This window comes from Diceros bicornis, chromosome 5 (assembly GCF_020826845.1).
Source record: "Diceros bicornis minor isolate mBicDic1 chromosome 5, mDicBic1.mat.cur, whole genome shotgun sequence".
Lineage (NCBI taxonomy): Eukaryota > Metazoa > Chordata > Mammalia > Perissodactyla > Rhinocerotidae > Diceros > Diceros bicornis.
Genome location: NC_080744.1, coordinates 66,806,024 through 66,873,424, shown reverse-complemented (window position 1 = coordinate 66,873,424; position 67,401 = coordinate 66,806,024). Strand labels below are relative to the sequence as shown.

Sequence of the window (67,401 nt, the reverse complement as noted above, 5' to 3'; positions counted from 1 at the left end):
GAGACTATCATGATAGGGACCCACTGTAATGAATAGATAAGAACGGCACATAATTAGCACACTGGTAAGTAAAACAGATATGCTAAACAGCCCTTGAAAGTCATTGTGTTTTACAGGTAGGTTAAACATCCCTCCTGCAGGATGCATTCTCACTGAACCTTTCTCCCCACTCCCCGCAAGGGGAGTTGGGACGCTGGGGCCGCATTGCCCAGTATGGGTGAGCTAGCTGAGATCCTGATAAGACCTGACTCTGCCCACCTGCCAGCCCTGAACCCCAACTCAGAGGGGAGCACAGCTGCCGTCACCACCCTCCTCTCCACTTTACCTGTCCCCAGCCATGCCAGTCCAGGAGACGGAGGTGGGTGACCTCAGGCTGATGCTGTCCACACCCAGGCACCATGCCTGATCAGATCTGACTCCTTGCCAGGAACACTCAAGCTCACACACCTGCCTGCGGCTCTCAGTTCCCTGTTCAGGCTGCTCCCTCTCCTGTGCCTGCTGGGACACGCAGAGGGTAGGAGCTTCTTGCTGGGGCAACGGCAGGTGATGTGGACCCAGCAGGGCATCCTCCCTGCTGCCATCTTAGAAGCCCGGAAACCCAGTCTCCAGGCACCAGCTCACCTGCCCCTCAGTCTACCCCACCGGTCCTCCACCCCCAAGAGTGCAGGACGAGGCGGGGGTTACTACCAGGCACTGTGGAGGAACCGTGAAAAGAGGCATGGCGCCCTGATTTTTGTGGGGTTTCCTGGTGGCCAGTGGTAGGGCCTTCCCAGGACACCTCTGTAAGGATGGAGAATTTCCCCTGAGCCAAGTAGCAGACTGATTGTGGGAGGCTTCCAGAAGGAGGTAGTGATGGCTAAGTCCACTTTGGTGAGGTGGGGAAGGAAAGGAGTTCACTGGTGACCCAGGAGTTCGGGGGGAGGGACAGGTCGGGAAGCCCCTGGCGGGGAGGAGTGCCCTGAGAACTTCTCTAGCCCATTCCCACCCCCTCAAGTCAAGGTGACCCTACTCACCCTCCAATTCACTGGGCTTTTCTCCTCCTCTCGCCCACAGCTTGCAAATTGGTGGCCTGCACACCTGTTTTGCCTCCCACATATAGTTTTATTTGGTTTTAAAGAGGACTGTACAAAGCCAGCCTTGATGGCCTAGCAGTTAAAATTTGGTGTGCTCCATTTCGGTGGCCCAGGTTCAGTTCCCAGGCATGGAACCACACCACTCATCTGTCAGTAGCCATGCTGTGGCGGTGGCTCACATAGAAGAACTAGAAGGACTTACAACTAGAATATACGACTAAGTACTGGGGCTTTGGGGAGAAAAAAAAAAAAGAGGAAGCTTGGCAACAGATGTTAGCTCAGGGTGAATCTTTCCTAGCAAAAAAACAAAAAGGATTATACATAAAAATACAGATTTCAGGTTTCTTGGGGAAAATCCCCTCAATTTTGCTCTAAAAAAAAAAGCTCAAAAAACATCAATAGATCTGACAACACTGGGCTGGTATCCCGCATGAAACAGTAAGCAAGAGCTGAGCATCAGGGCCCCTCCAGGTGGTGTGGGCACTCACCAGGCCCCCAATACCCCACTCCCCCCACACCATCTGGTGGCCTGCATTCATTTGCAGTGGCTGCTCTGGGCCTACAGTCTGAGTCCTCTGCTGATCCAACCTGCCCCCAATTCATCTGTTACCATGCCATTCCTTTTCTTCTGCCCCTGCTGTGTCTTAAAAATACCTTCCATCCACCCTCGTTAATACACTGAGATTTATTCCCACCTCCTCCCCACAGCTGTCTCCTCCAGCGGATGGCAAGCCCCTTGAGGGCAGGAATGTGCTTCCAGGAGCTGGCACACAGTAGATCCCCAGGGAACATATGTTGACTGAATATGCCTCTCACCCCTGCTCAGGCCCTCAATAGCCCTCCTTTGCCCTTAGGACTTAAACCTCCTCCAGATCCAGAGGGGGGCCATGAATCCCAAAGTCTTCCCAGGAGGAGGAGGTGTCATTCTGGGTCTGGGGGAGCGAAGGGACAAGAAGCGCACTTTGCCAGACCCTCCTGCTCTTTGAGGTGGCCGACTCGGCTGGGAGTGCTGAGGAATCCACCCAGTTTTGTTTGCTTCGTTTGTTTTCTACTTCAGAGGCATCACTGCAGGGTTGGGGGATGATTTCATACCTTTTAATAAAGGAATCTTCAAGTCAAATAGCCCTTGTAGCTATTCCATCAATCCCGGAGCGCCAGCCACAGAGATACCTCAATCACCAACTAATTGCCACCGTTCAAGTGCTGGATGGGACGTTGTGAGATGTCAGTTAAGTGAAATTTTGCTTAATCAAGTGCCTTTGCCCCATAAGTTTTGTCCATTCTGAAGGCCCAGTGAAGCTTCAGACAAGCAAGGTCTGTGTCAGCATCCGCATCCCCCTGCTCCCTCACTCTGGTGGCCTTGGGAGACTGCCCCAGAAGCCCCTCCAGACACCCTGCTGGCAAGCCATGTACCCTTAGCCCCCTCTGCCCCTGCCCCAGCCCTATCAGAACTTCTTTTACTGCATATCTCCAGGGACACCATTCATGTTATATCCCATGTGAATGGCCACCTCAGCACAGTTCCCAATAGTACACCACAGGAATGATGCCCCTTGGAATTGTGCAACATGGCAGTTCTGGCACCTGCACTGGACCACAAGGATGCACGGCCCAGACTCCAACCTGAAACTGCCAGGGCCTTCTAGACCCCAGATTCATAGACTCTTCACCCCTCATGCTTCTGAGCTCCAGCTGCCCCCAGGACACCCTCACCTCACCCACTGTGGTTCAGAGAGGTTCCAATATGGAACAGAGCAGGAGGCATGGTTTGGCTAGTGACAAAGCCCCTGCCCGGGTGCCAGACTGGTCCCAAGAGGACCATAATTCCCACCCCACCCTTCTCCCACCCTCACGCCTGGCAGAGACCCCATCTCAAAATTTCAGGTGGCAAAAAACAGGATCTGTGGCAGCCCAGGCCCAGCCGAGAACCATCCAGGGTCTTAAGGTTCAAGATCGCTGACACCCATGGCCAGATTCAGAAGCTGTCCACACCTCAGACCAAAGGGTGGGCAGGGCTAGCCTGGAGGAGGCTGTCCTAGAAGTGGCACAGGATGAGGTCACAGGCTTTGGAGCCAGAGAGACCCAGGTCTGAATTGAGGCTCCATCTCCTACTAACATTGTGACTTTGCATGAGTTACTTAATTTCTTGGAGCTTCTCTTTCTCAAGGGTAATAAGACTCCCCCAACAGCTCTGCTGTGATCACTTGATGACAAAATACATGTCAAGCCCCTATCTAGGGCCTGGCAGAATGTGCACCATCAATGTATGCTTCTTCCCTCTCAAGGGTTCTCTGTCTCCCTGTCATACTGGCCCTAGGAAATGTGCTGAGCTTAGGAGCAAGGTCCCGTAGGACATTCCTGTGGCTGCTCCCAGGGTTAGGTTGCAACATCCAGAGAGGGATGGTACCTGCCCCTTATGTCATCACAGAGGCGGTGCAGGAAGTTGGGGCCAGAGCAGAGCATCCGCAGACAGCCAGAGACCTCTTTCCAGCTTTGCTGGAAGTGGGCCCACCAGAGCTAGTGGTGTCCTGGGGATTTTAACAAGTTGTGTGTTAGGAAAATTGTACCTCCCCCACACTGTAGATGACCATACCTGGTAGCAGGCAGAAAACTCCCTTGTCCCCTGGAGACTTTAGAGATAAGACAGAGGCCTGCTAGGCTGGAATCAAGACAGGAAATCTGCATTGTTGGTGGGGTGGAGGAGGCACAGCCCACGTGGCCCCTGGAGCTGGAAGGGAAAAGTGCTAGAGGCCCCAGCACAAGGGAGAGATTTACCTCATCTCTGACTACCTTGGGCCACTCCCCATGTTGTAAGTACCTTGTACCCACCGCCAAAACAAATGGATTGTTTTCCCAGGGGCTGGCTCTGCCTGCTGTCCCCTCTGACTTGCAGCCTCCTGCTGCCTCCAGCAGTGTTGCCTGTGCATCGCCAGTGGTTGCCAGTGAGGGATGGTTCAGCTTGCCTTGCTTACCAGGTCCCCTCAGCCTTCTTCTCACTAAGTAAGACCTGCCTGGATATGGCTGTGGGAGGGCCTAGGGTCTGATCTCCCTCCTGGAGGCCCAGCAGCGCACACCTAGCTCCAGGTTATTGCTCTGTGCTCCCCCGCCTCCATCTGGTTCAGGGAGCTCCAGGTTTGTAACGAGAACCCCCTTCATTATGGGAAAGGCGGCTTCATGTTCTAGGAACTCACCTTCCTTTCTTACCCCACCTCCTCCTCCTATTCCTCCTTAATTCATCAGGTGCAAAGCAAGCCTTGTCCAGTCATCCTTCACGAGGAAGCTGACGCTTCTCTGCTTTTTTAAGATGTGAGCTCTGGGCTGCAGACGTAGCACTAGGGAACGGCTGTATTGAGTGAATCACTCTTTCACCTGATTGCCCCCGTGATCAGTAGATTCCTAGGATGCTTGGATGAGATAAGGGCTCACCTACCCCACAGGCTCAGTCTACATTCAGAGTTAGGGCTCAGGGAGAGGCCAAGGATTGGTTCAGTCTAGGGCAAAGGCGGGGCTCAGTCTGTGATCAGGGTCAGGGCTCAGTGTGTGACCAGGATCAAGGCTCAGTGTGTGAGCAGGGACAGGGCTCCGTGTGTGACCAAGGTCAGGGCTCAGTGTGTGACCAGGATCAAGGCTCAGTGTGTGAGCAGGGACAGGGCTCCGTGTGTGACCAAGGTCAGGGCTCAGTGTGTGACCAGGGACAGGGCTCAGTTTATGTCCAGGATCAGGATTCAGTGTGTGACCAGGGTCAGGATTCAGTATGTGAGCAGGGGCAGGGCTCAGTGTGTGAGCAGGGTCAGGGCTCATTGTGTGACCAGGGTCAAGGCTCACTATATGACAAGGGTCAGAGCTAAGTGTGTGACCAGGGTGGTTAGGGCTCAGTTTGTGACCGGGGTCAGGGCTCAGTGTGTGAGCAGGGTCAGGGCTCAGTCTGTTCTCCCTGACTCAGCTCCCAATCTCTAGTGTGAACCACTGTTCACATAGAAAATACAAAACAACTTGTCACTCTCCTGCCTTAAAACCTTCTATGAAGAAAAAAAAAGAAAACAACTTCAGTGGTTCCTCATGGCCTTTAGGATTACAAAGCAGGACACTTGAGATCCTCCATAGCCTGGTCTCTGCTGGTCTCTGCTTTCCTTGCCACTCTCATCCATGCAGCTTTCCTTCAAGGCCGGTGAGTTGCTCACAGTCCCTGAGGGCCTGGGTCCTTCACGCCTTTGTGTTCTTCAAGGCCGTTTCCCCTCATGGGACTGACCCTGCTTCTCCTCAGTGCTGGGTAGTGGTTAGAAGCTCGGGCTCTGAAGTTGAGCAAAGCTGGGTTCACACTCTGCCTTTATCACTTGCTTGCCGTGGGACTTTGGGCGCATAGCTGAGCCTCATCTGAACACAGGGGTCAGTTACAACACTGTGCGTGGGCCAGGGTGAGGTTCTCAGGGTAAGCCCATAGACAGGTTTTAACACGTTACTCCTTTTAATCACGCATTATTCCCCGTGGTGTTTGACATGTCTGGTTAACACTCAGCACCCCATTCCCACCCCATCCTAGTGGCCTTGCTGGACAGCTGTGGCTGGAAAGCTAAAAACGACACTCCCCAGGCCCCCCTGCAGCTCAGGCTCCGTGTGTGAGCTAGGATCCAGCAATTGGAGGCACTCTGGCAAGAGGAGGCAGAGAGAAGTGGAGGCTCTGTGACTGCCTTGGGCTGTTTTCAGCCAGCAAACCTGCTTGTGTAAGTGCCGCAGCACCTCAGTGTCGAGTCTTCAGCGTCACGGGTGCGCAGAGGCAGCAGCACCGCGCTGCCTGATCCCCGGAGCAGGCAGTGGCAGCGAGTCCTGGGACCCAGTGCTTCCTCCCCTACACCCCGTATTCTATCAGCTGCTATGACCACTTGCTACAAACTTAGAGGCTTAAGACAACACAAGTTTATTCTCGCACAGCTCTGGAGGTCAGAAGTCCAAAATCAATCTCACTGGGCTTAAGTCAAGGTCAGCAGGCCCGTGTTCCTTCTGGAGGATCTAGGGGAAATCCAGAGCCTTTTTTCGTTTCCAGAGGCTACTTGCATTCCTTGGCTCATGACCCCTTCCTCCATCTTCAAGTCAGCTCCTGCTCTGTCATCCCAGCTCCTTTTGTTTTTCCTGACTCTGCTCTCCTGCCTCCCTCTTATAAGGACCTTTGTGGTTTTATTGGGCCCACCTGGATAATCCAGGCTAAACTCCCCATCTCAAGATTCTTAATCACACCTGCGAAGTCCCCTTCACCATATAAGAGGTAACATTCACAGGTTCCAGGAACTAGGACGTGGCTGGTCAGCCTACCACAGTGCCTTTCTGATTGCGGCCAAGGTACCCGCCTCCGGACTGGTCAGTTCTGTGGTATTCTGGAGTCATTCCTGGAGACATAGCCTCAAGCCTGCTCCCTCAGCCCTCCCAATGATTTTGTAAGCCCCCAATACCCTGTATTCAACGTTTCTGCTTAAGACACAATAGCTTCTCTTTCCTGCACCCAACCATGACTAAAATACCAAGTATCATTCAAGACTCAGTTCAAGTGTCACCATCTTTGGGAAGCCTTCTCCAACTCCTCCAGTGTCTTTCTTCCTTCCTCTGGACCCCGCAGCTCCTCCTAAATCAAATTCGTATAAATGTTCATCTCCCCTAGTGGATCACGACCTCTTCATCCAACTACAGCCCAGGATCTAGCATAAAGGAAGGCTGCATAAGAAATGAACCAGAGGCCACTGGCCGAGAGCGACTACCTGAGCATCAAGCCTTTGATGCAGGCAGAGGCAGGCGTGCCCTGGGAAGGACGGGGATGAGCCGGGGTGGAGCCAGGCTGCCTGGGCAGCCAGCAACACAAGGAGGGAAGCCTGGGAAGCCATCTCAACCTTACAAACAACTCAGACTCAGAGGAAAAGCAAAAGGTATTTTCAGATACAGAAGCAAGTCAGCAGCTGGACACACGTGAAAGCAGCTCCAGGGCTGCTGCCTAGTCTTTGGCGTCATGGCTCTGAATCCAGAAATGCAGGAACAATGACATGCGACAGAAGGGACAGCCTCGATACACAGGACAGTATGGAGGGTCAAGTCTAGAAAACAACCAGTGAGCAGAGGATGAGCCTCCCTTGACTGGGGGCAGAAGAGACAACAGGTAAATTGTCCTCAATCCGCAGCAGGCCCTGGGACAGACCCCACCTGAGACAGGACAAGTGGACCAGGCCCAGAACCCAGAAGGGCGTGCCCATGCCTGGGTGTAAACGGAGCAAGGAAACTGTTCCTTAAAAGCACCAGATGCATGCAACAAATCAAAGAAAACTTTGCATGCCACCTTATGACATGGCTATGATGAGGGGATGCAATAGGGGACACAGCCCTGCAGACGGCCACCTCCACTGGCAGGCAAGGACTGAGGAGCCCGAACTGGAAAACCCAAAGGTTCTGCCCCATCTGTGGCTGTTGCAGACTCCCTGCCCTCCCTGGGCCTCCGTCTCCTCCATCTATATAGTGGGAACAGTAGACTCTGTGCTGAAGGACGTAGGGAAGTAAAAGAAACAAGCAGGAGCTGTGCAAAGTGAGGGCTTAGGAAGAACAGGGAAGTGGGAGACGCAGATCCTGGGCCTGGCAGGGAAGAGGCTCCAGCTGGAAGGGAGCCCTGGGAGGCCGAGGTGTCACTAATGAGGTCCCAACAGACAGGGCTGGGTGTGGATGAGCTTAAGGAACCTGCCCTCCTCCATCCCAGAGCTCAGCACACTTCAAATTAATAATTAAAATGCTTCCTGTCAGATGCAAGCCTGACACGTAATTAGAGCAGCTCCAGGCTTTAGGCAATGGTGATGAAAACAGTTGTTAGAAAGAGACTTTCCTGGGCGCGAGCGGGGTGAGGACGGAACCCATCTCCTCCAATTTCTCCCTCAGCGTCTCCCATCTGCGTTCCAGATAGATATGGACAAGGGTTTTCCTTCTAGACTGGGCAGGGGTGGGGCATGGGGAGGAGCATCGATTTCCCCAGCTGCACCAGGAGGAAGTAGGACAAGGTGCCATCCTAGCTGAGAGGGCAGCACAGGGATTTGTGCAAGAAGGAGGGCAGGTGGGGCTCCTTGGAGCTTCAAAGGCCAAATGGACAAATCTGGGGACCAGCGGCAGATCCCGAGTCCCACCCTCCCGCTCGTGCACACAGGTGATGCTATCGTATCCTTCCCTCCCAGGGCTGCTGGGAGTAGCTGAGCTCAGCCACCAACTGTTCAGTCCCCTCCCTGCCAACCCATGGCATCCCTCACTTCCTTCTAGAGCACAGCCCTTCCCAATTCCTATCAACAAAGGAGTCCTAGCTCCCAGCTCCTGGGCTTCTCAGTCCCCCACGGGCAGAGCTTGGAGGTGCTGCCCATGGTTCCAGAGAAACTTCTAGTTTTCAGGCTCCTCCCATGTCGGGAGTTCTCCCAGAGCCTTGGGGGCAGTCTCCTTACCACCTTGACCCCTTCCTCCAGAGTCCACCCCTGAGCCCTGTCAAACTGTCACACCTCCACAGCCGCCACCAGGCCTGGCCCCCCGAGAAAGGGAAGGGATCTCAGTAAGGGAGACCCCTGAGTGCCCACCCTGGGGCTTCACCTGGTGGGCCTGCCCTGAGGAGCTTGGGACTCAGAGCTTATGCCAAAGCTACCTATTAGAAGAAGAAAATCATTTTAAAGCAATGTTGTGTTACTTCATTGAAGTTGCCTTCATAAATATTTTAAAGGTGTTTATTAGGAAAACCACAGGAGCAGCGAGGAGGCTGCTGAGGAGGCTGGGAGGAGAAAGGCCCCGTAAGGTCTCTGCTGCCGCCACCACCACCAGTGGAACATCTGCTCCCTCAGAGGGGCTGGCCCTGTGGGGGCTGCAAAGAGAAGCCCACTTTGCTGGGCTGCCCCACCCCTTGCAGGAGGTTCCCATCCTTGGACTGAACCCCGTAGGGCTATATAACAGAGTCCCATGGACATGGCATTGAGCTGGGGGTGGGGGCCTTCTGGGTCCTCCTCTGAGCTTTGCTCCCCATTGCTGGGCAATTGCTCCCCTTCTCTGAGCTCAACCGTACAGTGGAGAAGAGGCCGGGAGGTTCCTTCCTGGGCACGCTGATATTTCCAGATTTGTGGATGCTGTCCTTTGCTCTCCTCTCCCTACTCCTTCATCCACTCCTCCCTCCCCTCCCCCACACCCATCCAGGGCCTCATCAGACCAGGAGCAGCAGAGCCAGAGCAGGTGCACAGGGCCAGACAGCCATCCCCAGGAGCATCTCCACCTTCCTTGCCCCACTCCAGCAGGCAGGGAGTGCCCCGGCTGGGGCCTGGGGAGGGAGTAAGAATGGTGTCTGCCTGCTGCCCCATCATCCCTCTGGTGGGAGTGGAGCAGGGACGGAGGCACAACGGCTGACTCTGATGCAGCTCCTCTCCTTGGGAAAGAGCTTCTTTCTCTTCCCCAAGCCAAAGCCAACAAGCCAATTAAACCCTGAGAAAGCAGAATCGATCTGCAGGCCAAGGGATTACATTGATCTGCAGTGCTGGTACCCAGGGTGCCGTGGCTGCTTCCCTCTCATGCCTGGGGCTCCTTCCACTGCCATCTTCAGCTGAGCAATGAGCAATCCTCCCACCCCTGCCTCCATCCTCCCACGCCCCCGGGAGACCCTGTCTGACTGCCTGTCCCCTCTCTATTGGTCTCAGGTCAAATCGCCTTTGTCGGGCTGAGCCCAACAGCATCTGTTCAGACCTATCCATTCACACTCCGTTAAGTGCAGATGAGGTGGCCCCCTGAAGCCTCTGTCCTTTGGACGATCTCTCTCCATCTCGGTCAACCAGGGAGGGGGTACTACTCTTGATCCCATTTTACAGACGCGGCCTGCAAGGACACAGAGCATTCAGTGCCCAGCTCCCCAAGGGTTAGCAGGTAGCATTCCCCACACAGAGTGTGGGAGTGGCAAATGGAGCTTAGGGAACGTCCTCTGCTAAATAAAAAATAAAAGAATGACTTACAATTACCATATCAATTGTTTCTAGGTAAATAGGGGCTTCTAAGAGATTTTTAAAATAGATTATTCCTTTAAATAGGTTAAGCACCCTTTGGCAGCCTCATTTACATTATTCATTCGCTGGGAAATCCTTTTTTTCATGAATAGTGCAGAAGCAAACTTCAGCCTCAGTCCTTTCCATCCAGAGCTTGCATTAATGTGGTTTGGGAACTTCTCTGCCTGCAGCATACAGGGGCTCCCCTGTGCCCTGGGCTGTGTGGGGGAATCTAGACCTGCTCTGGGGAGAAGGAGATGGACTCCCAGAGGACAGGGAAGGAGCCAGTGCTTTATCGTGGCTGTGAAATGCCGCTGAGGTGCAGTCAGAGATCTGTGGGGATACACGGAAGGGAGTATGTCGGATTTGCACAGGCAGAGGAGAGAGAGGGCAGAGCCGGTGGGGGGAAGAGCTTAAGCAAAGGCTTGTAAACAGGACTGAATACGTTACATGCAACTTCTGCCACTCTGTCAGTCATCTCTGGCCCCTTCTCCCTCATCACCCATCCTCCAGATGGAGCAGAATGCACTCCTGGCCCAGCACTGCAGAGCCCAGCCCACAAATGCCCTCGGTCCAGAATCTCTGGCTGCCAGCATTCTCTTGTTGGGCTGACCCAGATCCTCCCAGCTGCAGTGGGCAGGCAGGTGGGCATCAGGAGGGCAGCGTGGATAGAGACGCCAAGGAAATCAGCACACTGGCTGTGTCACCAAGGCCCTCAGCGTGGTCACCCAAGGAGGCTGAGCTCCCTCTGCAACCTGGCCAGCCTCAGGTTTCCAGAATGTTTGCTGAAGCTGCCTTCAGTGAACACATGGACTGCAAAGAAATTATGAAAGCTATAGGAACGAAAAGTAGTGCGTTCATTCGTTAGCAGCAAATTACACTAAATTATCTTAGCAAGTAAGGCAGCCTGTCAGTTCAGTGGCTGCCAGAGACGTTTGTCGGTCCTTCCTCCCAATACCCCATGAGTGGGGGCCACGTTCTGCAGGAACTGTTTTGGAGGGGATGTGGAAACGTAAGAGGCAGGAAGGGAGTGGACTAGGGTACAGACCAGGGAGCCTGATGGCCTATGAATTATGGGCCGAGTTAGGTAGACTCTGGATAGGTGAGTTTTGAGACCAAGGAAGGACTAGAGGCCAGAGGCCCTGCAGGAGGGCAGTAAGGGCAGTGGGAGAGGAGAGACACTGTGCTCTTGTCACTCTGGATACGGCAGGGCTGCAGTATAGTAGAGGCTCCAGGATATCCTGGGGCAGAAGCAATTTTGAGGCGGGGGGGGGGGGGGAAGAAAGCAGGAAGATGAGAAGGCTGCTTCCTTGAGCCTGGCACACACGCGCAGACTGACGGCTGCAGGGAGTGGGACAGATGGTTCTTCCCTCTGCGGGGAACATGATGCTGGAGGGAGGGAGCCAGCACCAGCCACGTGACTGCACATCTGGAGGTCCGGGGGTGACAAGGGAAAGAGACAGAGGGAGAAAGGGAGGCAGTAGGAGGAGGGGTGGTGAAGACCCATTTCCAATACTGAGTCTTCGTCCGTGGTGCCCCATCCTTCCTCACTCCCCCAGAGCCTGGGTGTCTGGTCTGACCAAGGGCAGGAACTCAGGGTTCCTGCTCTCCCTCGGGCCCCACAACATAGGGAACAGGGCCCCCCTCTTCTCCACGCTAAACATGATCACTTCCCTCAACCTTCCCTGCACCTGTATTTTCTGTGCTTCCTTTAGTGAGAAAACAAACACTTCTTGGTCAGATTCACGATCACCGAGACAGCTGGCTTGTCTCAGGAGCCTGGTCTCAAAGGTCTCTGCTCAGGGCTGTCCCTCTGAATCCTATTTTGCATAACTTGTAAGCCAAGCTAGAACCCCTGGGTTATACATATCAAATATTGAGCAACGATCTTGACCAACTGCATCAGAACTTCTAGGGCTGGAGGCCAGGCACCAGTATTATTAGAAATCTCTTAAGTGATGCTAATGTGCAGCCAGGGCTAAGAGCCCTGGACTAATGGCATCACGAGGAGCATAGCGTTCAGGATCCAGGAGATGAGAGGCTGCTCTGTGATGAGCTGAAACATGATCTATGCCAGGGCCTCGATCTGAAAGGGACAAGGATGAAACATGTCCAGAGGAGGGCGATGGAGGTGGAGAAAAAACATCAGTGGAGAGAGGTTGAAGGGAGGGGGCTATTTTCTGCTCAGGTGCTGGGGAAAGGTTGGGGACAAAGGTCCCAGACTCTGTCTTCGAGGGCTGGGATGTGTCTGCCCGTGAGACCCAGGGTTTCCTGTGCTCTAACAAGCACCACCTCATTAGTGGTGAAATGGTGTCACCATAATTACCTGGAGCTGGTGGAGCCAAAGGGCGGATTATTAACACCCTGAGACACAAGTGCAGGAGATTTAACTTGCCCTAAGGCACCTGCATCCAGCGAGGTGCTGGTGAGCCTCCCTCCATCCATTATGGTCGGTGTTCTGGGGCAGGATGCAAGGCTCAGCCCAGCCCTGACACACACTCAGACCTCGGAGCTGCTCCCACCCCATCCAGCAGGAGGCAGACGCACTCACCTCCAGGACGGGGGTCCATGAATTCAGCTCCTGGGGAACCGAGGCAGCAGCCACCACAAAGCAGATGGTGAAGGGGAAGGTGGTGCAGAGGGGCTGGGGAAGGAAGGGATGACCACAGGTCCCATCCACTGTTCCACCCCTGAGGTCCTGAGAGCCTTGCTACAGAGGGAGTTTCCAGCACCATTCCTGCCCTGTCTAGAATCTGTTTGCTAGTGGCCCTAAGTGTTCTTTGCTTGCACATTCTTGCTGCCACAGGGACTGGCTAGAAAGGTAGCCCAAACAATTGGCAACTCTACCATCATTTAAAATGCACAGGCCTGGGGCCGTCCGGTGGCGCAGCAGTTAAGTGCGCGCACTGCGCTTCAGCGGCCCAGGGTTCGCAGGTTCGGATCCTGGGCGTGCACCGTCGCACCACTTGTCAATCCATGCTGTGGCGGCATCTCATATAAAGTTGAGGAAGATGGGCACGGATGTTAGCCCAGGGCCAATCTTCCTCAGTGAAAAAGAGGAGGATTGGCATTGAATGTTAGCTCAGGGCTAGTCCTCCTCACAAAAAAGTAAATAAATAAAATGCACAGGCCTATGACCCCGATATCTCACTTCTGGGGCTCCATACCGTAGAAACCTGAACACAGGCTGCATTATTTGTATCCAGCTGTAGGAACTGGCAAAATATATTCTAGAACAGCTCTCTATGGATACTAGGTAGTCATTTGAAAAGAATGAGGGAGGTTTTTGCAAGAAGCTAGACACAAAACAGCATATAAATGTAGGATTCCATTTACATGAAGTTCAAGAGAAAGAAAATGATTCCATGGTGAAAGCAGCCAGAATAGTATCTCTGGATGGGGCTCCTAACTGGGAAAGAGCACGAGGGAACTTTCTGGATTCTGAAAGTGTTATATATCTGAAAGTGTAAAAATCCAAGGAGCCATACATTGAGGATTAGCATCTTTTTTTTTTGGTGTGGAAGATCAGCCCTGAGCTAACATCCAATGCCAATCCTCCTCTTTTTTTTTTGCTGAGGAAGATTGGCCCTAAGCTAACATAGTGCCCATCTTCCTCCACTTTATATGGGATGCCGCCACAGCATGGCTTGACAAGTGGTGCGTTGGTGCGGTGCATTGGTGCGCACCCAGGATCCGAACCTGCAAACCCCGGGCCCCCAAAGCAGAGCGTGCGCACTTAACCACTTGTGCCACCCGCCTGGCCACTAGGATTAGCATCTTTTAAAGACTAGACATATGTTACACCTCAATATAAGAAGTAAAGAAAGAGGAGGAGGGTACTGTAGAATAGACCCGGGAAAATGGTAAAGAAAAACAAAAAAGTTGCAGAACAACCTATATGATTTCATTTTTGTAAATGTGTAAGCAAGCCTGGGGAAAAGCCTGGAAGATAGCGAACCCTTAATAGTGCTTCCCTGAGTGCAGACTGGAGGCAAGGACAACCACCTTATACATTTCTGTACTGTTTGCATTGTAGTGTTTGAACCCGCTGCTCCCCACACACCCCCACGCTCCGGCGCCTCCCTTCCCGCCAGCCTTGGGCTCGTGCTTCTCTGTGAGTGCCCTGCACTTGGAGGCCTGGGGCTTTGACTACTCCGGGCAAACTTCTGCTTCACATCTCAGTTTAAGACTTGGGCTTTGCAACAGGATCTTTGGACATTGCCTGGCTCAGAATCTGCCAGGGTCTCCACTTACCGGCCCACAAGTACCAGCCTGCCACTCAGCAACCACCTCCTGGGACGAGCAAGGTCAGGCGCCTCCCCCCGAACAGACCCCATGGAAGGCTCCGCTCCTGCCTGTGAGCGGAAGCAGAGTGCTCTGAAAGAGGAAACAGCAGAGAGAGAAAGGCAGGATGACTCAGGGACCCCAGCTGTTCCTTTTCACCCCCGATCCCCTAGTATCCTCCCTCCGAGTGGTCAGATCCACTAATTGGTCTTCACGGCCCTGGTTACAAATGGTCCTGGAGATGAATTCCGGTCACACCTGGCGCCAGGCAAATGAACCCTTGCTCTGTCCCCTCTTTAATATGGATGTGACACCTGCAGGCTACCGCTTGTCACACTGTGTGAATTATTTCTCCATTAAAATGCAGGAGTTGGAGCTTTGCCCAGGAAGCCCAGCTAAAAATACTGCTCTCTGGGGCACTTGTCACCAGGGAACTTAGTGGCCACCTTCCTGACCCCTCAGTCCCCAGGCAAGTCCCTCCCGGGATCAGTTGAGAAAGCATTGCGTCGGAGCCTTCCCCCAGCCCTGTCAGAAAGAAAAAGCACCAGTTACCGTGCCTGTTTTACAGATGGGCAAACTGAGGTTCAGACAGCCTGCTCTGGGTCCCTGCACTCGCTCCATCTACAAAAGCACCTAGGGAGCAAGAGTGTGCGGTCCCCACTGCAGAGAAGGAGATGATCCCTCACGGGCGCCCAGCACTTTATAGTTTGCAGTGTCTTCTTACCCACGGCCCTGTCCAACCTCCACACACTCCTGTGAAACAAGAACTACTATTGTCCCTACCTTACAGGTACAGGGGTTGAAGCCCAGTGATGTGGGCAACACGCTCGAGTGCACAGGGGGACAAGGGGCTAGGGCAGAGCCCAGGTACAAGTCTCCTGATTCTAAAACTACCCAGAGCCCAGCCGTGGGACTTCAAGCCAGGTGGCCACCCCCCACCCCCCCAGGGCCATCAACTCAACCACAAATGCTCCAGTGTATAAAGAATGCCACACTCTTTTCAGGGGAGGACTCGTCACCTCTACTTGACAGAGAAGGAAATGAGGGTTCAGAGGATGAAGGACTCGGTCACAAGTTAGTAGTGGAGCCAAGAACAAAGGTGCAGTGTCCTGGCCCCCAGCCCTGGCTCCCCCTGCCGCCCCAGGGCCTGCCAAGCCCGGGACTGGTTGGCTTGCCAGGTGCTGAGACCCTGCCGCCAGGGGGCAAGTGAGCACAGTACGCTGAGGGCTCCCACATCCCCGAACCCCATTCTTTGGAAACATGTTTGCCTGCCACATTCACCCCCTCTTCTCAGTGTTTGGAGGTGGAAGGTGGTGAAACCCTCAGGCCCATTTTTCATATAAGAAAAGTAAGGTCCAGAGAAGCTAAATGCCCTGCTCAGGGCCACAGGGCAGAAGGAGGTCCTGGATCTGGACCTCTGACTCAGAACGAGTGCCCATTCCACTGGGTCAGCCAGGAACAGCATGCAGAACTCCTTTCCCGGTCTCAGCTTCCCCATCTGTAAAATGGGGGCCTTAGGGGAGGCCCCAAACAAGCCTAGGGTCCGAGTCTTCTGAGACAGAGAAATTAAGTGATGTTCCCAGGAGTGAGTGGAGCTCCACACAGTATCCAAAGCCTGGCTTTCTGGACAGCCAACTTCACCTTACCAAGGGGGAAGCTAAGGCCAGGGAGGGGGCCACACGGCCACGGAGACCCAGTGATTTACGGACAGTGGGAGAAGGAGATCCAGGCATCCCTACCCCGGCCTCAACTGTCCAGGAGGGAATCCCTCCTGCCGAGTCCTGATGCCCGGCCTGTTTCCACATACTCTGCAGAGAAAAAACTTTCTACGAAGGCATTTATTTTTCCCAAATACACCCGCAGTTAACAAAATTCCTCAGAGTCCCACATTTAAATTAGAAATCCCCATGTCTTCCATTCCTGGCGAAGGGAGACAGGTCAGCAAGAGAACACCAGAAGGTCACTCTGCCAGATGCTGGGGGCCGGCTGGAGACAAGCTGGGAACTGTCTGCCCCAGCCTCAGAGTAGCACCATGGGGGAGGGGTGGCTATGTCCCTGCCCCCAGGCTCCAGCCCACGAGGAGAGGCCCCAGGTGTCCCCTAGGCTTCACTCTCCAGATCTGGTGGGCCTTGGCCACCTGCTCACCCCTGGAAAGACACTTTGGAAACCATCAGATTCTCCACTTGTGGCGAGAGGCTCCGTCCTTCTCTCCAGGATCCTGCCCCCGCCCTCTGCTCTGGGTAAGGGTTAGGGATGGATGGGGGTGAGGTATCCAGGGAGCTGTGGGCACAGAGGAGTACAGTAGGGAGCAAGGCAGGAGCCCCCTCATGAACCGCTGTTTCCACACGGGTTTCCCAGCTGAAGAGCGAGCTGCTTGAGGGAGGGGCTCATCTTCTCACACTCCTAACGCAGCGCTGACACACCACGGATGCTCAGGGAACATTACTTGAAGGGACACATGAAAGGAAAGGCAGGAAAAGCAGACGGACAGAAGCTGACCCCCAGGGGGGCCATGCAGCAGCCCAGAGACCCAGTGTGACCAGCACATGCTTCCCTTGGGGAGGGTGGGCGGTGGGGGGGGCTCACGGGCACAGCCCAGAGCACCATGGAAGAGACTGGGCCAGGGAGGTGGGTACGTGTTCCAGCACGTGCACCTGCGTGTCTGCATGCCCGGGGGAGGTGGCTGTCTTCACATAGACATGCCCGGGGGAGGGAAAAGGCCAACACTGGGCCCAGAGCAGGAGGAGACCCCTCTGGACTCAAGGAAATGCTGAGGCTGCAGTACCCCTGTCTGAGGAGATGGGATTACAGGCAGATGCGAGCAAGGCCAAGAAGTGATAACTAGTGTATCAGGATCACTGGAGAAACACGGAAAGGGGGGACTGTGTGTCATGTCTTTGGAGAAATAAGGCAGAGGGTCGGTGTCCTTTGGAGAAAAAAGGCAGCCAGATGGTCCGTGTAGCATATCCATTGGAGAAATAAGGTGGTGGGGTGGTCTGTGTCTTGTGTCCATAAGAAATAAGGCAGCAGGCTGATTTATGCATCGTGTCACGGAGAAATAAGGTAGCAGGATGACTCGGGAATCGTGTCCATTGGAGAAATAAGGCTGCAGGGTGGTCTGTGTGTCGTGTCCTTTGCAGAATGAGTAGACCCACCAGAGTGGGAGCCATCTGTTGGGGGCAGGGAAGCCCCAGCCCAGGGCTCACACTGAGGCCCCAGTGCAGCCAGAGGTGGGAGCCCCCAGGACAGGGGCAGCAGCTCCCTGGTCCTTGTGGTCATGCTATTTCTTGTCCATCATCTGCATTTCATGATGAGAAGAAACAAAGGGGGAAAAAAGCATTAAATGCCAGGGGTTCTGCTCTTGGGGGTGTGCCAGAACCCCAGGCATGTGGCATTCTCCAGGCAGAGAGGATGTGTGAGAGGGGCCACAGCAGTCCCACGTGCAGCCCCTGAGCCCTGTGCTAAGCACTGCCATCGAGGCCCAGACAGACACAAACTCAGGAGCTGGGCGTCAGACAGACCACAAAGGCACCTGAGGGGGACGGCCCAATCCTCTCAGTCCCCGTGGGTCCACCCGCCAGACACACTTCCCTCCCACTGGCCCCTCTGCCTGGCACACTTTTCCCTTCCCATCTCCCCTGCCTGTCCATCCCATCCATCGTCCCCCGCCTGGTCCACTTCCCTCCGCTAGCAGGAAACCCCTTCCAACTTCCCCTTCCTATATTGATTTCCCCAAGAGCGATGCTGTGAGGAACTCCTTCCCTCTGGCTTCTTGTCTCCTCAGGGAGGGGCCCCCAGCGGATTCACACCCCAGCCTCCTCCACTCCCTGCCTGAATGGAGAGTGCAGAAGGAGGACCCGGGCATGTGTGACCCCACTCCCCACTCTCCCATTCTTCGGGCGCTGTCTGTCCAGGAAGAGTGGTTCTCCCTCCTGGGCGCTGCCTCTGAGCTCATCCAGCGTGGCCAGAGACTGGGGGCCAGGCTGCCCGTCTGGGGAGCAGGATCGGGAGCCCACTGTTCTGCACACACATTCTCCAGCAGCTCTCTTCTGAAACCAAGCTGACATTTTGATCTCCATCTGCTCCATCCTTCTTGCCTCATTTGGTTCAGAACAACAGGGAGGCGGATAATTTATCTCCATCCCTCCAGACCCCAATATAGGTCTCCACTACTGCCACGGAACATTCTACGGCATTCAGAAGGACTTGCTTTACTTGCACTTCTGCATTTGGCACCTTGCCTAATCCTCACAACCGTCTGGAAACTGCTCCTAGAAGGTCATGGGCAGAGGCCAGAACGAAGGTCTCCCTTCCCAACCCAGGGGGCTCGCTCTTCTGCACGAAGCTGCCCTTCTGAAGACCTCTTACTGCTGTTCCTGAAAGTCTGAGTCTGTCACCCAGCTTTTTATCATATACTTTGCGCAGGTTTCTGAGGGCCCCACTGCCTCCCGCCTCTGGGAGCTTCCTGAGGGCAGGGCCTATATCCTTCCCTCCTCCCCACAGGAAAGCTAAATGCAGGGATGAGCATCCAGGAACTTGGTGAAAGTTTATTTCCTAACAAGGACACCAAAGCAGCCTGAAAAAGATTTACATTTCCATAACCTTTAGCAACCAACTTGGACTTTCTAGGTGGAAGCCACTGATATCCAGTGGCAAGTCTGCATCACGGAGTATTTTGTTCAAAACACAGACACACACAGGCAGATACACATGTATTTCCACACAACACACATACACATTTCCTAGCCTCCCTCGAGTTAGGAGTCGTGTGACTAGGTTCTGACCAACGGATGTAAACAAGAGGGGCATCAGCTATTTCTAGTCAAGCCCTAGAAAAAACACACCTCCCTCTCCTCCTTCCCGTCTGGAGGGGGCGTGGAGCTGGAGCCGCCACCTTGGCCTGGGGGATGGAAGCTTTGAGTGGAAGAGGGCGGCAACCAGGTAAATGGATCCCGGCTCCAGGACATCAGTGGCCTTAAGACCACCTGTGCTTACACTGTCACAGGAGAGAAATCAACTCCTGCCCTGGTTAAGCCTCTGTCCTATCTGCAGCCTCTTAAAGCAGCTGGGACTTTGGTCACTCCACCCTCTGCCCCTTCACCAGGGGGGAGTTGAGTCTGCTCTTCTGCAGGGAGCCTCAGGTCTGCAGGGAAGGGTATGACCACCTCCCGCCTCCTCCACACAGATGCACAGACACAGACACACACTCTCAAGCACCACGTCTTTACCTTCTTTGTTTGCAGAGTGTTTCAGAGGCCGCAGGGCTGCAAGAAAGGAAGGAGTACACGGTGAGGGGGGAACCGTGGAAGGTGGTGGCGTGGGGGGTCAGGCAGAGGGACAGGAGCTGGGAGGAAGTGGGGGCTAGCAGGACTGGGTGACGAGGCCAGGGAAGAAGTCGGGAAGGTGAGGGCAACAGCCAGCTCCAGGGAAGGAGCCCAAGGCTGCTGTCCAAGTCCCAGCTCCACTCTGTGGCCTGTCACTCCCCTCTCTGGGCCTCAGTTTTCTGCATCTACACAATGGGAACCACTACCTGGCTCTCCAGTGAGCTAGGGATGCGGCGTGCACTGAGTCTGCTCAAAGACAAGGGGGAAGTAAGGAGCTAAGAGAGGCTTCAGACCTCCCCAGGTGGGCCGGGATCATGCAGAACTCAGACTGACCAATCTCTAAGCCCTGCTCTTCTCCCCACTCCCTCTCTTCTGCCAACTACATCTGCCTCTGGGCACGAAAAATGAGGCCTGATCCCAGGGCTGTCTCCACACCCACCACACCCAACACCAGAGGCAGAGAATTAATTGGCATAATTTACAGCAGTCCCCAGGTGTCATCTCCTGCCCTTCCTTCCCTTCTTTCCGGGGGGGTGGGGAGGTGTCAGCATCAACTGACACCATCCCAAATGGCTCAGCAGGAACCTACCTCTCCCAGCCCCGGAGCCCAGGAAAGGAGGGCAGCAAGGCCTCCAGTGGCCACAGGACACCAGTGCCTCAGCACCCACCCCATGCTGGGCTCCAGGTTTGTGTCCCCAAAACACTAGGCCCTTTGCAAACCCCCTTCCTATCCAGTCACTGGAGAGAGCTTCAAAACAGCCATCCAGGCAGGGCCAGGATGACACCTGACAGATGGGAAACCGAAGCCCAGAGGAGCAAAGCCCTTTGACCCAAGTTACAGAGCCTCTGACTGGAATGGGACTGCCTTAAACTGTCTGCTAATAACAGGACGCCAAGGGACTGAGTACTTCATAGGTACCAGGGGTGGTACTAGGCCTTTTGTATACATTTTCTCATTTAATTTAACCCACACAACCTATAAAGGTAGGCAGTTATTATGAGGAAACTGAGGCCCAGAGAAGGAAAGTGACTTGCTCAAGGCCACTCAGCTTATATGAGCTGGACAGGAACTTATCCCAGACCATGCTGTCTCCTGAGGCCTCACTTCCCACTAGGGAGCCAGCGGACCCCACAGTGCAGGGTCCCTCAGGGCGGAGCCAGCCCAGGTGGACAGGTAAAGGCAGGCAGGAGAAATGGAGCCACATCTGGGAGAGAATTGGGCAATTGGCCTCTGGACCTAACAATGAGCCAACACCAGACGCACCCGGCCTGGGATGCCTCAGCGCCCAGGACACACTTCATTCAAATCTTCAAGTAACTGGGCTCCTCCAGATCCTGGAGTCCTCCACCACCCCTGTTCCTGTGTCTTTCCCTCAGCCAACAAGGTAGGGCAGCTCCAAGCTCAGACTTACCCGTCTTGGCTCCTTCTCCCTCCCCATCCTGGTCCTCAGCTCCTGGAAGAGCGAATGAAAAACTTTCTCAGCCTCACCTTTGCCGTTGCACTTCCCCACCTGGGAGTGCAGGAGGCAGGTAAATGGGGCTGAGCAAGCCTGCCCCGCAGTTCAAACGCTGGACAAAGGGTCGGGGCCTGAGACCAACGCAGAGCAGAGCAGAATCTGTGGCAGGACGAAAGGGCTCCCAGCCTGGAGCTCACCCCTCACCCTTCCACACACCCCATTCCCTCCTCCATCCACTCACCCACCAACCCATCAACCACCACCCTCCATCATGCACACCCACCCATCTGTCTGTCACTCATCCTTCCACCAGCCCACCCAGCCACCTCGCTGTCAACTGGCCAGTCTCTTCTCCATTCACATATGCGCTCTCCTTCCTGACACCTAGTCGTGTCCCATCTCTCACCACCTACTTTCATGCTTACCCATGAAAACCTATGTTTACCCACGTACCACCCACCAGGGTCCACTCACCCACCCACGTCTCACCAGAGTCAACTTACTCACCTAAGGAGGTCAAACCACCTATCTACCAACGTCAGCTCACCACCTACCACTCACCAAAGTTGACTCATACGGACCCTAGCCCAGTGAACGGCAGCAGCTTCAGACTCTCGGCTCTGAGGCAGGCCCACCCTCTCACGGTGACACACAAACCCCTGAAGCTTCACACTTGTGCTGCTACATTCTCATGCTCTGAACCTGCACTCTCACCACACAGTCACGTGACTTACATGCTCACAGTCACACTTGTGTGCAAAGACACGTTCATCCCTCATCACACTTCAGTTTTACACATCCACCACTCACTTCCAGTCACACTCATAACCACACTGATCCTGCCATATTTGCACATTCACAGGCAGGCTCACACTTGTTCACACACACAACACATATGCAGCCTCAAGACCACACACACACAATTTAGCCCTATTTGCACATCCACACTCATTCTGTCACTGGAAAGTGACACTCATGTTGATGTCATGGACACACAACATACCCAAAGCCGCATACATGTGCACACACATACACCCCCCACCACTCACCTGCATTCTCCTCCTCACAGCTCTGTTTGATCTTTCTCCAGCACACGAAGGCCAGGGCCACCAGCAGTGCGACGAGACAGACAGAGAGCCCCACTGTCACCCACAGGGCCTCAGGGGGGAATGTCATGGGCTGCCCTGGGAGGGGAAGTGGGGAGAATGGGGAGAGACTATCATGCCTGGCCTCCACAGCCCTGGGGACAGTACCCTCTGACTCCGAGGTGTGAGTGGGGTCTCCCAGCCTCGCTGGGCCCCAACACTAAGAAGAGAGCTCACTTAAGTTCCCAAGCCCCTTCTCTGCTCATCCATATACCCTCCAAACCCTGACACAGCCATGGCTGGTGTAGACATGCCTCAGCCTGGGAGGGTTGAAGAGTCTGCATTTGATGATGCTCAAGAATCTTCTATGGCTCCCTACTGACACAAGAATAATGCTTCAATCTTCTCAGGATGATTCAAGGACCTTTATAATCTGGTTGCTACTTACCCTCCCCCAGCCTTTCTTTCTAATTCCACTACAGGAAGCTCTGCTCCAGCCAAACTGGTGTCCTAACCATTCTCTGCAGAGACAACTGGATCCTTCCACACCATTGCTGTCAGTTTCCCCTACCTAAAAAGTACTCCCAAACTCTCCACCTGGCTTAAGAGTCACCTCCTTGGGAGGCCCTCCCTGACTACTCCAGCCCCACCTGATGATATTCCCCCTCCTACAGATCAGGAGTTGGCAAACTGCAGCCTGCCTGCGGGCCAAATCTGGCCTGTGGCCTGTTTTTGTACAGCCCTTGAGCTAGTAATAGTTTTTACATTTGTAAAGGGTTACAAAACAAAGGAAAAGGAGGAGCAGAAGAAGAAGGAAAAGAAGCAGAGCAGCAACAGAGATGGCATGTGGCCCACAAAGCCTACAATATCTACAATCCAGCCCATCACAGAAAATACACGCAGGTCCCTCCATATAGACTAGAGTGGACCCTGAGGGTGCCAGGTGAGGGCTCTGGGCTTACCCAAGGGGAGGAGACTTGCCGGGGGAATGTCTCCATGCCCTCCTGTTAGCTATCTCACGGCAGAGGGGAGGTGTTGAGGCACCCACACCTGGGTTTGAGCACACCGTCCTATGGCCCAGACCCTGGACCCACACTGGGTCCTGGGCAGAGGCCTTGGGGACAAAAAATCTAAAAGACAGTGCTGCTTTCCTGTGCTCTCTAGAGACCATGAGTGTCCAGGGCGCCAGCGGCCCAGGAGCCAGCGGGTTCTGCAGAAGGCACTGTCAGTGCAGGGAGCAGGGCCATGAACCCTTCAGCAGCAGAGGCCCTGGCACAGACACAGGCATTGGCACGGATGATACCTTCAGCAGGCATCAGCTGGCAAAGCTGCTGCTCTGGACACTGGAAGTGAAGGGACCATCAGCCCCATAAGCAGGAGCAGGAGAGGAGAGCAGCTGACATGAGTGGCCCGGAGGGTGAGTTCACGAGAATCCCCTGGGGGTCCCAGCATGGGCTCTGGCGGCCGAGCACAGAGCAGAGCCACAGAAACACTCTGGGCTGGGGGAGGGGGTCTTTCTATGTTCGTCACTAAGCTAGTGTCAGTGCCCAGGACACGGGTCAGACTCGCCCTCATTCAGCCAGTAAAGGACAGAGCAGGGCTCAGACCCAGGTCCTCAGGCCCCATGTCCAGGGCTTGCTCCATAAAGCCCTCTCCACACACAGCACACTCAACTAAGCTCCAGCAGGCACAGGAGAGACCAGGCTGGAGAACTGACAGGCTGAATTCCAGAATGTTTTAGAAAGCACAAAGCTGGCCAAAGCAAAATACAGGCCAAGGGCTCCAAAGTAGGCCAGACCTACTCCGACAGAAACAGGAGGCTGGGGGCTGGGAAGCAAAAATTAGGCTGAGAGGCTAGAAGTTGGATTCTGATCCTGGTGCATCTGCTCACTACAGAGTGCTGGGGCCAAGGTCCACAGACTCCCATGCATGAGTCTAGAGGGGCCACGAACCCTTAGAATTTAAAGGCAAACTACTGCATTTCTCATTGATCCAGTTTTCAGAGAGGTGCCTGACTCCCAGGAGTCAGAGCCACTGAGCTAGTCTGTGGCCTCAGGAAAGTTCTCTCTTCAATCTGGGCTTCAGTTTCCTCATCCATGAAGTGACAGTGCCTTAAACGTTAGCTACTAAAATTTAAACAAGGGTTTCTCTCTTTGGTGGGGTAAATGTTCCCCCTGCAATCACATTTGTACACATAAGCTCTTCCTGCACAGTGTGGCAAATATCCAGTTCAGCCCAGTGCAAATTATCACAAAGTCCACCAATCCTTCAAGGTCCTCTCAGCCCTACCTGTCCCTGGAGACTTCTCCTGACCACTCCAGCCCATTCTGACCACTGCCCCCCTTCTCTGAAAGCTTCACCTTCTCTGTCAATCTCACTCTATCTGATATTCTTATTCTCTCCTGTGGACACACCAGACCATATGCTGTTCTCTAAAAGGTCAGGGAGACCCCTCAGGACATCCAAGAACCCAGGGAGGTGACTCCCTCACAGAGAGCACAGGGGGGTCTCTAGGAAGAGGGCAGAGTCAGTCTTGGAGAGGGGGTGGGCAGAGGGAACAGTCTTGCCAGAAGGAAACACTGAAAAGAGAAGGAGGAATGAGCCTGAATTCCTAAAAGACAAGTGTGATGGTTGTCAGGAGTGAAGCCACGTAGGTCCAGGCACACTGGAGGGGGAGACGCAAGTCAGGAATAAGTCTGAGACTAATGCAGAAACTGGGGACTGGTGCTGGTCAGGACTTGGGCGGGCGGGAGGTCGGGGGAAAGTCATGGGAAGAGAAAACAGGAGAACCAGACAGACAGACCTGCTGTCCTGACCGCAGAGAACGTGGGGAGGACCCTGGGAATGCTCAGTGGGCTCAAGTGGAGGGACTGAGGAGCCAGACTGAGGTCCAAACACAGACCGAGACTGCCTCCCTTGGCCTGAGTGTAGGCCTGAGCCCTCTTCACACCTCCAGGCACAAGAGGCGCCCACTGAGGTAGGCGCTAAAAGAAAGGGTGTCTGGGCTAGGACCCAGCCGAAAACCAGAGATTGAGGGAATTGCCAAACGGGCGACGTCGATCTAGTGTTTGACCACATGGGGGCAGCAGAGAGAACCCCGGCCGCTTCAACTGCTCCCTGGGTTGAGCGCAATTCTAGAAGAGCTGACGCTGATGGGGTGAGCGGGACTGACCACCTGGAGAAGCCCATCTGCCTCTCAGGGCCTCAGAATCAGCTGCTGCCCATGGACCTTCCCATCACCCGGAGAAGTTCCCGTAGGAAAGCACTCCCGGGCCATGCCCTGTGGCTGCCCCAGAACTCCCGCCCACACCTCTAGATTCCAGGCAGGTGCTCGGTCCCTCGAATAGGAAGGATCTGTACCACCTACGGCGCTCTGGGAGGGCAAATAGTACAAATGATTCTTATCAGCTCGTTAAAGCACGTCTCTTAAGGACTTCTTGGGGGACAGTTTGAGACACCTGAAATGTATGAAAATGGTTTTTAAAAAGTCTTCTGACCACCCAAAACTATCTAAACTCCAGCTCAGGGTCTGGAAAAAAGGCGGCGGCTCCCTCCCCAGCTGTTCGCTGCCCCTACCTGTGATGGTGACGGAGCCGTGAGCGTCCTGCTGCAGCACGGGGTTGCGCACCAGGCAGCTGTAGGTGCCATTAGCGCCCAGCACCACCTTCAGGACGCTGCGCACGTCGAACAAGCCCTGCTCGTTGGCCATCTGCGACGTGGTCACGTTGCCAGTCAAGGGCGCGCCCTGCCCGTCCTGCCAGAACACCTCAGCCTCGGGGTAGCCCCGGTAGCTGGAGCACGTGATGGTCACCGTGTCCCCGGGCCGCAGGTCCTTGTTGGGCTCCAGGGTCATGCTGGGCTTTGAGTAGGGGGCTGGAGGGGGGAAGGGGGCAGAGGTCAAGGTAAGGCAAGGGCAGGGGACACAGTAGAGGAAAAGAGCGCCTGGGGCTGTGAGTACAGGGGTCAGCACTCGGACGGGGGTTAAGGGGCTGCGGGAAGTATGACGGGTGTACCGAAGGGAGGGCGCCCCCCTCCGGGCGCTCACCCGCCACCTGCAGGCTGACCGCGGCGCTGCCGAAGTCCCGGATGCTCACGAAGCAGGTGAAGCTGCCCTCGTCGGCCACGCGCACGCGCTGCAGCCTCAGGGACGCGTTGCCCTGAGCCAGCAGGTCGGGGAAGAGCGCAGTGCGGTTGGCATAGCCGCTGCCCTGGTCCCGGCCCTCGGCGAAGCTGTGCACCAGCTGTTTGGTGTCCGTCAGCTGCCAGATGAGGTTGAGCTGCGCCAGGCTGAAGTCCGGCTCGGGCGAGAAGGAGCAGCGCAGGGTGGCATCGGTGCCTACAAGGGCCACCACGGGGTCTTCGGGGACCTGCACCTCCACGGCGGTGCCTGGGGGCGGTGGGGTGGGGCGGTGAGGAGGGGTGGGGACACCCTGGGTTAACTCCAGGCCCTGTCCACTCTTCCTTTAAGGCCTGACACCCAAAGTAAGTTTATTACCTGTGGTCCTCATTCAATTAACATGAATACAGCAAGGGTAAGAGTTAGGAATGCAACAGAGAACAAGACAAAGGTCACACGCTTACAGAGCTTTCACTTTAATGGGAGGGAGGGACAAACTAGCACACAATTCTCATCAGCATGTGATTAGGGGTAAGAGGGAAGAAAATAAGCCAATGGATTAGAAGGTGATAGCTTTTCAAAAATCTGGCAGGTACTGTACACCTGTCTGTGCTGGTTGCATTTTCCCATAAATATGTATTATCTTTATAAATTGGAAAGGACAGTCTAAAAAAGTATACACCAAAATGTTAATAGTGTCTTCCTCTCGATGAGAAAGATCACAAGTGCGTTTTCTCTTCTTTTCCTAAACAAACATTAGTTTTTATACAAGAAAGAAAGAATGCCCATACCTTTAAATATGGTAGTGAGGCACATTCTCTCTAGAGAGATCTTGAGCTGAGATTTAAAGGGGAACAAAAAAGAGCCCAACATACAAAGAGCCAGTTGAAGAGTGTTCCAGGTAGAGGGAACAGCAGGTGGGAAGGCCTTGAGGCAGGAGTCAGCTTGCTGTGTGAAAATATCAGGAGGCTGTCCAGCCTGGCCAAGTATCTGGATGGGAGAGCTCTGGGCACCCAGTAAGGAACTGAGGTTTTTCTACATACAATGGGAAGTCACTGGGGGTTTCATCAGGCATAATCTGGGTAACGATCCTTAAAACCCACTTGGCTTCTCTGGAGAATGGATTAGGAGGCTATTTCAGTGGTCTTTGTAAGAACTGATGATGGCTTAGCTTCAGAGGGTGGCAATGGCGATGGAGGGAATGGGACAGATTCAAGGTTTATTTAGGAGAGAGAATCAACAGAGTGGATTGGAGGTGAAGGGAACACAGGAGCATGAATCCAGCAGCCTGAGGTCAAGTCCATCCGCAGGGCCAGGACCCAGGGCACGGCCAGAGAAAAGCCCCGGGGGCAGGTTCCCCTGCTCCTCCTTTGCCCTCCGCCCTGTGGATTTACCCTGCAGCCTCCCCACCCAGTCACCTCTGCCTCATTCCAGCTCTTCTGTCAGGGCCCTGGAAAGTTGTGCAGGGGTTCCCGATAGCCTGTCTTTGGGGGAGGTGTGCCCCCTACCCTGGCACTGCCATTCTTGGGTAATGGTTAGATTAAGTGTGTGCTCTGGGCACCAGCAAAGCAGGCACACTCAAAAAGTGTGAAGATCAAACAATCTTGACATAAACATAATTGAATACAGCACCCATCAAAGGCATTTAGAAAAATAATTTATGGTTAGTATTTTCATTGTGAGTTATACAAAGGGAGGGCGTGTCACAATCTTTGCAGTGCATCCAGATCTCTAAAGGTCTTAAGCTAGCCCTGGATTTCTTGCTGCAACCCCAGGTACCCCAGGCCAGCTCTCCAACTGGAGAACAAGTGGACCAGGGTGCCCTTTGTAGGGGGCATTTGGGGGATGAACTCGAAGAGTCACCCAGACAAAGCCTTTCTCTAGAAATCAGAGCAGCATGGGTAGAGGTGCTTCCTTTTTGTGACACCAGATGGCGCTAGACGCTCACTTTGTCTTCCCCCTGGAGGAAGAAGGCCGTCTCCCTCAAAGCAGAGACACGGACTAGGGTTGGAAATAAGATGAGGATATTGTTATTAAAGTAGCTGCCATTACTGAATGCTAACTCTGTGCCAAGCACTGTGTGGGCAGATTCACATCATTTATTCAACACGGTTATTGAGCACCCTCTACGTGGCCAGCACGGATCCTGGCACTGGCGATAGACGCTGCTCTTTGAGCAGAGCAGGCCATGAGCAAGTAAACATAAAATACGTCAGGTGGAGATAAAGGCTGGGAAGAAGCATGAGGTGAGGTCGGGGCTGGGAAGGGATGAAGAAGGATGGTGTGCTCTTTTACACAAGGTGCCAGGGAGCCTTCCTGAGGAGGCGACATTTAAGAAAAGACCTGAATGAAATAAGGGATCAGGCCATGCCGAAGTCTGGGGGCAGAAAGTTCCAGGCAGAGGGAACTGTACGTGCAAAGGCCCTGGTGAGGGAGCACACAGGTGTGTTCAAGAGACAGAAATATCACATCAGCAATCACATTACCATTTCACAGAAGAGCAAATGGCGGCTAAGAAATGTAAAGAGAGTTGCCTATTGGATCCCGAGGTGGAAATGAGTGTGGACAGGGCACAGGCGAGAATGGGGGAGGTTTGTGAAAACCCTCCCCATCCCTACTAGACAGAGAGACTTGGTGGGAGCCCTGGTGGGAGAGGGCGCCCCCCTCACCTCCAGTCCGCATACTGCCCCCCTCACCTGTGAGGCAGAACCACAGCACGCCCAGGGCGGTGGCCACACGCACACCCAGCATCTTCCCGTGAGGCAGCTGACAGCTGGGCTCTCCGTGGTGGAAGGCCGACCCTGCCTGTGAGGAAGAGGAAGTGAGGCCTTTGTCTTAGAAGGTCATTCCAGGCCCTCCCTCCGGGCTCTCCCCTGGACCAGCTGGGGGAAGGCTGCCACTGCCCCTAGGGAGATCCCCCCTCCCACTCCCCACCAAGGCTCCCTGCTGAGGGAGTTTTTGAGAGATGCTGGCAGGAGGGAATTGAGTCACTGGGGAGACTGGACCAGGGTAGGCGGGCAGGGGGCAGCTGGGACCCACCCTGTCAGAACTAAAGAGGAGGCCGAGGCAGCCAATGAAGGCAAAACTGGCCTGCTGGGCAAGGACGTGCACGGATCCGTTTGGCTCGAGACAGCAGCGGGTAGGGGACAGCAAGAGCTGAGGCTGGAGCCAGACTTGGAGAGAGGCTAAGAGGTCTGAACTTGGCCCTGAAGGCCGCTAGGAGCCACTGAAGGTTCCGGAATAGGGGAAAGGATATGGTCAGAGCTGTGCTTCCTAAAGATTACTCTGACAGCATCTGCGGGATAAATGAGAACTGGACAGAAGAGACGACGCAGGTTTGGGTGAAAATGACAGCATTTGAGGACGTGGGGAGAAAGGGAGCAGTCGAGGGTTCATGATTTTGAGCTCAGTGACCGCGTGGGACACTCACTGTGGAAAGGTTTGGTGTAGGGGGTGTGAAGTTAGCAGTGTTTGTGCAGAAACTTCCAGGGGAGAGTTCTAGGAGGCAACTGGGTGTATGAGTGTGGGGCTCGGGAGAGAGGACATTTGCTAGTTTAACACACGTATGCTGAGTGACTAAGATGGATCAGAAATGAAAGAGGCCAGGACTGGGGCTGACCCCCAAGGCTGGAGTCAGGACTGAATGAGAGGTTTGTCTGTGCCATAGGTCAGGGGGCCCAGACCTCCCTGGGTCCAGCCCTGCTCCCAGCCCTGGTTGCCCCGCAAGGAGCCTGACTTGGGCAGGCAGCCCCCACCGTTGCCCTGTGTCCCACAGCTGCTGCCTGATTGTTCATGCCACGTCTGGATCGAGCCACATAACCAGTGTCGATCCATGCCATCCAACACTGACTGACAAGAATACAAACGATTTCACATTCTCAGAACCACCCGGGGAGACCGGCTGATCAACTTGGTCCCATTTTACAGGAGAAAAAGCACTAAAGCCCAGATAAGTGAGGTGACTTCATTAATGTGATGTGATTTGCCAGTTAGGACAGCTGAGAAGGTTCAGGTTCCCAACCTCCTGCCACGACCTCCTGCCCTCCCGCGGAGCACACCTCATCAACAGCCATTAGCATCAATTCCAGTCACAGGCACCCGGCCTCAACCCTTCCAATCCCAGCCAAGCACCCCACCCCCCAACTCCCAGCAGCTGGACTGAGGGAGTCCCCTAGCCAGACCTGGTGCATCCTGTCCTCCCCCACCCCCCCCTCCCAGCGGGGAAGCCCTGAGCAGCCACTTCCTTCCCAGACACTTCCGGTCCAAACCCCGGTGGCCTTACAGCCTCGCAGCCTGCTGAGTCAGCAGCCTTCCAGCTCCATTCATAAAGGCACCCTCGGCAGGCACCACATCCTGCCTACAAGGGCCACCACAGCCCACAGGAAAAGCTAGCAGGCAGTGGCCTGCCGTGCTTGTCTGCTCCCCCCAAGGAAGCACCAGGGACCAAAGATTAAGAAGCTCCCAGATTCCAAGTCTCTCTTCTTCTCTTTCACCTCTAGACAAACCACGGCCTGTCTGTTCTTCCCAGGCTGCCTCCTGCACCTTCCCACTGCTGCACACGCCCTTCCTCCACCTCCCACCCTGACCTGTGCCGCCAGTACTCCTCCGACCCTCCGGCGACCCTCCTCACCGGCCCTGCCATCTCTACTCTGTCCCCACCAACCCCACTCTCTATGTGTCTCCTCCTAGGACCTAAGAGAAGAATCCGCTCCCATCCCTCCTCCTGCTCAAGAACCTCCCATGGCTCCCCATTTACTATCAAAGTAAATGCATGTTCCTCTGCCTGGCACTCAAGACCTTTCTTATGACTATCTCTTCCATACACCAAGCTAATTCCTCACCCTAGGGTTTTCCTCCCCAGGATCTCTTGGGAATGCCTACCACCTCCATGAATGTGGAGGATCAGGGGACACCCCTCTCCTGATCAGACCTATCTGGGCTCCCCAAGGGCTGAGATGTCCCTTCCTCCAGAGGGAGGATGGGGAGTCTCAGGGGTGGGCATTGGGTTTGCTCCTTTGACTCTTTCCCTGGACGCTGGACCCAGGAAACTTCCCACCCTCATGGCTTACCCTGTGGAGAAGCACCCTGACAGTCCAGAACTAATGAGATCTGAGGATTCCACAGCACCAAGAGGCTCCAACCCAACAGCTGTCCATCCCCACCTCCCCGCCGGGAGCTGAGGGCAGGAAGGAGAAACACAGCTCCGAGACAGGCACTGCTCAGGGAATGAGAGGATGTCCTGGGAACAGAGAGCCAATCACTGCCCTTGGGGACAGACGGGCTGCCCCGGTACACAGAGCCCCATGGAGACGCAGGGACCTCATGGGGCATACACACCACTCTGCCCACTTTTTCTACAAAGGGGAATTCTCAGCCCCAGGCAGGACCTGCCCTGGAATCAGCATGTGCCACCCCTCCCAGTGAGTCACCAGCCAGCCCTCCTTCCTCCTCCACCTTCCCCCTCCTCCCTCCCAGCCGAATGTGGCAACTCCAAGGAGCCCCGCCAGGAAGGACCACAGAGTGCCTCGGTCTTCCCAGAGAAGCAGGAGTGAGGGGCCCAGGCACCCTCAGCCTGAGGGTGTAGTAAGCACATCCAACCCCAGCAGAGGGGAAACTGCAGGGCAGTTCCTGAGAGATGACCCAGGATGGGCCCCATAAAACCAAAACCAAAAACCTGGGCTCAGACTGGGCTCTCTACCAAGATGCCCTGGACCTGGGGATGCCCCAAAGGGACTGCTTGCCTCCACCATGACCACCAGCAGCATCACATATTCTCCTAACCCCCTGCCTCCCCCGAGTCTCTACAGGGGCTGCTTGGGCAACATTTCCCACAAAGAGGGCAAGAAGGGTCAGGCCATACAACCAGCATCAACCTATGCTAACCAGCATAGCATACAAGCAGCTTCTGAAAATAACAGTTAAGCCCCTGGATCCAGCTATGCCTGAAGCAAGATGCACACCTCTACTGCCAAGATACTTGAGCCAATCTTTTTTTTTTTCCTTAAGCCAGTTTGAGCTTTCTACCTGCAACTGAAGGAATCCTTGAATATACCTTCATTCATGTATTCAGTAATTCATTTAACTATTCACTGAGTGCCTGGTAGGCAGGCACTGAGGACAGAGAGATGACCACACAACGTGTCCGTCCTCAAGAAGCCTGCGTTCCAATAGGGAAGGTGGACATGCCCATGAATCACTGCAGTCCAGTACAGTATACTATTTAAGATACAGTGGGGGCTACTTGGAGGCACCTCAGAGACATGCTAACCCTAAAGGTGAGTCCTAAAAAATAATGCACAGCTTCCCAGGTAGACAGCCTGGGAAAGGTGCCCCACCCAGCCCCAAGAGACCTGTCCTCCTGGCACTGCCTGTCTGCCTCTCAGCCAGATCTCTGAAATGGTAGAAAGTGAGCCCCAAGTTTGGGGTTCTAGTCCCAGCTCTGACCCTTTGCTGTGCAATCTTAACAGGTGACTTCCCCTCTCTGAGCTCAATGTTCCCATCTATAAAAGAAGAGCTTTGCTGGATGCTAGTGGAACTTCATTAGTACTTTAAGCCTTCATGTACTCTATCCTTAAGGTCTAGTCAACTAGCTGCCATGCAGGTCACATTGAAATGCACAAAATAACTGTGGCAGAAACCACCAGTTTTCCCCTTACACCTATTCTCTTTTTCCGTAGCATTTTTAGGCATATGGCCATTCGGCTAAAGACTACAGATCCCAGCCTGCCTGGCAGCTGGGTGGGGCCGTGTGACTATTTTCTGGCTAATAGGATATGAGAGGAACTGATGTGTACAGCTTCTGGGTCCTGCCTTTAAAGAGAGGGAGCATACCCTCTCTTTTCTCCTCCCCCTTCCCACTAGCTGGAACACAGACGTGGTCAGCCATCTGGGACCACAATGTCAAAGGCCACACCTGGGACTGCACAGCAGCAGGACAGCAGGACAGCGGGACCCTGAGGAGCTGCAGTATCAGCCCTGGACATGCCCAGACCCTCACATGGGTGGGAATAAGCACCTATTCTCGTGTCACTGCTATTTTGGGTCTTTCTTAAAGGATCTGAAGTGACTCATTTAGGGAGCCATCCCTCCCTTCCTTTCTCTCCTCTTCCCCACCCCTCCCCACCCCATGAAAATTGCCACTGCTCAGAGCAGCAAAAGGAAACCACATCTAAAATACCTGTTTCAAAATATGACACTATCTCATCAGAGTCACTTAGTGATGCTGGGGCCAACTTAGGAAATATTTCAAGGGTAGACATGACCAGGCTTGGGGACTGTTTGAGGAGAAGGAGGGGCTGTAAGAGTCAAGGATGGACTGAAGGCTTGAACAGCTGGGCGCAGTGGGTGCCTAAGATGTGAAGACCTGGAAATGAAGCACGTTCGGGGGGAAGAACAATTCCTATTGGGCTTGAGTCATGGATCATCCACATCAAACGTCCAATGGCCTCCTGGACACACAGAGAGGGATGAGGTAGCCATGCACTGGAGGTAACTGAAGGCAAAGTTGGGATCACTGAGGGAGATCGCAGATGAGAAGAAGCCCTGCAACAAATTCGGGAAAGACTGCAGAAGTTAATGGTCAGGTATCAGAACAGGGAACCTGTCTCTGACCACCCCCACAACCTCTGTTTGCCCCCTGCAGTGATGGGTACCCACTACCTCACAAGCCAGTCCACCGGCTTTTGGGCAGCTCTCACCGGTGTACCTTATACTGAGCCCAAATCTGTCTCCTATACAGCCCACATCAGTCCTCATTAGACCGCTTGGACCACAGAGAACAAGTCTGCCCCCTCCCTCCTAACAGCCCTGCAAGGATTAGACCTTCCTCTCTCTTGACGAGGTCACATTGGGCAGCCAGGTCATATTGTTCACCAAAATAACCCAAAGACTATCAAATTTATGGCCAATGACCAGAAGTTGTTTGCTCGCGTTGCTGCTGATCCACATCTCTGCCACCCTCTTCTGATGGATTTGGGGAAGGATTTGTTACTGTTACATTTCATCCAGTTAAGCCTAGTCCATCCCTCTAACTGCCATGATCTTTTTTTTTTAATTGCAGCAAAATACACATAACATGAAGTTTTTTAACCATTTTTAAGTGTTTGGTTCAGTGGCATTAAGTAAGTTACAGTGGTGTGTAACCATGCCATGACCTTTTGAAGCATTGTTTTGGCAGTTCCTGGTGCACAGAAAGTGCTCAACAATTTTTCAGTGGATGAAAAACAGAACAAATGAAGGTCACCCCAAAAGGCTGCTTTGTTTCCTGTGTCATCAAGGTCCTCAGGGAGAAGACAGGAATAGGAAAACCCCACAGCACCAGGGTCTGCCCCGGATCAACGTCCATCCACTATTCCGGGCTCTGGGGTTAGAAGACTTCCTACTTGTGCTGCCACTGAGCTGCCCACCCATCCATCTCATCCCCAAGGCTGTCATGAGACACATCACTGCTTCTGGCAGGAGACCAGGCAAATGGAGAAGAACCAGAAAAAAGGCTCATTTGAAGAAGATGGACTCTTCTTCAAGTGCTCAATGAATAATTGGTTCCAGGACTTTGTCTGGTATTAAGGACATGATCACCAATCTGTTGTTCCCATAATGTACCCTCTTCCCCATAAAACTGGTTATTTGCGCATCCCAAGTCTTCCAGCACTCATTTATCCATTCATGCAACACACATGATGCAGGTTTATACCAGGCATTACGGGAATGGAGGGTCAAGCAATTCACTGGAGGAGTGGGGAGGCTTAGTAAGGACCTCATCCAGGAGGAGACATTTCAGCTGTCTGGCAGAGGGCAGAGCATGAGCAAAGTCACAGCAGAGTGGGCCCCCACAGCATCCTCTGGGAAGACAGCGACTCCGGGGAGAGGCTGTCAGGAAAGGAGGTAGTAACGGGGCGGTTAAGGACCCTGCATGGATTCTGGACACAGTGGGAAACTGTGGAATGCTGCGACCCACACCTCCACCCCCGCCCCCGCTGTCTACCCCAGTGGTTCTGAAACATCCCTGATAGCTCCTCAGAGATCTTATCTCCAAGTTCACTCAGCACCAGGACAGGCAAGCCCAGGGGCCAGAAGACAAATCCATTTAAGGCAGATTATCACCTCCCAACCTGGCCTGAACTTCAGTTCCTGCGTCACAGCTTCTGCTCCTCATTTCCTTGACAAAGAAGCAAAATAGACGCTGAACAGACCTTCTCTGCCTTCAGTAGCCAGTCTTGGAACTCTTAGTTATTTTGCTCCACATCCTCATCCCAGAGTGCCTCTCTCTTATTCTAGACTGGCTCCTTTTGATCACGGGGCTCCACGTGCCTGCAGCAAACCGAGTCCATACGGTGCTGGTGGGCCTGACCCCCAGCCTCAGGCCTCCTGCATGACCACACCTGACTCACTGGAGAGGCCCTGCCCCGCCCCTACTCAGTGATTAGCTGGGGAATGGGCCTGTGAGCCAAGCCACACCCAAGCAGAGACTTCCCAGAGCTTTTCTGCTGAAGCTATCAAAAAAGACTCCCCTTGCTGAGGTAGCTATGAAGGATGTGGTCTGGGGCTGTTAGCAATGAATCTATCAGCTGCCAACCATCTAAAGAATTGACTCAAACAAATAAACAGAGGCAGAGACGAAAGCTGGAGGGACACAGAGCCCTGAAAACATCATTTAAGCCCCTATGCCTGAAGCAAGCTACACACCGAGACTGCCAAGATACTTGAGCCAATCTTTTTTTTTCATAAGCCAGTTTGAGCTAGGTTTCTGTTACCTGCAACTGAAGGAATCCTTGAATATACCTTCATTCACATACTCAGTAATTCATTAACTATTCACTAGGTGCCTGGTGGGCAGGCACTGGGGGCAGAGAGATGACTAAATGATGTGTCTGTTCTCAAGGAGCCTGCGTTCCAAGAGGGAAGGTGGACAGGCCCATGAATCACTGCAGTCCCGTGTGGTGTCCTATTTAAGATGCAGGGAGGGCTACTTGGAGGCAACGCAGACACAAGGTCATCCCAAAGCTGAACCCTGAAAATTGACCTGAAGCTCCCCATGTGGTCAGGTTAGGAAAGGCCTTCCAGGCAGAAGGAGAAACCCATGCAAAGGCACTGAGGTAGGAAGCAGCATGGAAGCTGGAGGCATTGCAGGCAATTCAGTAGGGGCTGACATGAGGTGCAAGATGGTGATCACAGGAGGAGAAGAAGACAGAAGAGAGGCAGGGGCTAGAGCAGGAGGTTTTGCTTGGATTTTGTTTGTAGGTGGTGAGGAAGAAAGGGTTGTAAGCAGAAGAGTAACATTATTGCTATAGGTAGGCTCAACATTTGATTAATGGATCAATATGTAATGTTAACCTTGCTGAGAAGGTTTGAATTTTAAAGGAAGATATTTTAAAAGGGCAACAGTTTACTCAAAATAAGAAAGAGTTAATGGTGGAACTTTGGGCATCAAAGAATTTTTTTCTAGATTGTACCCTCCTGGGGCTGTTCAAAACACCCCACTCCACCTGTGTGTGGACATACTGCTAGTCCTAGATGTAGAATGAAGTCAGGCAGGAGTCAGCAGATTTCTTCTGCAAATGTCCAGACAGTAAATATTTTAGGCTTTGCAGGCCATCCGATATTTGTCGCTACTATTCAACCCCGGCCGTCATAGCAGGAAAGCAGTCATAGACAATGTACAGCGGCATGAGCAGAGCTGTCTTCCAACAGAATTGAACTATGGACACTCAAATTTGAATTGCATAAGATTTTCATGAATCCCATCATTTTTTTCAACCATTATAAATGCAAAAACCATTCTTGTGGGCCATACAGGAACAAGCTGCAGAAGATTTGGCCCATGGGCCGTAGTTTGTAAAAACTGATTTACAGAAACACTAGCACCACTGCCCAAAGCTACCCAGGAAACAGCAAAAATGGGAAACCACAGGGAACGGATAACTCAATATGGCCATTAACCATGGCACGTCTCTATCATGGAATAACATACAGCTTTGCAAAAGAACAGGTACTAATATGGAAATAAGTCCATGAAATATTGTCGAGTGAATAAACTATATTGCGGGTTGTCTGACCTTATTTCTGTATTAAGAAAATGTCAGTGGCCGGCCCCGCGGCTTAGTGGTTAAGTGCACGCGCTCTGCTACTGGCGGCCCGGGTTCGGATCCCAGGCGCGCACCGACGCACCGCTTCTCCGGCCATGCTGAGGCTGCGTCCCACATACAGCAACTAGAAGGATGCGCAACTATGATGTACAACTATCTACTGGGGTTTTGGGGGAAAAAAGGAGGAGGATTGGCAATAGATGTTAGCTCAGAGACGGTCTTCGTCAGCAAAAAGAGGAGGATTAGCATGGATGTTAGCTCAGGGCTGATCTTCCTCACAAAAAAATAAATAAATAAATAAAACTGTAAAAAAAAAAAAAAAAAATGTCAAGTCCTATGGTCCCAGTTTAGCCCCCTACCTCTCTCTCCATCTCTCTATCATCTATATTTCATTGCAGGCCCTTCCTTCTCCAGCACTGAGCCCCCTGAGTCTTGCTTCTAGGTTCTCTCCTTAACTCTCTACTATTTTTTTTCCTAGATGATTTAATCCACTCCCATGGCTTTAAATATCATTTTTATACGGGCAACTCCCAAACGCACTTCTCCCGTCCACACCTTTCATCTGAGCTCCAATCTTAAACCCAACTGTCTCCTAAACATCTCTGTTCTAATGACTCACAGGCGTCTCCCTCTTAACATGTCCTTCTTCAAACTCTTGATTTCTCCCCCTAAACCTGTTCCTCCTCAGCCCTTTGCACTTGGTAAAGGCACCACTCTCCACCCTCTGCTCAAGCCAGGAACCTGAGTTTCTCTCACCTCTACAATCCATCACCAAGAACAGCCATTCCGAACCCCAAAATACATCTCAGGGGTCTGCAAATTACAGCCTGAGCACCAAAGTCCAGCCCTCTGCCTGTTTTTGTTCAGCTCACCAGTTAAGAAAGGTTTTACTTTTTTAAATGGTTGGAAAAAATCAAAAGAAAAAGTATATTTCATGACACATGGAAATTACATGAAATTTAAATTTCAGCGTCTGTAAATAAAGTTTCACTGGAACACAGCCACACTTCATTCACTTACGTAATGTCTATGGCTGCTTTTGCACTACAACAGTAGAACTAAGTAGTTGCAATAGTTGCAAAGCCTAAAATATTTACTTTCTGGCCCTTTGCAGAAAAAGTTTGCCGACCCTTGATATATCTTTACTCTCCACCTCTGCTTCTCTCTCTGGTCTGCCAAGTCACCATCATCTCTTGCCTGGATGACAACAAAAGCCTCTTCACCAGTCTCCCCACTTTCTCTCGCCCCCCCATCCAGTTCTATACTCCAATCCACACTCTACACAGCAGCCAGAATAACTGCTATAAAAACATAAATTGCATCATGTCATTACTTTCAATATTTAATCCCACGACTGTTCCTTTTACTTGCCATAAGACTTCTACAGAGCCCTATCTGGTCTGGCTCTGCCCACCTCCCCCGATTCACCTCCTCCCATTTAGCCTTCACCACAGTGGGTCTCTGCCAGTTCCTACAACATGAGATCCTCTTCCCTACCTCTCAGGATGCTTCCTTCTTCCTGGATGAACGAGTGACACCTCTTTATCCTGAGAATCACCTTAGCAGAAAAGCTGGGTCAGAGGTCGGCCACTCTAAGGAAGTCCCTGTTACTCATTGCACAGTTCATTTTCCTCATGCCATACTAGAAACTCCCTGAGCAGGAACCACGTCTGCTTTATTTACTATTGCATCCTGATTCTAGCAAGGTCTTGGCACACAATGAGTGCTCAGTGCATTGTTCAATGAATGAATGAATGAATGAATGCATGCATGTGTGTTTAGGTAGATAGAGAGATGAACAGCTGCAAGTTTGCATATGGGAAAGGGTCTGGAAATGAACCCAACCCTGGGGGGTGGGAATGAGAATAAGAGTCTACTTTCATTTTCTAGTTGATACACTTCTATAACTTTGACAATGAGCATGTAACTCTTTTGCACTTAACAAAAGGAAACAGCAACATCAAAGATTCATGTGGATTTTAGACCAGGCTCCAACTCTCACTTGCGAGAATCCCTAGAGCAAACCCATTACCTCTCTGGGTCTCTGTCTCCTCAACCCTCAAAGGAGGTCCTGGCCACCATCCCGTGTTGGTGCCTAGCCACCATCACATGCTGGGCTAGTGTAGTCACAAGAGGCTTCATGGAAGAAGTGAGCCCTGGCCTTCAGAAGATGATTTTGGAGTTGGAGATACAGGTTCAAATCCAGACTCTGCCACTTTCTAGCCATGTGATTTTGGGAAAACATGATTTCTAAGCCTCAGTTTGCTCATTTGTAAAATAGGGATTATAAACTCTACCCTCATAGTATGCTTATAGGACTCAACTGAGCAAAATTATCTAAACTGACCTAATTAGTATAGGTTCTCTATAAATGGGTGGGGGACTAGGGAGAGCGAGAGGAGGGGGTCTCCACAGTTCCCCGGGAACAGCTCCCTGTTGACCTTCTCTTTTCCTAATAATCTGAGTCATTTTGGGCCTTGTGTGTTCAATGCTGTCCACTGGGCACCACTCCCCAGCCCCGTGATCCCATCCAAGAGAAGAAATCAATTCTTCTTCTCAAAGCGATTTCTGTGTGAGTCAGGACAGCAGTATGTCATCAGGGCCAGCCCAGCAGAGCAGGGCCAAGGTTTTCTTGGCATCCTTCGCCTGCTTCCCTCATGGTTTTAGGAAGAACAAGGAAGAGAGGAGAACAAGACAGAGCAGAGCCCCTGGCCTTCCCACGCCACACCATCCCCACCACAGCAGCCTCTCCACACTGAAGTCGGGGCATCAGAACCAGAGGAGGCAAAACCAGAGAGCACCCAGCCCGTCTCCGTGGGTCTGAGAGCCTGGTGAGACTTCTGCTACAGCAGCTGGCCTGCCTCTCATACCCTCCTCTGGCCAGGGGGCCACCCCAAAATGAGTCTGCATCTTCTACGGTTCGACAGCCACTTGACAAGGCAGCGTGACACTATCTTGGAACTGGAAGTGTGTGCAGAGGCTATACACACACGTGGGTGCACACGTGTGTGTACAAGCACACACACATACACACACACACATATCATCAGAAGCACAGAACCGTGAAAAAAGTGAAAGCTACACTGAGCTCAGAAGAGGTCTGGCCAGAAGACGGGATGCGAACCAGGGGAGGGGAAAGAGGAAGGGAAGGGATGAGAGATCATAAGACCCAATCAGGGGGTGGAGCCCGGCTCAAACCCTGGCAGGCCTGCAGCACACACATCTGTATCCACTCAACCTCTGCTGAGTCCTGCTAGGTGCCCACCTAAATATGTCTGGAAATCCCATCCCTTCCAGAAGCCTTTCCAGACTTCGCTCTCCAGATGTGTTCTTGCCTCCAAATTCTTTAGGTTTCCACCCTGAAAGAGGCTCATCCTAGCAGAACAACTCTGCGGACCACTCTCCACCTAAGTGCCAGCCCCTCTGGCTCTCCAAGGATTCCCCCTGAGGACTGGAGCAGACTCCACTGGTCTTCAGAGCTTGAAGGCCCTTCGGAGTTCACCTGGTCCAGTGACCATCTCCACGCCCATTGTACAGATGGGAATCTGAGCCTAGAGAAGGGGTGCAGGCCACCCAAGGGCATATGCTCAGTCATCAGTTACCATCAGAGGTGACTAAGAGCCAACTCACAAGTGCCCCCGGGGCCTCAATTCCTCAGCTGTTAAATGGAATCATCAGGCTGCCTCACCTGCCCCAGGGTACACCTTCAGCTCAGGAGCAGGCACCCCTGGGTTCAAATTCTGACTCAGAAGCCTTGCTAGACGCATGATCAAGTATAAATGACTTAACCTCTTTGAGATTCAATTCCACATCTCTAAAACGGGGGTAACAATCCCTACCTTACAGGGCTGCTGTGAGAATAAAATAAGACGATAGGTTATCGTCTTATTCTAGGCCTTAGGAGAGCATCTAGCACCCAATCATTACTACTTTTGTTACTATTGCCATGCACACAGGGACAGGCCTCCTGGGCAACCCTACACAGAGCCTCCCCTTGCCCCCCACCCCACTCTTCCCAGCTGAGACCTCCTCTGTCAGGCTATACATCTAGGTCCCTGGGACCATTACTGCTTCTATGACCCTCTTTCCACTTAGAACCCCACCAGCACCCCAGCTCCGAAGCAGCAAATGCACAATGTGGCTCCACCTCTGTGTCTGGCTCATCCCTAGTGGTCCTCTCCCCCTTCCTCTTCCCAGAAGCCAGGACACAGCCACCTAGTAGTGGGCTTAAGCCCCTACTGCCCCTGCTGCTGCCACATCCCCCAGTACAGGGCCTCCCCTGCAAGCACACATTCCAGTGTCTCTCCCAGGGGAGTCCCAGGTCCTGGGAGCCTACATGGACTTTAGGGTGGCCTGGGAGCCCTGCCTCCCAGAGGCAGCATCCCTCCCTGCTCCAAGGCTCCTAACAAAAAATGCTTCTCATTCCCCACTCCCAGTGGTTTCCCTCCAACATACCCTCCCTATACCTTGGGAAGGCCAAATGCCCAAAGGTATTAAGAGTGTGGAGGAGGCATCCACTCTCTGGACCACAAGAGAACGAGGGAGAATGGGGGCAGCTGGCTGGGAGCACTGGTCAGAACTGGAGGGTGGACGAGGGACTCCCGGAGGCACGACTGTGCCGAGGACCAGGCCTCTGGATGAGTAAGAACTCTTAGCAATGGTCCCAACCAGGCTGCAAGGACGACTAGTCAGGCCTGCCATCTCCCCAGCTTCCCAGAGGAGTCCTCTCTGCCTCACTGTGGGGACCCTTAGCACATCTTGCCAGGCTCCAGAAAGAGGGCTGAAGCCTGTGCCTGCCTCCAGAGTGACAGAAAGAGCCAGTTCTGGAGGCAGACAGCTCTCAGCTCCAGCATTTGCCAGCTGTGTGTCTTTGGGCATGTGACTCACCCTTTCTGAGCCTCGGTTGCCCATCTATACAATGGAGCTAATGATACCCTACCTCACAGGGCTGCTACAAAGATTAAATGAGATGATGTCTATTAAGAGTCCAGCACAGCTCCACCCCCGCAACCGGAAAACTCAGTGCTCCTATGTGGAACTTCATACTGCAGGGGTGGCAGAACCGGGGGTGGCAGGCGAGGGTTACACAACAGCACATGTGGCCCTCTCCCAGATGTTTGGTCCATTCTGAGCCAATGAGACCAAAGGAAATTCCTCAATGATCACATGGACCGGTTCCCACCTTCTTTCCCCTCCCCCAGGCCTTGGCTATGCCTTCCCTCTTTTGCTGGTAGACTTCCCTGTCACTCCTGCCCTGGGGGTGTGGGAAAAGGACAGCAATGAGAAATGGCCACCCACTCAGAGGATACGCTCACGGGCAGTGACATCATCCCGCCTGACCTTCTTCCTTCTCCCCTGACCCCATGACTCAGGGCCACGGGCTCAGGCCCTAGGTGGTCATAATCTGAAAGGATGCTTGGATTTGGGTCATTTTTCTTCACATAGTCCAAACCTCACATGTCCAACCAAGCAGCCAGCAACAGGCCACTTGTTCTACAACACTTTCTAGGAGTCTCTGGATGCTGTGGAAACACGGCTCTATGATCACATTGCATCTCTGACTCCAAACAGTATTGCCCAGCTTGGTGTCAAACCCAAATCAGGCTCCACAGAATGAAGATGTATGACTCCAGAGCAGGTTACGGTTTAAGGATGGAGGAATTCCCATAAGGAGGTTCAGAAGTCAACCTCACCAGAATAAGGACACAGCCTCCTCAGAAGGGACCCCTGCCACAAACCTTCAAGTGCCCACCCCGGCTGTCAGGCATCTGAGCATCTCAGACATTCAGCCAGCCTGCTTCCCTTGGGTGCCCAGACAGAGCTGCACAGGGACAGGGACAGGAAGGAAAAGCGGTCCCCAAATCCCAGCATCCCTTCTCACCCTCATGCTTGCATTAACACAGGCTTCTCACCTTCGACAAGCTGGATGGTCTGATTTCTTGGAGCACAGGAGTCTGGAGTAACTTGGAAAGCTCACTGCAGGCAGGCGGGAGAAACCACCAGTGATGTCACTGAAGAGAGAAAAGAACTCCAAAGATCAGTCATGGGACCAAAAAAAGCATTGCCGAAACCACTTAGTGCAAAGCTCACTCCCTCAAGGGCCCCCTTGCCATACGACCCCTTAGTGCAAAAACTGATGTTCCCAGCGCTGACCGGACCCGAAGTCCTGAAGAAAAATTTGAGTGACACCAGGAGTGTCCTGATGTCAGACAGTGATGGACGTAATACGGGGAGACAGATTTCCATGCTCCATAGTTAACATAAGTGTTAGTGCTTAAGCTCAGGAACTCCAGCTATCAGGGAAATGTACTCACCCAAAATACTCCCCTTCCCAAATGAGCTGGAAATATGAGCCACACTCATGCCCCACAGCCCCAGAGCCCTCCACCCCTCCCTGCCACTCAGATCAGCCCAACCCATCAGACATGTTTAGACTTCAATTTCAAGTTTAGACTTCAATTTCCCTCAGCCTCCACAAGCTTCCCACCTATGTGGAGGCCCCTAAACTACAAGGAAGGCTGCACAGCATCAGATTTCCTAGGGATTTCTGGGAGGCCTGTGGGAATTAGAGGGGGCTGAACTAAATAAAGAACTCTGTCAAGACAGAACAGCTTCATTACTTTCTAATATAGAAGCTAACTGCTAAAGACATGCTTATAAGAAAAGGACCTGAGGCCTTAATTTAATGATGAAACCAGACTCATTTACAATTATCCACATCCAATTTGAAGGTAAATAGTTTTTCTCCATTAAGCCAAGCAAATCCTTCCCCTCCCCCCAATCTTTTTTGCTTTGCTATTTGCTTAACGTTTTCCCTCAGTGATAGATCCCATATCTGAGTCATCCATCACACATTTCTCATTAGGGCAGGTTTGGCTTAGAAATAAATCCCCTTTTCTGACAGTTCACTGCCTTAGGCCTCCAAACCTGCCAACTGGCTAGCTAAACAGCAGTGGAGGGCCTTGGGACACTGAGATTCAATCCCCTCCTCTCTAATGTAGCCCCACCCTGGGTCCCCACCTTCCCTCCACCCTGTTCCCCATCTCCTCTCCAACCTACCTCACTCATCATCTCTCTGAGACTTCCCAAGCTCGAACTGCCCCATCCCTGCTCCCTCGTGTGCTTTGGCCTCCATCTGCCTTCCCATCCCGGACGTCTATTCACCTCGTCACCCAGGCCAGCTGTCCCTCCCTGTCCTTCTCAGAATCTGTCCCCCTCATGCCCACTGCTGCCCGTGGAAGTCCTCCAGTGGTCCACTCCTTCATCTTTCAGGGCCAAGCAGAGTGGACCCTCCCCTCCCTAACCACTCGCCCTCCCCTCCCTGGCAGCTCCCCCTCCTCAGAGTCGGTGGTCAGGTCAGGGTGTTTTTCTCTGCAGGGCCCCGGAGACTCTGCTTCCCTCCTAGCTCCAGCTAGCGGCTTCGTTAAGCTTTCCGGAATCATCAACATAGTGACAGACCTGCCTCCATTCCCCCTGCACACCTACGGCCTCCGTAATCACAACCACCCACTCAGCCTCCTCCAGCGGCTGCCTGGGTGCGGGCAGGTCCCACAGCGCCCCGGCGCCCCCTCCGCCGAGGGACGGGGAGGCCAGGTTGGGGGCGGGGTTGGATTCTGGCAGCCCCCAGCTGCCTCTGGGCCCTAGAGCTGGGGTTCACCGTGCCCAGCGCGCAGGCCAGAGCCGGACCTGGGGGAAGGGCTGGGGTGCGCGCGCCCTGCGAGGGAGGGGGCCTCACTGCCCGCCGTAGCAATCCTGCAGCGGACACGCCGCCCGGCGGCCCCGCCAGCCTCGGCCGCAGACAAAGGCCGCCCCCGCCGCGCCCGGCCCGCGCCACGCAAGCACTCACCGCGCCGCGCCGACTCCCGGGACGCGCGGGCGCGGCGGAGCTGCCGAGTCGCCGCCGCCGCGAGGCCGGGCCCGAATGGGGGCCGGGGGCGGCCCCGGGAGTCCGAGGGGCGGGGCGGGCTGGAGGAAGCCGCGGGCCCGGAAAGGCGGCCCGGGTGCGCCCAGAGGCCGGATTGGCCCCGCGGCGGCGGTTTGGGGCAAAGGCCTGAGCCCGCCCGCTGGGCAGGGCATCGGGCTGGACCCCGCCCCCGACCCCAGTCCAGACCCGCGCGGGGAAGGCCGGGCGCTCCGGGAAGGGGGCGCTGGTCTAATCGCTACTCTTCCCCCCCCCTTCCCACACTCCCAAGACCCGAAGTTTACTTTCTGCGAGGGGGACAGGTGACTGACTGGTCACTGACCATCCCACCCTCCAGGCTGCTGGCGGCAGAGCCAGAGCTAGATCCGGCTGTCCCAGCCTGTCCTGAGTTCTCTCCCGGCACGAGGCTGGTACAGCGGCCTGGAAAGGGTTAAGTCGACTGCAAGGAATTAAGAGCTGCTAGGAGCTCTCTATAAATACAGTGTCGTGGGCGCCTGAGCCAACCGCAGGGTAATTTCCACTGAGCTGGTTTTCCTCTTTTCCTTCCACCCACGGCCACCCGGCCAGCCCTGCCCCCAGCACCATGCCAGACTGCTGGCCAGACCAGGCTCCAAAAGGGGGAGCAGCTCTGACCCCCGTGGCCTTGAGCTCTTTCCTAACAGGACCCAGCTCCAGCCTGGGAGGTGACGGCGGTCAGACTTGGACCTCCGGGCTGGGAAGAGGTGGGGGTCAGGGCTTTGCCTTGGCACCTCTGGCCCCTGCACCTGTTCTCTGACCTGTTCTTCCTCTATTACAGATAGTCACAGCTAAAGTGTAGCAGGCTTCTGGGGGCCGGGGTCTAGACTAGGAGCTTTCCATGCTGGGCCTCTTTAGATCCTTGCAACAGCCCCTCAGGTAGATAATATTATCCCCATTTTGCGGATGAGAAAACCAAGGCTCAGAGGGATGAAGGGACTCTAACCTTGTGCATTTGCCAGGCCCACCACCAAGTGGCAGCAGCAGGATGGGAGAGGGCTTAGGAAATAAGTATGAATACATGTGTGTCTGCAGATATCAGCCACTGTTTTAAGCTCTTTACCATTTTATCTCATTTAATCTTCACAACAACTCAGTAAGGTGAATGCCATTATCTTTATTTTTACAAATAAGGAAATTGAGACACAAAGAGATCAAGTGACTAACTTGAGGATATAAAACTATTAAGTGGAGGAACCAGGATTTGCTCCCTTGAATTTAAGTGCTGAATTCAAACTTAACTGTGGGGGGGGGGGTGTGGCAGTGGTGCGTGGGTATGTGTTATTTGTGAACACATGTGACCAACTCTGTTTGAGTCTATGTACACATGTGTTTCTGAATATAAGTTTAATAGTGGCTACGTCTATGTGACTGCTCCTAGGGATAGGGACAGAGAGGAAGGGATCAAGGCCAGGCCATCTGGTCCAGAGTCCCTGGAGGTCATCAGTCCCCACCAATCCACACTATTCCCCCTTGCACTGTCAGGCCCTGTCCAGCCTGAGACTCACAGGTCTCAGGATGAGTAGCCCCGACTAGGCCCACAACCTGGGGGAGAAGCATTCCAGGGAGAGGTGTCCCTGGGGTGAGAGAGCCTGGAGTCCTGCAGCAGGACCCTGGAGGTAGCATTTGAACTAATCTGAGGAATTTACTTTCCTTCCCTTCACCAAGAGTCAGTCCTGTGCTTTGTGCCCTGCGATGGTGACGTAGGTCCTGTCCCAGAGGACTTACAGTCTAGCAGGGAAGGCACCACTCAGCAGTGATAGACAGTGAAGGAACAGCACAGGGCAGTTTACAGGGGGGAAGTGGGGGGAGACTTTTATCATAATTTTTCAAGGGAAAAATGGAGGGAAGGAAATGAATATTAGCTCTCATTCCTGGAAGCAGTGGCTTTCTTTCACCCAGAAAGAGCAAACAGCCAGAGCAGGGGATAGACAGCATGTCTGCAGGACAGGCTCAGCCGAGACTCAGACTCCTGGCCCCGGACACAAATAGCTAGAGTGACCGTCACAGCAGTCAGGAACCTCCTCAGTTCAGAGAATGTTTGTCCTACACCAAGTTGAAACTATATTCTTTCTCAGGTTCCCTTGCAGCTAGAGGTGGTCACATGACCCAATGAGATGGAAGTGAAAGTCACTGATGGGGGCTTTGGGGAAAACTCGTTAAAGGAGCAGGCTTATACCGTGGAAAACATGGTGGTTCCTCAAAAAATTAAAAATAGGGGCCAGCCCAGCGGCTTAGCGGTGAAGTGCACGCGCTCTGCTACTGGTGGCCCCGGGTTCGGATCCCGGGCGCACACCGACACACCGCTTCTCCGGCCATACTGAGGCCACGTCCCACATAGAGCAACTAGAAGGATGTGCAACTATGACATACAACTATCTACTGGGGCTTTGGGGGAAAGAAAGGAGGAGAATTGGCAATAGATGTTAGCTCAGAGCCGGTCTTCCTCAGCAAAAGGAGGAGGATTAGCGTGGATGTTAGCTCAGGGCTGATCTTCCTCACAAAAAAAAAATAGATTTACTATATCATCCAACAATCCCACCTCTGGGTGTATACCCAAAGAATTGAAAGCAGGGTCCCAAAGAGATATTTTTACACCCATGTCCATAGCAGCGTTATTTGCAATAACCAAAAGGTGGAAGCAACCCAAGTGTCCATCAGTGGATGAATGGATAAACAGAATGTAGTATATACATACAATGGAATATTATTTAACCTTAAAAAGGAAATTCTGACACATGCTATGACATGGATGAACCTTGAGGACATTATGCTAAGTGAACTAAGCCAGTCACAAAAAGACAAATACTGTATGATTCCATGATTCTACTTATATAAAATATCTAGAGTAGTCAAACGTGTAGAGACGAAAAGTAGAATTGTGGTTGCCAGGGGCTAGGGGGAAGGGCGTGGAGAATTGTTGCCTAATGGATACAGAATTTCAGTTTTGCAGGATGAACAGTTATGGAGATTGGCTGCACAACAATGTGCATATACTTAACACTACTGAACTGTACATTTAAAGTGGTTAAGAAAAGAAATTTTATGTTATGTATATTTTACCACTATTAAAAATTTGAAAAAAACATAAGGAGCAGGCTTAGCTGGCATATACCTTTGCCTTTTGCCTTTCATTCTTCTTTGGGCCTGAAGTGCAGACACAAAACCAGACGTAAAGCAGCCATCTTGCGACCGTGAGGACAAAAGCTAAGGGTGGCAGAGGAGAAAGTCAGAGGAGCCTGGTTCCTGAAGGCCTTGTGGCGCTTCCTCCTCTCCCTGGATTGCTCCCGGCTCTTGGCCTGGCCCCTGAGTTGCCATTGCTCCTCAGGATTGATGAGGGAGGAATGGTGACCCTCGATTGCCTTGTCCTCCCCAGGCTATCTGCAAGGAACATCAGACCACCGTTCTGGCAAAGGGAGGGGGTGTTCTGACCCTCTTAGTACTTTCCCCAGGACAGAAATTCTGAGTTCACGGTGAAATTCAGAGACAATTTCCTTTTGCCTCCTTTGACATACAGAAGGACAAGTATCTCCCTCATCTATTTGAATACACTTAAATCAAGCAAACTGGATTCCTTAACCTAGCTTTAAAATAGGAGCTGTACAGATGTTTTGGGCTCTTTAGAGCAGCTCAGCAGTCTATCATTCAAAAAGCAGCTCAGAGACATTGGCATGCCTCGCCTAAGAATAATACTTGAAATCTATTCATTTCCATAAGAAAGAAAAATCACTTCTTGGCAGCACTGGGGGTTTAAGGCCCCATTTGGGCACTTGTTCGAGGATCCTTGTGGCACTTACCAATATCTTGGCATTGGCCTCCCTCCACTCCGGCTGGTCACTTCATATTACCTCCTGAGTTGTTTGCATTTTCAGGCCTCGGGTCCTTGACGTCTTGGTGAAGGCCACCTCTCCCACTCCAGCCACTCACTCACTTAAGGGTCACAGGGCTGCCACTGTCTGAGGCAACCATGTTTCCTCCAAATGACCAGATCCAGTGTAGGGTTGAATATGGTGCATAGCCACCACCGCAGTGTCCTGCTTTCTAGTTTTTTTTTTTTTTTTTTGGTGAGGAAGATCAGCCCTGAGCTAACATCCATGCCAATCCTCCTCTTTTTTTTTTTTTTTTTGCTGAGGAAGACTGGCCCTGAGCTAACATCCATGCCGATCTTCCTCCACTTTATGTGGGACACCGCCACAGCATGGCCTAAAAGCAGTACCTTGGTGCACGCCCAGGATCCGAACCCAGGCCGCCAGCAGCGTGAGCGCATGCACTTATACCGCCACACCACGAGGCTGGCCCCTGCTTTCTAGTTTCTTATTCCTGGTACTTCAGTGTTGGAGTGGACTTCAGTAGATCCAACTACTTCCAGCTGGAAGCATCTGGCCGGCAAAATAACAGGAGCAGGCTGAAAAAGAGAAGAACTGATCCTCCAAGGAGGATCATCTGGGAACATCTCACCCCCCATCCCCGACACACACACACACACGCACACACTACAAAATAACAAAAAATCTCCTAAACAGGCTTGTTTAACTAGCTATAACCCACTATCCCCTCTTCTTCCCTGGTCACCCTCTCGATTATCTATCTATCCTCCTCCTCGTCCCTGGTGGAACCATTCAGCCCCCTCCCCCTTTCCTCTTCCTTCTCCTTAGCCCAGGCTTACAGCACTCCCAACACCAGAAATCCATCTCCGAATGTCCTGCCGCTGGAGGGTCATGGTGACCCTCCCAACTGGAGGGTTGGGACTTAGTTAAAAAACAAAACGGACAAAATAAAAACAGCACCGTAATGCCAGGGAAAATCTTCTATCACATTGGGAGTTGTTTTTTTCTAATGACTTCTAATCATGTGCAAATAATGGAGTTATTAGCACTTGCACAATGCTGAGAGTGCCTCCTTCAATTTTGCATCATAGATGCCTCATTTACGTCACCCTAGCCCTGGCCCTGCTCTTAGGTTTGGCCCAAGACAGGCTCATAGAAGATAGCACAGAACAGAACAACTAAGAGTTCCCACTAGAAGAATAAGATCAAGTGCCACTGGCTGGGAGAACAAGGGTCGAGCATCAAAAGTCAGCAGTGGAGAGCCTCATAAGGAATACCGTGGATAAACCACTTAAAATCCAGAAATCCTGATCTCAATCCGAGTGCTAAATCTTAAGTATTAATGTTGCTGTTTTCAGTCACAGGGTCTCATTATGGTCATTTGTTTTTAGTTGGGCTGAGACCCTGTGCCCGAGCATCTTCAGGATGTCTTATCATAGTCCCAGCCCTGGTATGGACTCAAGGGAAGGCTTAACTGCCCCAATAGTGAGAACAATTTATTCAATCCTCCTAATGGAGGATTCTTAACCTGCCAGTTTTTCACGTCAATCCCTAATTTCTGGGGCAGGACCACCGACTGCCAATCCTAGCCCCATCTCCCTCGCCTCAGCCCACTGTCCCTCTCTTCTGCAGAAATACAGTGTGTGATGGAAGTGACCCCTCTTGGACGTGTCTTGGCCACTGCTAGGCCTCTGCTGGGTCGCTGACCTGGTGAAAAGCCCAATCTGAGACAAGCTGTGTGAGCCGCAGCGTCCCCAGTCTAGTGACGGAGGTTCAGTCCTCCAACAGTGTCCCTCCCACCCTACTTCTTCCCATGGGCTGGAAACCAGGCTTTCTTCCTGCTTCACCCAAGGTTACCACATCAGAAGTGGGGTATTATTTCTTATTGGATTAACTGCTTTTTCCACTTTTGTGGCTAGCAGTTGCTAATGAATACAATCTTGTGTTTATTTTCTTAAAACAGGACTTTCAGCGCAATAACACATTTGGCACCTCTTCTCCTATCCTCATTTCCCATGATGAGATCATCACACACATAACTTCTAAAGAAATCTCTACAACCAGACTTTCTCAGGAAACCCAACACCTCCACAGACAAAGGTGATGGGCCTTGGGTTTCCAAACAGGAACATGAGCAGCAGCAGTGACTTTATCCACTCAGGGAGAGGTGCGGCCACCTCTGAAGAATGACCCCAGCCACCGAGTTTCTCCCTTCACCCTAGAAAGTCCCCAATCAGCCCTTCATCTTTCTGTTGAGGTCAGCATTGCTGTCAAAATGTGGTCCTTCTCCATCACCCTCCAACCCTCTGTAAATATGCACACAGCCCAGTTCCCTTACCTCAGGGAGAGGGAGTCTATTATAGGTGGTTCTCCCAGACTGGACAAATCTGCTTACTTCCCCAAGTCTCCTTCGTGGTGCAGGTGCCAACGTCAACCCTGATCGGTTCTGACATGCACTGTCCACAGTGTTCTCTGCTGGTCGCATGCCATATCTCCCCAGGCATTTTGAGAGCTCCCTCAGGGCAGGATTCCCAGCTCATGCTCCTCCAGGCTCTTTAGCCACGCTCCTTGTTCCCCACGTTGTAACTGAACAAAAGCTTGAATTCTGGAATGATTGCCTTAACCCTGGCTGGCTGGAATAGGGTGTAGGCTGGAAGCCAGGACACCAGGGCTCACCTCCCAGCCCTGCCAAGGACTGGCCATGTGGCTGGAGGAAGTGGGTCAGCTGTTCTGGGTCTATGACTCCTTTTCCTCCAAGAGCCCTCCGCAGGCTCCCCCGCAGCCTGCTGAGCCACCGACTATTTCATACTGAGAGCACCTGAAGGATTTCCCCTCAGCCCTGTAGCAGGCAGGACTGATGAAGCAGGCTAGCGCCATGGACGAGTGCAAGCAAAGCCAGGAAGGGACTTACAGTTTGCCTTCAAATTCTTTGCTCTTTTTCAAGTTGTCCCCACCATGGTTGACATAAGCACTTGCTACCCTGAGCCCCCTCCTGGTGATAAGTGGAAATGCAGCTGAGGAAGGCTTCCATCCTAGGTCTATGGGAATGCTTCTCAATGCCTGTCTTGGAGTAGGAGGAGGAAGTGAGAAGGGAGAGGAGGAGAAAGCAGTGTGGGCTGGGGCTGTAGAGGTCAGGGAAGGGTTCCCAGAGGAAGTGGGCCAGTTGCTGACCTTGAAGGATGGGAAGAATTGGACAAGTGAATGACATCAGTGTCTTGCCCAGGTCTGGCACTTCTCTGAGACAATGCACAGGTTGGGATGACCCCGATCTGATTACCCCAGTGGTGCACCTCATGGTTCTCAGGCCAGGGAAGGGGTCAGGTGATGGAGGCAGAAGAGGAAAACCACCCTTGAGAAGAGCAGAGCTGGGAGGGCAGAAAGAGAACCTGGGCCTGCATACTCTGGCTGCCCCCCTGGTGCTGTGGGTGAAGGGTGGGAGCTCCTATTGAGGCCAGCCCTCCACTTGTGCACTCTCACCTACTCAAGGGCATCACCCCAGTCATTCTCCCTGTCTCCTGCATCGTCAGCCTTTCCCCTGATTCATTCACTCTCTTCTTGAAACACTTTCTGCTTCTAGAACACTCCCCTCTCTTGCTTTTCTTCTCACCTCAATGGTTGCTCCTTCTAGTCTCCTATGCTGGGTCCTTCTCTTCTCCCCAACCCCTTAATATGGGGAACCCAAGGACTTAGTACTCAAGACTCATTTCTTCTGGGTCTACACCCACTCCCTTGGTCATCTCATCCCTTTAAACACTACCTATGTGCCAATAACTCTCAAATTCAAATCTCCAGCTTGGACTGTGTCCTTGAATTCTGTATTTCCAACTGCCTACTCCACATCTTCATTTGTCTTCAATCAAACTCATAATTTCCGTTCCCCACCACCGCCAAGGAAACAAAACAAAGCCAAAACGAACCATTTCTCCTGCAGCATTCCCCACCTCAGGTGATGACCATTTGAGTCTTCCAGTAGCTCAGGCCAAAAATCTTGCAGTCGTCCTTGATTTTTCTCTTTCTTGCAAACCCCACATCACCAATCCTGGATCTACCTTCAAAATATATCCAGAACCAGATGACCTGTCTTCATCTCCACTGCTATCACTCTGTTCCAAGCCATCTCCATCACTTGCCTGTATTGCAACAGCCTCCTAACTGGTCTCTTTGCTTCCGCCTTTTCTCTCTGTAGTTTGCTTTCTATACAGCAGCTACAGTAATCCTTTTAAACCCAAGCAAATTAAGTCATTCCTCTGCTCGGAATTCTCCGGGGTCTTTAATTTGGCCTATAGAGCCCTACATGACCTGGCCCCCTTCTGATCTCATCTCCTGCCACTCTCCTCCTTGCTTTGTCTACTCCATGCTCCCTTCCTTGCTGTTCTTTGAATACACCAGGCAAGTTTGCCTCAGGACCTTTGCACTTGCTATTCCCCCTGACTGGGACACTCGTCCCCCAAGTGTCCACATAGCTCATTCTCTTACTTTCTCCAGGTCTCTGTCCAAATGTTACCTTACCAGGGAGGCCTTCCCTGACCACCCAAATAAAGTGATATCCACCTACCCCCCATCCGCAGTCACTCCCAACTCCTTTACTCTGCCTAATTTTCCCCCTTAGCACTTATTTACCTCCTGACAATATTATATATTACTTGTTTATGATTTTATTTTATCTCTCCCTCCATAGAATATAATTTCCATGAGAGTCAGGACTTTCTTTTATTTGGTGCCATATTCCTGCACCTAGAATAGTGCCTGGCACATAGTAGGTTCAATTACAGTTTGTTGAGTTAATGGATGGGTTAATGGAAGCACCAATAGTTGAAAAGCACAGGATGAGAGAAGATTGCAGTGCTTTTTTCAAGATACGAGAGACCTGAGCATGTTCATGTGCCCACGGGAAGGTAGTAAGAGAGAAAGAAGATAAGTCCCATGAGGGAGAAGGGGTACAGTACTTGGCATGTGGAGATCTCTGAGGAGGCAGAGAGGGACAGGATTCAGAGCCTGGGGAGAACCACTCCTTCCCTGGGCTGGAAGGAAGGAGGTGACAATGGGGTAATGAGGATGAGACATGGGAAATCAATGGAGGCCCCACCAAAGGCTTCATTTTTTTCCTGTGAAGTATAAGGCAAGACCATCTGCTGAGAGCAAGGGAAGTGAGAGTGGGTGGAGCCTGATAAGAGGGGTGAAGTTTGGGGAGTGGCTGTGAGGAATGGGAGAGACTGATCCTCCACGTCACAGAGCATGGTTTTTTTTGTTTGTTTTTTTAATTTTTTGTTTATTGCAGTAACATTGGTTTATAACATTGTATAAATTTCAGGTGTACATCATCATACTTCTATTTCTAGATAGATTACATCATGTTCACCAACCAAATACTAATTACAACCCATCACCACACACATGTGCCTAATTATCCCTTTCGCCCTCCTCCCTCCCCCAGTCCCCTCTGGTAACCACCAATCCAATCTCTGTCTCCATGTGTTTGTTTATTGTTGTTATTATCTACTACTTAATGAAGGAAATCATACGGTATTTGACCTTCTCCCTCTGACTTATTTCACTTTGCATAATACCCTCAACGTCCATCCATGTTGTCACAAATGGCTGGATTTCATCGTTTCTTATGGCTGAGTAGTATTCCATTGTGTATATATACCACATCTTCTTTATCCATTCGTCCCTTGATGGGCACTTAGGTTGCTTCCAAGTCTTGGCTATTGTGAATAATATGCAATGAATACAGGGGTGCATGTATCTTTACGCACTGGTGTTTTCAAGTTCTTTGAATAAATACCCAGCAGTGGAATAGCTGGATCATTGATCCAGCTAAAAATCATATCCTTGATTTTTTTGAGGAATCCATACTGTTTTCCATAGTGGCTGCACCAGTTTGCACTCCCACCAGCAGTGTATGAGAGTTCCCTTCTCTCCATATCCTCTCCAACACATGTTGTCTCCTGTCTTGTTAATTATAGCCATTCTGACGGGCGTGAGGTGATATCTCATTGTAGTTTTGATTTGCATTTCCCTGATAGTTAATGATGTTGAACATCTTTTCCTGTGTCTGTTGGCCATCTGTATATCTTCTTTGGAGAAATGTCTGTTCAGGTCTTTTGCTCATTTTTCAATTGGTTTGTTAGTTTTTTTTGTTGTTGAGATGCATGAGTTCTTTATATATTTTGGACATTAACCCCTTATCAGATGTATGGTTTGCAAATATCTTCTCCCAATTGTTAGGTTGTCTTTTCGTTTTGTTGATGGTTTCCTTTGCTGTGCAGAAGCTTTTTAGTTTGATGTAGTCCCATATGTTTATTTTTTCCATTGTTTCTCTTGCCCGGTCAGACATGGTGCTTGAAAATATGTTGCTAAGACCGATGTCGAAGAGCGTACTGCCTATGTTTTCTTCTAGAAGTTTCATAGTTTCAGGTCTTACATTCAAGTCTTTAATCCATTTGGAGTTAATTTTTGTGTATGATGTAAGGTAAGGGTCTACTTTCATTTTTTTGCATGTGGCTGTCCAGTTTTCCCAACACCGTTTGTTGAAGAGAATTTCTTTTCTCCATTGTATGTTCTTGGTTCCTTTGTCAAAGATTAGCTGTCCATAGATGTGTGGATTTATTTCTGGGCTTTCGATTCTATTCCATTGATCTGTGTGTCTGTTTTTGTGCCAGTACCATGCTGTTTTGGGTATTATAGCTTTGTAGTATATTTTGAAATCAGGGAGTGTGATACCTCCAGCTTTGTTCTTTTTTCTCAGGAGTCCTTTTGCTATTCGGGGTCTTTTGTTGTTCCATATAAATTTTAGGATTCTTTGTTCTATTTCTGTGAAAAATGTTGTTGGAACTTTGATAGGGATTGCATTGAATCTATAGATGGCTTTAGGAAGTATGGACATCTTAACTATGTTAATTCTTCCAATCCAAGAGCACGGAATGTCTTTCCATTTCTTTGTGTCTTCTTCAATTTCTTTCAGCAATGTTTTATAGTTTTCGGTGTACAGATCTTTCACCTCTTTGGTTAAGTTTATTTCTAGGTATTTTATTCTTTTTGTCACAATTGTAAATGGGATTGTATTCTTAATTTCTCTTTCTGCTACTTCGTTGTTAGTGTATAGAAATGCAACTGATTTTTGCATGTTGATTTTTTATCCTGCAACTTTACCATATTTGTTTATTACTTCTAAAAGTTTTCTGGTGGATTCTTTAGGGTTTTCTATATATAAAATCATGTCATCTGCAAGTAGTGAGAGTTTCACTTCTTCCTTTCCAATTTGGATCCCTTTTCTTTCTTTTTCTTGCCTGATTGCTCTGGCTAGGACTTCCAGTACTATGTTAAATAGGAGTGGTGAGAGTGGGCATCCTTGTCTGGTTCCTGTTCTTAGAGGGATAGCTTTCAGTTTTTCACCATTGAGGATGATATTAGCTGTGGGTTTGTCATATATGGCCTTTATTATGTTGAGGTACTTTCCTTCTATACCCATTTTATTCATAGTTTTTATCATAAATGGATGCTGTATCTTGTCAAATGCTTTCTCTGCATCTATTGAGATGATCATGTGATTTTTATTCTTCATTTTATTAATGTGGTGTGTTACGTTGATTGATTTGCGAATGTTGAACCATCCCTGCATACCTGGAATAAATCCCACTTGATCATGGTGTATAATCTTTTTAACGTATTGTTGTATGCGATTTGCTAGTATTTTGTTGAGGATATTTGCATCGATGTTCATCAGTGATATTGGCCTATAATTTTCTTTTTTTGTGTTGTCCTTGTCTGGTTTTGGTATCAGGGTAATGTCAGCTTTGTAGAATGAGTTAAGGAGCGTCCCCCCCTCCTCAACTTTTTGGAAGAGTTTGAGAAGAATAGGTATTAAGTCTTCTTTGAATGTTTGGTAGAATTCACCAGGGAAGCCGTCTGGTCCTGGACTTTTATTTTTGGGGAGGTTTTTTGATTACTGTTTCGATCTCCTTACTGGTGATTGGTCTAGTCAAATTCTCTACTTCTTCTTGATCCAGTTTTGGAAGGTTGTATGATTCTAAGAATTTATCCATTTCTTCCAGGTTGTTGAATTGGTTGGCATATAGCTTTTCATAGTATTCTCTTATAATCTTTTGTATTTCTGAGGTATCTGTTGTAATTTCTCCTCTTTCATTTCTGATTTTACTTATTTGTGCCTTCTCTCTTTTTTCTTGGTGAGTCTAGCTAAAGGTTTGTCAATTTTGTTTATCTTTTCAAAGCACCAGCTCTTGGTTTTATTAATTTTTTCTATTGTGTTTTTTGGTCTCTATTTCATTTATTTCTGCTCTGATTTTTATTATTTCCCTTCTTCTACTGACTTTGGGCTTTGTTTGTTCTTCTTTTTCCAGTTCCTTTAGGTGCATTGTTAGATTGTTTATTTGAGATTTTTCTTGTTTGTTGAGATAGGCCTGTATTGCTATGAACTTCCCTCTTAGAACCGCTTTTCCTGTATCCCATAAATTCTGGCATGTCGCATTTTCATTTTCATTTGTCTCCAGGTATTTTTTTATTTCTTCTTTGATTTCTTCGTTGACCCAGTTGTTGTTCAGTAGCATTTTGTTTAATCTCCATGTATTTGTGGCTTTTCTGATTTTCTTCCTATAGTTGATTTCTAGTTTCATACCATTGTGGTCAGAAAAGATGCTTGGTATTATTTCAATCTTCTTAAATTTATGGAGACTTGTTTTGTGGCCTAATATGTGATCAATCCTGGAGAATGTTCCATGTGCATTTGAAAAGAACATGTATTCCTCGGTTTTTGGATGGAATGCTCTGTATATATCTACTAGGTCCATCTGTTCTAGTGTGTCATTTAAGGCCAATGTTTCCTTATTGATCTTCTGTTTGGATGATCTATCCGTTGGTGTAAGTGGAGTGTTAAAGTCCCCTACTATTATTGTGTTACTGTCTATTTCTGTTTTTATGTCTGTTAATTATTGCTTTATATATTTAGATTCACCTACATTGGGTGTGTAGATATTTACAAGTGTTATATCCTCTTGTTGGATTGTTCCCTTGATCATTATGTAATGCCCTTCTTTGTCTCTTTTTACAGTTTTGTTTTTTATAATTTTATTTTATTTATTTTTCCCCCAAAGCCCCAGTAGATAGTTGTATGTCAAAGCCGCACATCCTTCTAGCTGTTGTATGTGGGACGTGGCCTCAGCATGGCCGGAGAAGCAGTGCGTCAGTGCACGCCCGAGATCCGAACCTGGGCCGCCAGCAGCAGAGCGCGTGCACTTAACCGCTAATCCACGGGGCAGCCCTACAGTTTTTGTTTTAAAGTCTATTTTGTCTGATATGAGTACTGCTACCCCAGCTTTCTTTTCGTTGCCATTTGGGTGGAGTATCTTTCTCCATCCCTTCACTTTCAGTTTGTGAGTGTCTTTAGGTCCGAAGTGTGTCTCTTGTATGCAGCATATATATGGGTCTTGGTGCTTTATCCAATCAGCCACCCTATGCCTTTTAATTGGAGCATTTAGTCCATTGACGTTTAAAGTAGCTATTGATAAGTATGTACTTACTGCCATTTTTTAACTTTTTTTTCTCAGTGTTTTAGTAGTCCTTCTCTGTTCCTTTATCCTTCTATACAGAATTGATGGTCTCTTTAGTTTGATCTCCATCTGAAAGCTCTACTCTTTAACTCCCCTCCTCCCTCATTTTATGTTTTTGGTATCATATCTAACTTCTTTTTTGTGCATTGGTATCCATTACCCTCTTATCATGGAAATAGATAATTTTTCCTATTTGTGGTCTTCTCTTTTCCCCTTAAATCAGTCCCTTTAACATTTCTTGTAGCACTGGTTTCTTGGTGACAAACTCCTTTAATTTTTGCTTGTCTGGGAAATTTTTGATCTCTCCTTCCATTTTGAATGATAACCCTGCTGAGTAGAGTATTCTTGGCTGTAAGTTTTTTCCTTTTAGCACTTTAAATATATCATGCCACTCTCTTCTAGCCTGTAAGGTTTCTGCTGAGAAGTCAGCTGACAGTCTTATGGGGTTTCCTTTGTATGTAACTTGTCTTTCTCTTGCAGCTTTTAGGATTCTCTCTTTATCTTTAATTCTGGACATTTTGATTATGATGTGTCTTGGTGTGGGCCTCTTTGAGTTTATCTTGTTTGGGGCTCTCTGTGCTTCCTGTACGTGGATGTCTGTTTCCTTCCTTAGGTTAGGGAAGTTTTCAGTTATTGTTTCTTGAAATAGATTCTCTGCCCCTTTGTCTCACTCTTCTCCTTCCAGGACACCTATAACACGGATGTTAGTGTGCTTGATGTTGTCCCAGAGGTCCCTTAGACTGTCCTCACTCTTTTTAATTCTGTTCGCTTTTACCTGTTCAGCTTGGGTAATTTCTTCCAGTCTTTCGTCCAGTTCGCAGATCCATTCTTCTGTATCCTCTACTGTGCTTTTGAGTCCCTCTAGCGAATTTTTCATTTCCAGTATTGTATTCTTCATTTCTGATTGGTTCTTTTTTATATCTTCCATTTCTTTGTTGACATTCTCACTGAGTTCATCTGTTTTTCTCCCCAGATCAGTGAGCATCCTTAACACTCTTTGTTTGAACTCTCTGTCAGGTAGGTTGCTCATTTCTGTTTCACTTAGTTACTTTTCTGGGGTTTTGTCCTGTTCCCTTACTTGGAATGTATTCCTTTGCCTCCTCATTTTGCCTCTTTCCCTATGCTTGTGTCTACGTATTAGGTAGGTCAGCTACGTCTCCTGCTCTCGGATAGGTGACCTTATATAAGTGATGCCTTAGGAGGCCTGCATTGTGCTTCCCTCAGTTCTCAATGTTCCAGGGGTGACCCCTATGTGGGCTACATGTGACCTTCTGTTGTGGCCTGTTTGCTCTCCCTGTAGGCACCCAGGGAGGCCGAGTTATGCTCCTGGCCAGCTGTTGTAATGCTCAGCTGCTTGTAGTTGTTGTGGGCCCTTCAGTCTCTTTATCAGGTGTGGGGAGCGCCAGCACAATTGGCTGCAAGTTCTAATACCACATTTGTGTTGCAGTATTTCTTTTAAGTGAGTAGGCCCCCAGTGTGGCAGGTTGTTAGGCTCAGGGTCTTACAATTGCTATAAGCCTCCATCCTTTAGGTCTCTTATCAGCTCTCTGAGGATTGCAGCTGGGTGGGGCTGGCCTCAGGCAGGGGAGCACCCAATTGTTTCAGGCTTTGAAAGGTGGGGCAAACCCCCTATGTAGGTCTTTGAGAAGCACAAGTCTTCTGCAGCTGACAAGCCCCACCACCCACAGGTCCACACACACAGTCCACACAGTCCTGCCCCGTGTGCGCACCCTGACCTCCTGACGTGGACCCAGTCTATCCACAGCAGGAGCCCCACACACTCCACCACCGCCCCACACTCTCCACCCGCTCCTTGTGCACGCCCTGCCCCACTGAAGTGGGCTCAGTTGCCAGGCTGCAGAGAATCCAGTCACAAATCTATGCAGGCCCACAAGTTGCCTGAGGGCTTGTTGTTGGGTGGGGCCAGTCTTTAGGGTGGGCTGCCTGCCCTGGCTGAGCTGGATTAAATCGGTGCTCTAGTGGGTGGGGCAGACCTGGGCTAGCAGGCCCCAGGGAGAACTCCAATGGCGTCTGCGTCAGCACGCCCACACCAGGCCACAACAATGGCCGCCGCCAATGTCCCAGTCCCTGGAGAGGTCTCACCTCTCACTGAGATGCACTCAGGGCCTATCAGGTGAGTCTCTTTTCACCAAAGCACTGTGCACCTTTCTTTCTGGTGATTTTAGGTTGCTTTCTGAAATGGGTGAGTTTGCCCGTGGGCCCTTTAAGAGCCGGTTTTAATTTCTTTGTGAACTAGCTTTTCTGGGGGTACTCCCCAATGTTTTAGTAGCAGGCAAAGTCAGATATTATGCCTCATCTCGATTGTGCTGGGTCCACAAAATGCCCTCAGAGGGGGCGCTCCCCAGCTCAGGGCCCCGTGCATCCAGGGAGGGCTGCGTACCTTTGGGCTGCTCCCGGGCAGCCGTGAGGCGCTGCGGCTTGTGAAGGCAGCGTTTTTCCTCTCCAGAAGGGAATTTCTGCCTCTTCCACCTCAATTAGGATTGTCATTTGTTGCAGGACTTCCTCTCATCCAGTTTTCAGTTCTGTCTCAGGGGTAATTTTTCCACAAGTAGTTGTAAATTGGCTGTAAATTCCACGAGGGAAGAGGTGAGTTCAGAGTCTGCTTACGCTGCCATCTTGACTTCTCTTCTCCACAGAGCATGGTTTTTAAGCAGTGATGAACGATCACGGTTTGGAATAGCAATAATCGCACACTCTCTCTCTGCTTTGCTTTGGGGGTTGCAGGCATGATCACAACAGGGCAGAGAGCTGCTACTGGGAGGCAGGAATCCCCACCCTCAGGTCCAGAGTCTATGTCCTGCCTCATGACCCATCTCTCTTCAGCTGCTCCCCCACCATGACTGAAACCACCTGACCCCAGGTCCTTCCCAGGCTCTGGCTTCCTCATGACTGTAATTCAACCCAAGTTTGGCAGGATGGGTCCCTGGGAAGCAGACCCTGAGATGGAGATTAGTGTGCAGGAAGTTTATTTGGGATGCTCTTGGGCTCAATGCTGGGGAAAAAGGGAAGGAAACAGGACTGGACAGAGGGGAAGTTGGGCCACAAGACAGTCTCAACAAAGGCCTCAGCCAACCCCATGGAGCACTCTGAAGCCGAAGTGACCTCTTTAGAGTTGTCCTGTGCTGGGGCCAGGGCTGGCCTTTTATACCCAAGCACTGATCAATCATTGGATGTCAGTCTCCTGGGAAGGGGTAATGACCTGATTCAGGTTACTTTCTTTAGCAGAGGCAATTCCCAAAGATTTACAGCCGAGAGCTGCCTACCTGTGGTACTCCTAGCAGCTGGGGGAATCAGTCCTTCAGTCATGAAGGGGGGGTCCCAGCAGAACACCACAACATCTGCTGTAGTAATACATCTTTAGTTAGCCCTTATGCTATGTCTGACCCAGGGTCTCCTTCAAACCCAGTGGGAAGCTTAGAAGCTTCAGGAATTGAGGTACCTGGGCAGACTCCTGCATAGGGGTAAGAGGGCTTGGGTTCTAATCCTAGGTCAGCTACTGACTGGCTATGTGACAACAGGCAAGTCCCTGACCTCTCTTAGCCTCAGTTTCCCCATCTGTATATGAGGGTTGAGCTGAGGTTCTTTCCCAATAGTCTATGGCTTTATGGTGCCTAAAATCAGAGGTGGCAAGGAGTGAAGCCTGCCCATGCCTCCTTCTTGGGCCTCAAAGCCCCCCTCCCACCATCCCAGCCCTCTCAGTTCTAGAGCTGTCAGGCTCAGGTCTTTATGGCCAGGGATCACAGGCTGAATAATCAAATATGAGTCCAACATTAGATTAGGAGAGAGTGAGCAACCTGGTGCTCCTTTCAACTCCCCCAACTCTGCTCAGAATGGATTTTAGCTCTTTCCAGAAGTATTAATGGTTTCTGCCCCTACAAAGAGACATCACTAGATATTTGATAGGCAAGATTCTTGGAGGTCATTTGGTTATCACTCTGCTTTCTGGCATCATAGGCTACACAGAGACACCTATTTCTCCTAGACATTTATAATCTCACATTAGTCATTAGCAGCTTCTGGGGGCTACAGGGCCTTTGAAAGGCCAGAGGGCAAGATAAAAGTAATTTGGAAGTCTGCTTTTGCTTTGGGGGTTCTGTGTCCACCAAAACTGATTAAATAGTTTACTGAAGATCTATGATTTTCACTGAATTTTACTTATACCTCAAAAAACATCATGCTTGATGAAGGCACACACCATTTGTAAACAAGCCAAAGATGAGCAATATCCTACCACTATTCAACCTTGGCATTATAATAATACAAGTAAAAAAGTGAAGAAGGAGATTTAAGGTTTGGAAAAGAAGAGACAAAGATGTCATTATTTTCAGATGATAGATGTGATCATATACTTAGAAAACTCAACAGAATATCAAACAATTTTTTAAATTAATAAGCCTAGTTGCAATATCAACAAAATTTAAAAACCAGTAGCATTCCTCTATATCAGCTATTACCAACCAGAAAATGTAATATAAACTCAGATACTATTCACAGTACCAATAAAAAATACTATATAATATATAGAAATTAACCTATCAAAGAATGTGCAAGAAACACTTTAATAAAAGACATAAATGAAGACCAGGATCAGTTCTGGTTTTTGATATAGCATGTTAAAGAATAGGAAATTTTAACATCACAAAGATGTAAATTATCCTTCAAACTAATTGATATATTTAATAGAATTTCTATCAAAAATAATTTAGAAACTTAACACATTGATTCTGAAATTTATAGGGAAGAATAGAAGTTCACAGATAACAGCTTTGAAGAAGAGCAAAGATTCTCCCTAATACATATTAACACATTTTACAAAACTATACTACTGAAAACAGCATAAAACTGGAATTGAAACAAATAGGTCAATGGAACAGAAACAGATGTCATGAATTTGAAATATAATAAAGATGGAATCATAAATCAGTGGAGAAACAATGAATTTTATAGTTAATGATATTGATAAAATTGGCTTATTTTGAGGATTAAAATCAAAGATCTCTACTGTACACCTTAAAAAACAGTGAACCCTACATGTAGAAAGTATAATATGGAGTTAACAGAACAAAGTATATGATCACATCTTGTGACCTTGGAATGGGAAAAGATTTCTTAAACAAAACCCCCAGTGCGGTAAATTTAATCTGGAAAAATTGGTGAATTAATCTACATCTACATAAAGGATTTCTATTCAGTGAAGGACACCATAGACAAGTTCACAGATGAATGGTACAGGGAAGATATTTTCGATGTTTAAACTGATGAAGGAGCAATATCTTCCAGACTCTACCAGGAACTCTAATAATCAACAAGAAAATGACAGGAACCACAATAAAAATGGACAATGTATGTGAGTCATTAGTTCCATTCACCAAATATTTCTGGTTTTCCTCTTAGGTACATGGTGGGATTATACTTTACTACCTCCTTGAAGTTAGATGTGGCCATATAACTTGCTTAGTCAATGAAATTTCACTGGAAGTGGCAAGTGTCACTTCTAAGCAGAAGCTTAAGAGCCATTGTGCAATTTTCCAGATTTTCTTTCCCCTTGGTGTGGTGAGAAGCAATGTTAGAGACGGTGGCCACTCCATTAGCCTGGGTCTCTGAGTGGCTATGGTAAGTGGAGACCTCTGGTGACTTGCAGTGACCCAGAAATACTCCTTTGTGGTTTTAAGCCATTGAGATTTTATGGTTGTTTGTGACCCTAGCATAATTTTTGTCTATCCTGTTACAGAAGTGGGGTCCTACCGTAACAATATAATCTAAAATATGTGGCAATGGCTTAGGAGCTGGTCAGCAGGTGGCAAGGAAGCTGTGGGCAGATGTTGGAAGGATAGCAATTCATGTTATGTAGTGGCAAAATATTGGATAAAACTGCCGCCTACAATAACTTGGAAGGTAGATCTTATACCTAATAAATTTTTAACCCTAAGAAAAAGGAAGATAGTAGCAAGCATTACTTTCTGTTGACTGCATTTGAAATAAGCTCAGAAAATAATTGGCACATTTCCAAGCAGGAATGTAAGGAAACTGAGAGGGACTAGAAAATTGGGGTCTTACACAGTTGGAAGTGATAACTGCTTCTCAATCTTAACAAGTAAAAGGAAAAATGAGAAGGACTTGGAAGGACAAAGGCCAATTAAAATCTCAGCATTTTGATGAGGATTAAGTATATGGCTAGTTTATGGCTATTTCATCCATTGGTAAAAAACCTTTGAATGAAGGCAGATGTCTCAAAGTGAGGGTCCAACTAAAGGTGAGGTATTCAATTATTCCTTTTAATTTAATGGATCTGGGAAAAGAGACTACATGTGCAGCTCTTCCACAAAAGCCTGATCAGCTCAATACCTCACCTGCGATTACGTGAAAGGGAAGGGGTGGGGAATGGTTGAAAAAAAGAAATGTAGCAAATCCAAGAAGTACGTCTAGAAAATAGCTGTGGATGAGCTCTGCCATATGGAACTGACTGGAATGAAATCAATAAGAAGCCTACTAAGTTTTTAGAGAACATTGTATTGCCAAAGAAATTATGAGTGTAAACTTTAAAACTCTGTGACCCTTTGAGACTTAAAATGACTCTAGGGCCCCCAACCATCAATGGGCAGGAAAAGTGCTGATGCCTATGTCAGATAAGATCAAAGAAGATGATGGAGAGGAAAGACTCTTCCAGAAGGTAGAGCCAGGGGTTATCAAGAACAAAGGACAAGGTAGTTACTCCCAGGAAATCAGGGCCAAAGCAAGGAACATATGCATCCCCAGGACAGAGGGTAGGGATGACTGCATAGAATATGTAGAAAACCAGACTATGTCACCCCAAAATATGCCACTTTGGCATAAGGATTATTTTGAGCTGAAGGCAATTGAGAAGAAACAAATAGAAAGAAAGATCCCTGCCCTCCTCCTATTTGCCTAAAAGCAGAGCATAAATTTTCAAAGGTGCCGCTCCTCCTCTCTCTACCAGAAAGGACAAAAGTTAATTACCAGAGGTAACTTTAGACTCTACAGCCTGGAATCACCAGAGGAATCTACCTAACAAACTTTATTAACTAGCCTCTATCTACCATTAGTTTTCCATGTATTTACCTTCCCACAGTTTGCCACCCTTGGAAGCCTAAAAAATGCTTTCCTTTGTTCTGTCATTTCTGTACAAATTTATTGTTCTTTGTTGAAGATGCTACATAAGCTGGAGTTCTATGCCACCTCTTTGAGTTACTCTTCCCTGAGTTTCTCCCATGTATATGTGAAATATACACGTTAATAACCTTCTGTTTGTTTTTCTCTTGTTAATCTGTCATTTGTTACAGGGGCCCCAGGACAGAATTTAGAAGGGTAGAAAGAAAAACATTTTCCTCACCTACAAGTGTTTAGACAACTCGCTTAGGTAGGGAGGGAGTATATCTTTTTATGAGGGGAAAAAAAACAAACAGAATGCTTTTTGACCAGAAGGACAGACAATGGTTGTTATTAGTGCTGTTCACCAAATATTTCCATTTCCCTTTCTTCTGGACACACAGTAGAACTGTATTTTCCCACACTCTTAAAGTTAAATATGGCCATGAATTAGCTATGGCAATGAAACGGGAGTAGAAACGATGTATCAGTTCTGGGTGAAATCTCCAGAGCCAATACACAATTCCTCACGTTCTCTTTTCCTCTGGGATAATGACTGGCAATATCCAAGATTATGTCTGCTCCGTCATCCTGGATCCCTGAGTGGTTAAGAGCTACAGCCCCTCTGACAACTAGCAAGAACAAGAAATAAACATCTCTTCTTTTAAGCCAACAGTTTCTTTTGTTGTTTGTTAGAGCAGCATAATCTAGTATATCCTAACTAATATAATAGGCAATTTCCGGAAAGGAAAATCCAAATTGTTAACACGTAAATAGTAAGAGATGCAAATAAATACAATCAAGAAATAGGTCAAGAAATATAAACTAAAACAGCAATGAAATATTACTTCATGTCCATTAGATGGACAAAATTTAGAAAGTAGAGAAATAGCAAGTGTGGTTGAAATATATGGGGAAATAGGAATCCATCCGAAGTGTTTGTGGGAGTAGAGAGGAGGAGGTAACCCAGGTATCCAACACCAGAGAATAAGTAAACGTAGTAGAGGATTATAATGGAATACCAGGCTGCATTCTAAAGCATTAATTGGATATCCGTAGAATATTAAGGATATGTATTTAAAACACAATGTTGACTGAAAAAAGAAACAAAACAAATATTTCAGTACCATTTATATATGTTAAAAATACAAACATACGTGAAGCAAAAATACATTCATCCTATAAAGAAGAATAGGAGTGGAGATGGTGTGTGAAGACCAAAATAAATACTAGTGATAGCAATAATAATAATAATGATAATAATAGAACATTGTATACTGATGATAATTGATTTCTATAAATTGAGGATTAATTCAATCCAATGCACCAGAGGTCCACCAAAGCAAAAATCAATTAATGAAGATGGCATTCAGTTGACAGAGAAAGTACAGTAGAAAAAGTCACATCCTAAACAAATATAGCGGAGATTTGAAACACAAGTTAGAGATGCTTTCTTCTCCAAGAGCTTCAAGGAATTAGCAAGGGCAGGGAGCACGAGTG

The 67,401-nt window shown here is 50.4% G+C and overlaps 1 protein-coding gene across 3 annotated transcripts; it reads right to left on the bottom strand.

Annotated features, from left to right (window-relative positions):
- Positions 1–16,098: 16,098 nt before the first annotated feature.
- Positions 16,099–45,370, bottom strand: CD276 (CD276 molecule). Of its 3 annotated transcripts, none has more exons than XM_058542034.1 (9): positions 45,288–45,370; positions 43,354–43,452; positions 29,054–29,162; positions 26,286–26,576; positions 25,817–26,113; positions 22,205–22,339; positions 21,111–21,152; positions 19,603–19,638; positions 16,100–17,672 (listed from the first exon to the last, which is right to left on the bottom strand). In XM_058542034.1, exons 3-9 carry the CDS (start codon positions 29,106–29,108, stop codon positions 17,650–17,652), a joined length of 879 nt encoding a protein of 292 aa, XP_058398017.1. In that variant the 5' UTR covers positions 29,109–29,162; positions 43,354–43,452; positions 45,288–45,370; the 3' UTR covers positions 16,100–17,649. The 3 variants fall into 3 exon arrangements, with proteins under 3 accessions (XP_058398019.1, XP_058398017.1, XP_058398016.1); XM_058542033.1 differs by having other exon boundaries at positions 16,101–17,672; positions 26,286–26,627; XM_058542036.1 differs by lacking the exon at positions 45,288–45,370 and having other exon boundaries at positions 16,099–17,672; positions 26,286–26,627; positions 43,354–43,445.
- Positions 45,371–67,401: the final 22,031 nt, after the last annotated feature.

Excerpts from the sequence above, each read along its gene's own strand:
- CD276 (XM_058542033.1), bottom strand. The coding sequence starts at position 29,108 with ATGCTGGGTGTGCGTGTGGCCACCGCCCTGGGCGTGCTGTGGTTCTGC. Across the intron at positions 22,340-25,816 it reads CGGCTCCGTCACCATCACAG|GGCAGCCCATGACATTCCCC; the intron begins GTAGGGGCAGCG and ends TTCCCCTCCCAG. Across the intron at positions 21,153-22,204 it reads CTGTGAGGAGGAGAATGCAG|GAGCTGAGGACCAGGATGGG; the intron begins GTGAGTGGTGGG and ends TCGCTCTTCCAG.